Raw genomic sequence first — 72089 nt, forward strand, 5'->3', positions numbered from 1 at the left:
TGAAATTGTTGTAGCACAAGATTAGTTTCCAAGTTGAACCTCACTATCATTCCCCACCCAAAACCTTATAAACTTCAATGGCTCAATGAGCAAGGGGAAATGATAGTTAACCAACAAGTGAAGGCACCTTTCTCCATTGGGGCATATAAGGATGAAGTTAATTGTGATATAGTTCCCATGGAGGCAGGACTTATTCTTTTAGGAAGGTCGTGGCAATTTGATAGGAAGATCATTTATAATGGCCTAACTAATGAGATTACCCTCACCCATCTTGGCACTAAATTTGTGTTGCATTCTCAAACACCTTCACAGGTGGCCAAAGATCAACTAACTATGAAAGATAAGAGGGATGAGGAAGAAAAACTTGAAAAACAAAAGAAAAAGAAGGATAGTAAGGCCTTGTCTTCAAAGGCCAAGGGGAAGGAAAAGGAGGAAAAGGATTCCTCCAAGAATATTGTTAACAAGGAAAATCATTTTGCAACCAAATGTGATATTAAAAGAGCACTCCTTCTTAAACAATCTTTCTACCTTCTCCTATCAAGGGAAACATCCCTTAGCACCACCATACCTCTTGAGCTTGAGGTTATTCCTCAAGTAAAGGAGTTGTTGGATGAGGATTTGGTTCGCAAGAGCTTAAATCCTTGTGCTTTGTTGGTGTCTAAAATAGGTATTATTAGGCACCAAATCCCTATGATAGGTGGTATGATGAATGTGTTGAGTGGTGCAACACTCTTTTGTAAAATCACTCATGCACCCAACATCTTCATCATTTGTGTACATAGGAACTCATTAGGTAGGTTTGTTCATATTTTTTGTTTCAATGCAAACCTAGGTGCTCATGTGGGACACCTTAGGTTTGTCGTAATTTTTTGTAGGAATAATCAACATGAAAATAATGAAAAAGGTATGTTTTATTCCATTACTTTCCTTAACTTTTTAAATAGTGATCAAGGGCTTCCCATGGACCCTAAGAGAATAAAGGTCATTCCTGAGTGGCTTACTCCACCAAGTATAAGAGAAATTTGGGGCTTCAATATCTTAACAAACTTTTACAAAAGGTTTGTCCCATATTTTTCTATACTTGTAGCACCACTCATTGAGTTAGTGAGGAACTATATTCTCTTATGGGAAGATGGCCAGGAAAGGGGTTTCCAGTCCTTACCGTACTCTAACATACCCAACATCACTAATGCATATGCTTTTATTCTTTTTACAGGTGTTGAGGAAAAAATTAATGAGTTTCAAGAACCTCTGGATTTGAGGTCAAATCCTTTTCAAGGGGGAGGGAATGATGCAATCCTACCCCCCAAGGGCATTGGATAGAAGACTCCAAGAAGATTGGGCCAAAGATGCAAGAGAAGGCCCTAGGGTTCTCATGAGCCTTAGGGTAGATTTCTGAGCCCATGGGCCAAGGTTGGGTCCAATTATCTTTGTACATATTAGACTAGGATGTCATTATATTTGATCCTTGTATTTAGGGCTCCATATTGTAGGTAGGGCACCCTAGAAATATAGGATTTTTCAGCCCTTGTATTTTAGGGCACCTAGACTAGTTTTTGTATTAGGGGTAGTTTGGTAATTTCACATGCACTAAGTGGATATTTGATGTGTGTGGTTGGAAATAAATTTAATTGAATTGGTAGAAGCCCAATCCAATTAAATTGTAGAGGGGGAGGTGAGCATTTGCTTACTACACCCCATTGCCACATCATATAGTCACACTTTGTGCATGTCCTTCATGCTTTTCATGCCTCATGACACCTAAGCACACTTAGTGGAGAATCTTGGAATTGATCTTGAATTAGTGGGCTGAACCATAACTAAAATTCACTAATCATAATTAGTGAAATTTTGGCTCCAAAGTTTGGCTCCACAAATTCAATTTCAAATTCAAGTAAAATTTGAATTTCCCTCCAATTTTGTGTGACACTTAGGCTATAAATAGAGGTCATGTGTGTGCATTTTTTTGAACTTTGATCATTTGAATATTAAACTTCAGATTTCAGAGCTCTTTTAGAGCACAAAATTTCGTGCTCTTCTCTTCCTCTCCCTTCATTCATCTCCTTCTTCCTCCAAGCTCTTATCCATGGCCTCCTATGGTGGTGAGCTTCTTCTAGACTCATCTTCTCCTTGAAGTGGCGTTTCCTCTCCCTCTTCCTTCTCCATTCCGCTGCCATTCATCTTCCAAGAAGCAAAGGAATCCATTGATGAAGAAGATCCTAGGCCTACAAGCTCCAATGGAGCTTACATCAGCTAGGTTCTCTTCTTTTTCACTTTTCATGGCTTTTTCCCTTCGTTTCAAATTGTGGATCATAGGGTGTGTGTTTTTGTGGTAGTGTTGTTGTGTTAGGGTTGATACACACCAATTATATTGTGCATTTATCCATTTCAATAGCATTTGACTCTTGATATGAAAACTTATAGAGAGTAAATCTTGCTCAAAGTGCCATATTGCTATTAATCAATGGTTATATATAGGAGCTAAAGTAGCTTCATTCTCACCTATAAGCTGAAATTAGCAATATATAAGCTAAAATTTAATCCAACATTGACAAAATGATAAAGTTAAACCCCCAATGATAAGCTTTGTACAAGTCTAAGTCCAATAGAGTACAAGTTTTAGTGCTATTTTCCCTCCTAACTGCCTATTTTGCATCTTTCAAATATATAAAATGAAATGACTAGTTCTTAATGTAATATTTGTAATACATAAACCAAAAATCTCTACAGCCTTTGAGAAATTGGGTATTGTTTTTTACAAATTATTTATTTCTGGTAGTTTAACTTCTTGTTTGATTAATATGCCAGGAAGATTATAGTAGGCTTAGACCCTTAAGCTATCAAGGAGCTGATGTATTTATACTTTCCTTTTCTCTCATAAGCGCTAGCTATGAAAATATTGCAGAGAAGGTTTGTTTCTTTCATTCAATTAATATGGATATATTTTAAATCAATTTCTGCACTTAATATGATATAACTGATTAAGTTATTCTTCTTTTGGTTTCTTCTTTCCCTAGATCCTTGAACTAAGGCATTATGCCCTAGTGTTCCAATAATTCTCATTGAAACAAAGTTAGGTAATCCTTTACCCCTTTCCTTCATTGAATGGAATGGAACCAATCCAAATGATTCTGTTAGAGCTTCATGCTTGGCTTTGGTTATTGAAATGGTTTTCTTGACTTCAAAGTTTAGTTGTTCACAATTCACATGAGTCTATTGTATTATCCTATCAAAATTAATCTATTCTTGACATTTGTTTCTCTTTGAGTTCATATGATTCTTAACTTCTTTAGTGCATATACCAACCTAGAGTGTATGAAATGGTTCAATTAGTGTCTTAGAGACATTGTTGTTATCATTTTCATAAATAGTTATTCTTTCTTTGTGCTAAAGGATTATCAATGCCCTAGTGTATAATGCTTATAGAAGTTTGTTTAAAATCTCTACCAAGAATATGATGTTATCGGTTCTCAATTCTTATTGTAGAAATAGAGAGAAAATTATTCAGTTTAGAATCAATGTTGTGGAGTTGAGGAAATTCTAGTTTGATTTGTTTCTTATGAGAAGAAAATAAATGGAGGACATAGTTCACAAGACTTGTATCTATATTATGTTCGAATGGTGCATGGAAAAAGTAGCAATTTATTTTTCTTACCAGGACATTAGTTCATGATTAAACTTATTTTTGTGGTGAACAATGCTTAAAAATAGTTTTCGTGACTATTTCGGAAATTCGGCACTAGCATACACTTTTTCTATTGTTAAGATCATGATACATACACATTGTCAGTTGACAAAAACCACCAGAGGGATTTCAATGACTGTTAATTTTTCTGTGTACAATATTTTAGTAGAAAATTGAGCCACCACAAGGATTTCAATGACATTATTTGTTTTTGTTTTGTAGCTACTTGTTAACAATCAATCAATTGTTGGTGCTGCATAGGTGCTCGTACCCAAGTGTTTGAGGATTTACTGCCATTAGAACTAGGGGTAAGGATTTACTCACCAATTTAACCAAATCTGAGGACTTATTGTTTGAGGTATGTTCTCAATCGGGTCTAATTTATAATTGAGGTTATGATGTTTCCTTTTATAAATTATATTTAATTAAATGATTTATATTGACATTGTTCCCTTTTCCTGGATACTGATTTTCCTACCAACGTGTATGGTTTTTCTTATTTTTTCCATTTATCCAAATGACTTGGTTCTTTTTTTTCTAATTTTGGCCCATATGTCTAGAAAATTCAGTAAAATTTTCAGCACAAAATTCGTAGTGACCAATTCCCATTAAATTTTACAAGTTCATTTGTTCAAGCTGCCAACACCAACGATTTCAACCTAAAAATCAAGAGTATTGTTTATGTTACTTAAGGCTTGGATAGCTACAATTTGTATTTGCTTATGCTCAATTGTCTTGAATAACACAATCCAAGAGAGCTTAAAAATTATTTTGATTCATAAATCTAGCCACAACTCATCACCACGACTCAACTTCTTCATAAGCATCATGTAGGAAACTTGGAAAAAAAAAGTTCAACAACAAGACTACTTCTAGGAATCGATTTAGAACATGTTATGAACTAAATAACATGCATGAATTAGACTCAAAATTCTAGATACATGAACAAATGTATCTAGAATTCAATCAACAAAATCAAAATTCAACACAAACTTAGAACATAATGTGACAATTATTATGCCTAAACATGACTCTAAGACAACATGGATTAAGTGATTTACACTTAGATTTTTGTGTTTTTTTTTTCTAATCAATATTTTGGAATAAAATTTAGATCTAAAGGTTAAGAACAAGAAGATTATGACTGAAAAATGATAGAACATAAAATTAACACAAAAACATGATTCAATAGTAGATCTATAAAATTTGAACCATAGAAATGCAAGAACAAGTGTAGATCTAAGATTTAATCGGTTTATTTTTTGAATCTACTCTAAAAAGCACCAAACCACAAGACAATGGAGTATATACATGGAGAATAAGATGAAGAACAAGGAATTAAAGTGAATTGACCAAACAAAAAGATAGAGCAAGCAAAAGAACATCACCTAGACGAAAATGCTCTGATACCACATGATGTAGCTCCATGTGGAGCTTGTAGGCCTTGGATCTTCTTCATCAATGAAGTCCTTTTCTTCTAAAAGTTAAATGGAATCAAAATGGAGAAGGAAGAAAGATGATTGGAGATGCCACTTCAAGGAGAAGATGAGTCAAGAACAAACTCACCACCATAGGAAGCCATAGATAAGAGCTTGAAGGGAGGAGAAGATGAGTGGAGGGAGAAGGAGAGAAAGAACATGAAATTTTGTGCCTCAAATGAGGTATGAACTTTGAAGTATAATTATCAAATGATCAAAGTTAAAAAAATGCACACACAAGGCCTCTATTTATAGCCTAAGTGTCACACAAAATTGGAGGGAAATTTGAATTTCTATTCAAATTTCACTTGAATTTGAATTTGAATTTGTGGAGCCAAATTTGGAGCCAAAATTTCACTAATTATGATTAGTGAATTCTAGCTATGGTTCAGTCCACTAATCCAAGATCAAGTCCAAGATTCTCCACTAAGTGTGCTTAGGTGTCGTGAGACATGTAAAGCATGAAGGACAAGCACAAAGTGTGACTATATGATGTGGCAATGAGGTGTAGCAAGCAAATGCTCACCTTCCCCTTAAGATGGTCCAAAATTTAATTGGATTGGGCTTCTCCCAATTCAATTAAATTTATCTTCCAACATACACACATCAAATAGTGCACTTAATGCATACGAAATTACAAAACTACCCCTAATACAAAAACTAGTCTAGGTACCATAAAATACAAGGGCTGAAAAATCCTGCATTACTAGGGTACCCTCCCTACACTATGAAGCCCTAAATACAAGGCCCAAAAATAATGAAACCTTAATCTAATATGTACAAAGATAAGTGGGCTCATACTTAGCCCATGGGCCTGAAATCTAGCATAAGGCTCATGAGAACCCTAGGGCCTTCTCTTACATCTCTGGACCAATTTTCTTGGAGTGTTTTATCCAATGCCCTTGGGGGGGGGGGGGTAGGATTGCATCAATTTATATGGGAAATACAAGGACAAATGTCCTTGTGATGAATATATGTTCTTAAAAAACAATACATGTGAGCATTTTTGTCATATTCGACAATACCCTACCTTTCAGGTTAATTACTTGGATTTGTATTTTTTAGTAAGCCAAATTTTTTTGTTACTCAATTTAGTTGGTATAAAAAAAGGGAAAAAGGTTCAGGCACACAATCTATACCCTCACACATTGTCTCGTGGGGGCAATGACGGGCTTCGAGAGAAGATGATGCCAAATAAGATTAAACAACTTGAAGAAGCATCCCAATCAGATCCTTTGTTAGTTGTTCATCCTCCATCTCCAGCTAAATTTCATTAGACATGGAAGAGAGCCTAACAATAAAAGACTATTTTAATGAAGAAGCATGCATTATGGGTGAAAGGATTGTAAGTTAATATTCAACTCTACATTTAATTAACAAGTCACTTAAGGATTGTATGCTAATGAATTATTTTTTGTAAGATTCCCTTGTTGAATAGAGCACACAAAGATCCTTTGTTTCCTTTGGGTGTTAAGATATCTTGACTACTACCATTGGGAAACTAGAGTACCCTGGTCGTGTTCGTGGTGTTGGTGGAAGTATGGGTATTAGGAAATATTTTGGACCACCTACCCATCATGGCTCCATCTCAATAACTATCAGCATGAGATATTTGAGGCTCTTACAAAACGGATCCCTGAGCAAGTTAATCAGAATTTGACTCAGCAATTCCAGTTGTTGTGGTCACTCTAGGTCTTGTGGAAGCAAAGCTTCCAAGCTTATTTTGATGATGCCAAAGACTCAAGTCAAGAATCAAGATTCAAGAAAGTTTCAAGAATCAAAGAGTCATTCAATCAAGAATCAAGATTCAAGTAAAGAATCAAGAGTAGACTCAAGATATGCAAGAACCTCAAGAAAAGCATCAAAGTAAGTTAAAAAGAATTTTTCAAAGAAAAGTTTGAATAGCACAATTTGTCCAAAAGAATTTTTCAAAGAAAAATCTTTTACCAGAGTTTATACTCTATGGTAATCGATTACCAAAAGGCAATAATCGATTACCAATAGCCAACAATTCTTTTCAAACTAATTTACAAAGCAGTAATCGATTATCAATATTTTTTAACGTTGAATTTCAAATTTCAAGAGTCACAACTTGTGATAAAATATTTTCAAAATAGTGTAATCGATTACACAACATTTGTAATCGATTGCCAAAGGTTTTGAACATTGTATTTCAAACCTCAACATGAAGAGTCACAACTTTTGATAAAGTAAACTGTGTAATCGATTACACCATTATGGTAATCGATTACCAGTGGCTGGTTTTGAAAAATAAATTGCTAAGAGTCACAACTTTTAAAGTAACTAGTTTTTGAAGAGAGTCACAACTTTTAAAGTGAATAGTTTTTTAAAGAGAGTCACATCTTTTAAAATGATTTCTTCAAGAGCCATTGAATGACTATAAATATGTGACCATGGCACAAATTTTATAATGAATTCATTCACTGATTCTTAATTTCTTTCTAAGAGTTTTTGTTTAATACTTGTTTTTTCAAGAAAAGTTCATTGGGCAAAAACCTGTGCTATTCTATTTTCTTCCTCTCCTCCATTCTTACAAAAAGCTTTTCAAGAAACCGACTCTTGGTGACTGTTTTTAAGAGACGGTCTACTTGGTTAAATCACTGGACACAAAGGAGTAACGTCCTTTGGGGTTCATTGCAAGAGGTGAGATTTACCTCTTGGTTGTAATCACTGAACACAAAGGAGTAACGTCGTTTGGGGTTCATTGCAAGAGGCGGGTTTGTCTCTTGGTGTAAACACTGAACACAAAGGAGGGAAGTCCTTTGTGGTTCATTGCTTGTAAAAGATTTTACAAGGATAGTGAAAATCTTAAGCGGGTTGCTTGGGGACTGGATGTAGGCTTGGGTTGTGGCCGAACCAGTATAAATCCGGTTTTGCATTCTCTCTTCCCTTAATCTCTTTTACTTTTTGTTGTCTTTACATTTCCTTAAGTTACTTTCCTTCATTTATTATTTCAGTAACTTTTTAACAAAGAAATAATTGAATCTACAAAATAATAAAGAAAGGGAAATTTTCAATTAGGAATAGTCAACGAAATCTTAATTCAACCCCCTTCTTAATATTTCTGAGGCCGCTTGTCCAACAAATCTTTCTTAACAAAATAATGTTGTAGAGCTAGTATTAAATCGTGTAAGCATAAGAGGGAGTTACGTTGATGTTGATCCATCGGGAGAAGACAATCACATTGATATCCATCAATTGTGTGAGCTATATGTTGATGTTGATCCTCCACTTTTAATGGCAATTGGAAAAATGTACAATCTGAGGTCAATCATACACCACAAGAAAATAGAGGATGATAATGCTAGAGTGGTGGTCGAAGAGGTTTTGATTCAAATGCTCACGTTCCTTTCCCTATTGAAGATGTGCAAATAGTGGGACAGGCCCCCTAATCATTTCATTCAGTGGCCGAGAAGACTCTCCAAGGCTATTACGACCAAGGTATCTGTAACTAATTATTTTTTAGTTGTAATGACTTAACTATGTCTGTTAAGATTGTTCTACCTTGCTTGATTAGGCTGTGGAGCGATGTAGCAAAGATGTTCCACACAAAAAGGTGGAACCTGAACTTGATCCACTTGAGCATTTATTGATGATAGCAAGTCAAAATAAGAATCCTATACAACTACCTTGGGATCCTAATGTACTAAGTAGGCCATCTTCAATGCCCTTTTATATCCATCAGAAACATCTTTTGGAAGTATATTTGGGTACAAAGGTGTTTAACATCTTGGTTATGCAACTATGATTGTCGTAAGTACATTTAATTTGTAAGTTTTTTATTAATTAAATAATAATTTAATATAATTAACATTTATTTCAATATTTTAGGTATACACATGACTTATGTACTAATAATGACAAGATTGCAAATGTTTTATGGATTCATAGACCTGCAACTAATTCAAAATGTCGGGAACACGAAAAATGATGTTCAGACCCATTTGCTAAATAAAGTGCACAAAGACAAAAACAGAATGTTACCTAACACCTTACTTGCATTCGTAGTTCATGTTTACAACTTATTTCAAATTATGTATCACTAGTCACTAATTTTTCTTGAATAATGCAAGAGTCACTAGTAATTGTTGATTATCTGTCATAAGCAAAATAATGTGGTGGTATTGTGTTCATTACCCAAAAAGAGGATTAACCAAGAAATAAAAAGCAAAGTTGAATCCTAAGATTTTTTCTCCTAAAACTTTTGTTTTCTCATGTTGACTACTCTAAAACCTATAATGCAATTCACATGACTATTTGTATATGTTAGAGCTATGGATGGATATCAGAGAATGGTGGGTTTGGGTTCAACAAATAGAAAGAAGCCTATATGGATTTTCCCTCGTGTAAGTAGTTTATAAATTGACGAACAATTAAAATTTTAAAGTTACTTAAATAGTTACTAATTATATTCAAATTTGATCTTCTTTTGTAGTGTCAAACACAACCTAAGAATTATGAGTGTGAATATTATGTCATGACACATATTCTCAAAATTGTCTCTGACAATATTGTTCCTTCATGGAAACATGTAATTAATGAACTTTTCAACAAATTAAATTAAATGTTTTTTTGTTTTAGTTCATGAACTAACATTTTATCATGTTTTTTTAAATTGTAGAACTTTGACAATTTGGGTCCAATGCTTGATGAGGATATTGCTAACATCTCACAATGTTGGACAACTTTGTTTTTTGAAATTTTAGATTTATTTGTTTAGAATTTTTTTCTATGTTAATACATATATGCTAAGCTTCAATGAGTACTTTTTGGTGTTATATGTTAACACGTATATATGGTTGTGATGAACTTATTTGTGTTGTTTATATTATGTAAAGTTTGAGTAATGCATGTTTAGAATATTTGACTATAATTTGTTTGGAATGTATTTGATGCTTAATTGTATTGTTAAGAAAATACATTATAACTTGTGATGAACTTGTTTGCTTGTGGTATGTATGTGATTGTGGTGGTGACTGTTTTACAGGGGCAAATGAATAAAAATGCAGCTCAAATTCAAAAAGAAAATAATACTTTTAAGATCTGTTAATACCAAAACAGATGTAGAAAGTTTTTTATATTGGATTGTGCAATAATCGATGTAAAACATGAACTTTTTAGATCAGTTAATGAAACAACCGATGTAAAACTTTTACATTAGTTATAAGGTAAAATCGATCTAAAACAGGTGTTTTTAGATCAGTTAATCACAGAGCCGATGTAAAAGGTTTAACTTTTACATTGATTATAAGAAAAATCAATGTAAAAAGGGTGTCTTTTAAACCAATCTCAACATTTGATATCACTTTTAAGATTGGTTGTATGGAAACCAATTTTAAAAGGTGACTTTTAACAATGGTTAAAGTCTAATGTAAAAGGTTGGACTTTCTATGTCGCATGCATACTCATCAACCATACACCCAATGTAAAATGTCATTTTTAACTAATGTAAAAAAGCATTTTCTGTAATATGATATTTAATGACTCTCTCTCCTGATTTTGTAGTTTTCAATAAATTTTAACCAATTAGGGAGAGTGTGTTTGAAGAAGTGTGATAAAGAGTGTTTATAGAACTCCAAATATTTGCATAAACTATTGAATACAAGAGAAATGTTAGGAAGACACTCTCTAAAACAATTTTTTTATCTACAACACTATTTTATTAATTGAAATTTATTGGAAATAAAAAATTTAGTGGGTCCAACATCTCATCTAATGATTATCTCTGTTATTTTGTAGTTTTGTAGTTTTCAGTAAAATTTAACCAATAAAAGATGGTGCATTAAATGGAGTGTGTTAGAGTGTGTTCATAGCACTTTTCTTGAATACACATATAATAAGGCAAAGCATAACCATCAATCTAGAAAGGCTTATCCATTTTGCACTAAATAATCAAGAGGGCAAGTTATCCATTTTTCTACTGTGAGAGCAACATGACAATTTGTAACTTGTAACACATTACGTAAGGAGACATTTATAATTTTATAAATATTGTCCAACAATTGAATATGTCTCACCACTTTATACCAATTTTTTTCAACCCGCATTATCTTTCTGCATTTTGTGTTTTTGTATTAAAATATTGGGTTGCTTTGTTGGCTCAATATTCTAATTATTGAAAAATTGTATAAAGTCACATTCACTTTACTAATTGTTGTTAAATGTTTTCAACAATTTTGTATCGCAGCCATATTTATATGTTAATGTATCTCATCACATTTTGATTAGTTTATTCTACACATGCATGTAGGGGTCATATTAGAGCTATCAATCTTGAACAAGAATACATAGAAACTTAATTCAATTTTCATCACTAACCTTTGCTTTGATTGGCCTATCGGTTTGAAATTCCCAATCCATGATATAGTTATAGTTTACCAATGATGTTGCCATCCTAACCACTAGTGTCACCTTTGGCCTTACTTCTGTAACCTACCACCATAGCATGAATCAAAAATAAAGTTTAGAGATAAAATCCATTGAGCTATATGAAGTGCAAGGCATCTTTGTTCATGATTAATGAGTTGGCAACAAGAAAATAGTCAAAATTCATAATTTTATGAATGGCTATAATTAAAAACCAACAACAATATGGATTTTAATAGTAAGTTTGAATTAACAGTTGAAAGATATAAGGTTGGTTTAGTGATTAAGAAATAAGAGAAGAAAGAAAAGATCATGGTTTCAATCCCTTTTGTTAACAAAAAAAATGACAAACTAATAATTAATATTTGCTAATAAAAAATAACATCTTTAAAATTTTCATGATTGCAAAAGCTATATTTAATAGCTTTTAGCTTGAATTTAATATTTCATAACGTGAAACCCAATACACACTTTAGTATGAGGTTGGCATGAGTGAAATGCTTACCTTGAGGTCAATGATGGGGTAGTTACCTATCACCACACAATGTCACTAGCATAACTCTAAAAAATGCAAATCATGTTTGGTTGAAGATGTGGTGTTCCATCAGAAGAGGCAAACATGAAATCCATGTAGTAAGCATTTCTTGGACAATCATTGCAACCCAAAATACTTCTATGGGATCCATGTAAGGCACGAATAGCTCAGAAGTGAATCCTTTGTACATGACACTTCTTAACTTTGATGAGTCAGGGTCCCTCACCTATGATGCCCAGATACGATACGTATCTGATATGACGATACAATTATTTTAAAAATATATGGGATACGATACATATAAGATACATATTTAGAAATATATAAAAATTCATAAAACATGATAAATATATAAAAAAATATTCAATTCAAAAATAAAAAATACTTCTTGAACATTAAGTCATTGTCCATTGTCATCATAAATTACATTCTATTATTTACATATAGGAATAATACTATCAATCTCATTCCTTTCTTAAAATCATTCATAAAGAGAACAATTTTCATTTTTGGTTCATTGATGGAAAATGTTTTTGTATTATACATACTTACATGTTTCATGCAGTTGTATTGAATTTTCATAAAATTCTTTAAAAGCTTAGATACGTCACTGATACACGTATCAATTAAGTATTTAAAGAGTGTTGGCATTAGATGCATGAAGCAAATTGAATTATCGGTGCTTCATAGATTTAGATACTTCACCGATATACATATCTGTGAAGTATCCAAGAGTATCAGTATCAAACATGAATATGTGAAACAAATTGAAGTATCAATGCTTCATAAGTCCCTTACCTTGGCTTGTGAAATGATGGTCTAAGCTCTTGGGTTAGGCCTCAGATGGAATTCTCAATTTGCCCATTTCACCAAGTGCCCATCAATTATAAAGCTTGGACCTTTCGGTTGCTCCAAGGATATTGGATTCAACATCCTTAACTCTCTATTAAGCTTTTGAATGGAGCAATGGTATTTAGTAGTACTAGTATTGTTAATTCCTTTGGCCACAGGGATGTTCTGCCCATTATTTGAAACAACCAGTACCTCTTTTTTATGCATGTCAACCAAGGCACTGAAACCTTCAACTGGTTTCATGTAAAAATTCACAATGCCTTCCTTTGAATAGCATTTCACCTTAATCAACCTCTTGTTCTCCTCCACTGGTGTCCCAAACCAGCTTGAAAAGATTGGCAAGCACATCAGGTTTGCTAAATTTATGTCGTGTTTAGGCTTTTTTGTTTGACAAATGTTAATTGTTAATATTGTTAGTTTTTTGTTAACAGGGGAGATCAAACCTGTGACCTTTCCTTTCTTCCTTTCCATCTTAACCATCCAACCCACCTTATATCTCCTCTACGCCGCATTTAGTGAATGAGTTGTTCAACTCAGGGCATCTGAGGGGAACTTCTAGTACTCCCACCAGGTCCATTAAGGTTATAGTACGGTACCCCGAAGCTAAGTTTGGTTTCATGGATAGTCACCAGGTCGGTTTTGGGGTCCACAATGAGCTCGCGAAAGATGTCATCGTCGACCACTACCATGGATGCCTTCCTAGGCAAAGGTGGATCACCCTTCTTCCATTTGAGGACTAGTTGTTTTTCTGGTTCTTCCAGGACAACATATTTAATAGTGTAACTGAATGGGGACTTGAAGAAAGGGTGGTTAGAGAGGATGGTTCTGTTCTTGTTGAATTCATGGATGGTTAGAGGGTCAAGAGAGTGTTCGGGAATGATAATCTCAGAATATTCATGGTGTAATTGGTTGTGATATATGGAAAATGATGTAAGGTGAAGCCAAGCGACTAGTAAAACTAGTGCAACACTAATTGGAAGAACAAGCAAGAAGGGCCGCAATTTTTTGACCTCCATGGATATAGTTTAAGGGTAGTAATAGTATAATTTCTTTTGAAGTGTAATTATTTTGAGACCAGAGATGAAAGCTTCATGTGAATATGGTCAGAATTGAAATTGAAAGTTTGTGGAGTCCTACCACTTGCAAGATGATTGAGAAAATTTGGATCCAACCCAGTGTCTACAACAATGATATTTGAAAATTAAAATCAATTATAACTATGTGCCAATACTTGATAATTGATATACTACATAGTACTAGCCAGTAATTAACATCATCTTGTAGAAACGAACAGGCCTTGCACACACAAGCAAACACTTGCAAATAAATGGATTATCATTTAATTCTACAAATTAAAATGAAAGATTGATAAAAGAAAATTATATAGAGATATAAGAAGTGTATTGTTAGCATTGAATACTACAAATAAAGGATTTCATGAAGATTATTTAGGGCCTTCCATGATGGTTTATAACTATCGTGGAATCCACCATCTTAGAAAGTCCATCGCTTTCCATGACAATTTTTAAATTGTCATAAAACATGAATTTTTATGACGATTTTTAAAAACTGATGTGGAATTTATTTCATTTTTACAATAAAAGTCTTATTTGCATCTATTTTTACATTTATTTTCTTAAAAATCGTCATGGAAAATTGAATTTCAACTAGTATTGGTGTTTTGAGGGCTTCATTGAAATCATTTTCATGGAGGAAGACGAGACCGGTGACGAGCCTCAGTGTGGCGTTGTTTCCGATAACGAAATTGACAAACCATTCCTTGAGACTCACGATGGTGGAATCCTATGAGATTTTGAGGAGGGATGTGAGATTAGATGAGAGGGGAGACAAGAAATTGAAATCGAGGGTTTTCTTTTTCTATCAATAAATTTACGATACCTTGGTGTTGGGGAGGAGAAATAGAGGGCGAGGAGTTTGATGGCTTAAGGAGATGTGGGAGTGTCGTCTTGGATCTCAGAGATGACGAACTGGGTTTGGTCGAGGGCGATTTAGCAGCGGTGGACAAGAGTATGACAAAGTCACAGTGGATGATGTAGTAGCTGGTTCAAACCCATGTTGAATTGACAACAAGCATCTGACTGTATTCCTTGATAAGCTCCACACGAATGATGTTGACGAAAAAGAAAGGAGAAAGTCTTCACATGAATAGAGCTTCAAAACTGAAACAATGTTGTGACGGCAGAAAGGGATCGAAGGTGAAGACAGAGATGCCATCATGACAAACTACTCCCTGGATCTGGTTGTCCAACACCAGATCTGGTATTTTCAACCCCAGATCTATTTAGCCAAGGTGAGGATGATGGCTTCCACGGCGGTGTGGGATGGAAGGAGAGAGGGCACGAGAGATAGGTCTGAGAGCGTGAGAGAGAATGAGAGAGTGAGACTGAGAGAGTGTGACAATAATGAAACATTTGATTTCTATTGATTTTAAAGATGATTTTTGAAAAACCTTCATGGAACACTAGATTTCTATGATCGTTTTCTAAAAACCATCATTGAGCACTTGATTTCCATGAAGGTTTTTATAAAACTGTCATTAAAAAGTTTCAATTATTTAAAAATATGCCATTGCATTTTGAACGACGATGGTTTTGGAAGAATCGTCTTAGAGTTAACGTCATTGAAGATCATTTTTGTAGTAATGATTCTTCACCAAAAGTCAATTTTTCTTTTAGCAAATGTGACATTCATGATTATAGAATTGGAATTGGACTACATTTAATGAAGAGTAACATCACCTTTGCTCTAGGAAACAAATAGATCTTTCTGGGTGATTCTCTAGGAGAATTAGTTTATTGCTTCTTTATGTTTACCTTAGCAAATAAATTGTCAGAGCCATCAACATCCACATCTAGGTAATATATGATAAAATGGTCATGGATTACACCAATAATGTTTTCACTCAAAAGAATTCCATAAAGATATTCTTGGTTAAGGACTTGGTTCATGCTCTCATAGGTATTCTCATACCACTCTATCCAACCTACATTAGACAAATGCATTAGCTTGATAGTAGCATAAACTATTGAATAAAAATGTGTTAGCAATAGAAACCAAAATTCTAAAGAGTATGAGAGAAATCACACACATATACACAAACACAAGAGATTTAACGAGGTTCGGCAAGTGTGCCTACCTCTTGAAGAGCATAGCACTATTTCTATTTCTTATTCATAAACAATAGGGTTACATCACAATATATAATATTATGCATACCGCGGGCTTTACCCGTACCCCCAACCCATTTTATAACCCAACAACAGGTTGTCTTTACACTCTACTCTATCATTTTGCCTAGCCCATAAAATATGAGTCCTGCACAACAATCTCCACCGTAGCGAATATTTAACCCCATGGAAGATAAATAATAAATCCACCTTGGTCTCTTGGGTTGGGGTGCTATCACATCTAGCACTCAGCAAAATTCAACAAGTCCAAGCAATGCTTAAACTTATCAATTGTGACTGCCTTGCTTAACATATCAGCTACATTCTCTGAAGTGTGAACCTTCCTAAGCAAAATCTAACCAGATGTCATAAATTACGTGATCTTATCGAACCTCACATCAATATGCTTGGTTTTAGCATGATACACTTGATTCTTTGCCAATTAAATAACACTCTGTGAATGTATGAATACATGAATTTTGATGATGCCAAAGAAGAATCAAACAAGGCCGCTTCAAAGGATAAAAATTTGCTTCAAGATTAATTCAAGAATGCTTCAACAAACAAAGCCTTGTTTCAAGATTCACTAAAGATTAAGCCTTGCCTCAAAACAAAGGGTTTCAAAGTCATGCAAGGCTCTGGTAATTGATTACCAGGAAGTGTAATCGATTACCAGAAGGAAAGAATGAAAAGAGCTATTGAAAAGGGTTTTGAATTTGAATTTTGAACATGTAATTGATTACCATTTGTTTGTAATCGATTACCAGCAACAGAACTTTGGAAATTCAAATTCAAAAGTCATAACCCTTCAAATTATAACTGTGTAATTGATTACACAAACATTGTAATCGATTACCAGTGGAGAGTTTTCAGAAAATCTGCCAACAGTCACATCTTTTGATTGGATTTGTGAATGGCCATCAAAGGCCTATAAATAGGTGACTTGGGCACGAATTTTATGAGAGAGTTTTGCTGGTCCAAAATGTCTTATCCTCTCAAAAGAAAATGAGAGATATTCCAAGAGAACTTCATTGCCAAATGCTCTCTCAAGAACTCTTGGGCAAACACTTGCAAATCCATTAAGAGTTCATCCATGGATCTTCATTGTAATAATCTTCTCTTGAAGAGAGAATTCTTCTTCCATTCTTCTTACTCAATGAGATTGATTAAGGGACTGAGAGTCTCTTAAGTTGTAAGGATTCCTAAACACAAGGGATGGGTTGTTCCTGTGTGGTTCAGACTTTGTAAAGGATTTTACAAAGATAGTGGAAATCTCAAGTGGGTTGCTTGAGTATTGGACATAGGCATGGAATTTTCCGAACCAGTATAAAACTGTGTTTGCATTCTCTCTTCCCTTATCTTATTTATTTTGTTGCAATCAATTGTGTCTTGCATGTTTAAAGAACATTATTAAATTGATTGCTGCTTCTTCAGCATTCTAAGCCTATCTCTTTTAGAAGGGGGTTAAAAGTTTGTTAGTGGAAAATTAATTTACCCCTTCGAAAGTTATTAAGGCCACAAGGTCCAACACACTCTAGCTATCACAATGCAACTAAACTCCACCTTGCTTAATGCCCAACTCCTTCACTAGCCTTACAAACCACACAACTTCCTTGCTAGCCTCTACTACCGCCATATACTCGGCTTCAGTTGTTGACATTGCCACAAGAGATTGAATAATGGACTTCTAACAAACAGGCCCACTTGTAAGAGTGAAGACATACCCTATTGTAGACCTTCTGTCATCCAAATCACCAAGATAGTCACAACCCACATATCCTGCAACTAAAGGATCACCCTGTTGACTACCAAACATAATACCATGACATAAACTTGCAGACTTGGCTTATAGCATGTGCCAAATCTGGTCTAGTGCACACCATAGCATATTTCAAGCAACCAACTACATTTGCTTAGGGAACCTTTGACATGTACTCCGCCTTAGCATGTGTCTTAAGACATTGATCTACAAAAAGCTTAAAGTGTTTAGCCAATGAAGCAATCATAGGCTTTGTATTGCTCATGTTGAACTTGTCTAGCACCTTCTTAACATAACCTTGCTATGAGAGTCATAACTGTCTAGATTTCCTATCCTTGTGGATCTCCATCCTAAGAATCTTCTTGGCAAGACCCAAGTCCTTTATGTCAAACTCCTTGCTTAACAGTGATTTCAACTCATTCACATCACACAAATGGTTACTAGCAATCAGCGTATCATCAACATATAGTAGAAAAATAAAAGACCTATCATCAAGGATTCTCACATAAACACAGCAATCATACTCACATCGCTTGTAGCCAATCCGAAGCATGTAGGAATCAAACCATTTGTACCATTGGCTAAGAGACTACTTCAATCAATACAAAGACCTGTCAACTTACAAATCTGCTGATCCAATCCACCTCTACTGAACCCTTATGGTTGCTCCATTCAATAGTGCGATGATCTGTATCTTTGATAAGATTGTACTCCTGATGCAGTCCACCTAGACTCATAGATTTAGGCGCAAGTGTAGGGTGTAGCCTCAAGTCTTGGATTGCACGGTTCTGCCCTCTTAGGAATCACTGTCAGGTGCTCTAGGTCCACTTGAACCTCCATGGAGTTAAGGGAAGCTCTATCAGACACTGGCATAGTTGTATCAACTATCTTTGGCAACATGGATTGCTTTTCAAACACTGCATCCTTGTTGATCACCATCTTCTTAGAAATTGGATCCCAAAACTTAAACCCTTTCACACCTTTGGAATAACCTACGAAAACACACTTTTTCGACTTTGGAACAAGTTTAGATCTCTCATCATTGGATATATGCACAAAAGCAAGACACCCAAATATTCTCAAATTATTAAAATCAACAGGGTTACCTGTCCAAACTTCGTATGCAACTTTCCTATCCAATGATGCTTGTGGTGATCAATTAAGTAGGTAACGTGTCATATTCATCGCTTCTGACCAAAAACCTTTAGAAAGGCCAACTTGCAACCTTAGACATGGGACCCTTTCAATAAGATAACTATTCATTCTCTTTACAACACCATTCTGCTGTGGTGTTTTCCACATTGAGAAATGTCATTGTACGCTATGTTCCTCACAAATTTTTTGGATCCATGAGTTAATGTATTTTATACCATTATCAGACCCCAAGTACCTGATCTTTTTATTTGTCTGGTTCTCCTCCTCAGCTTTAGACCATTTAAACTTTTCAAATACTTCAGATTTCTTTTTTATGAAGCACACCCAAACCTTTCAAGAAAAATCATCAATGAATGTCCCAAAATAGTGAGAACCACCCAAGGATGAATCTCTAGCAGGACTCCACAAATCAGTATGCACATAATCTAGAATCCCCTTGGTGGTATGTTTCACAACTTTCAACTACACTCTAGTCTATTTCCCAAGCACATAGTACTCACACAAGTCTAACTTGTAACTCTAAACTCCTTTCAAGAGTCCTCGCTTATGAAGCTCTACCATCCCATGTTCAATGAGATGACCCAAATGCAAGTGCCACAATTTGGTAACATCGTTATTAGACTCAACAGATGCAACTCAACTTACAACTATGCTCCTCAACAGTCTGTAAAAGTTTCTTACAGTCTGTTATGCTTTCATCACAGTCAACGCCCTCTTACACACTTTGAGGGTATCTCAATCTCCATTCGTTTTGTAGCTAAAACCATTGGCCTATAAGGTACCAAATGAGATCAAATTCTTCCTTAATTAAGGGACATGTTGAACATCACACAATATTCTCGCTCCACTACCATAATTGGTTGACCTGTATGTGGTGAAACCATTCCCTGTTATGAGTCATATGGTAAAAACATCCAGAATAATGAATCCATACATTTGTCAACTAACTGCATAAACTAGAAAGAACATCTCTTGCACTGTAGTAGACATCTCCTTCAGTGTAGTAGTCTGAATCATCAATCTCTGCCACATTTGCTAAGTGAAATCTCTCTTCACCAGATTTCTTCAACTCTAGACAATCCCTCTTGAAATGCCCCTTCTAGTTTCATGTGTAGCACTTTATTATTTTCTTGTGTTCTCTAGACTTGAACTTCTTTCTCTGTCTACCACTAGAACCCTTGCCTTGTGTTTTTCGATGTTCTTATTTTCCCTTCACATACAGATCATCGCCTTGCATACTCTCCACTACATTCTGTCTCTGTTGAGAGTGAGACATAAGTGCAACATGTATCATCTCTAGAATGATTGAGTCTTTCTCGTATGTTAAGGTTATGACCAAATGTTTGTAAGAAGAAGGCAAAGAACACAGTAGAATACATGCCTTATCCTCATCCTCAACCTTTACATTTAGCCTTGTCAGATCATTGACAATTTGATTGAAGGCATTCACGTGTTGTTGGAGATTCGAATCCTCCTACATCTTCAACCCATACAATTTTTGCTTCATATACAATTTATTCGTCAATGATATTGACACGTATTGACTCTCCAATTTCTCCCATACCTCCCCAGAAGACTTCAACTCCATCACGTGATAAAGGACCTAGTCTGCCAAATACAAGCGCATGGTTGTTGCAACCCTTTCTTGCAACTCCTCCCAATCCAAAGCCTCCATATTATTAGGCTTTGATTTGCGTAGCACCTTTAAAAGACCTTGTAGTGCCAACAAATCCTTAACTCGCCTTGCAGTAATATGAAATTTCCACTTCCATTGAACTTCTCCACTTCGAATTTTGCCCTTGACTTAAGTGCCATCTGATACCAGCTGTTAGCAGTAGCAATCGGAATTCTAAAAGGTATGAGAGAAATCTCACACACATACGCAAACACAAGAGTTTTAATGAGGTTCGCCAAGTATGCCTACATTCTTGGAAACAAAGCAAATGCTTCTATTTCTTATTCATAAACAATAGGGTTACCTCAATATATATAATATTACACATACCATGGACTTTACCAACACTTCCAACTCACTTTGTAACCCAACAATATGAGTCATGCACAACAAAAATGCAATAAGACAAAGCATGCATGACCATCAATCTAGAAAGGTCATTCATATATCTTACCCTAAACCATCAATCTCTAGTGCAAATTGTCCATTTTTCTATTACGAGAACAACATAATTTATAACTAATAGCAAACTGCAGAAGGGAGACATTATTGAAAAATTTGCAGAAAGTTGTTGTCACTTGACTAATTAATGTTAAATGTTATCAGGAAATTTGGATTGCAGCCATACTTTATATGTTAAGTTATCACATCACTTCTTGATTACTTTACTATAAAAAATGTTTTCGAGAAGTTTGAATTGTAGTCGTACTTGATTAGTTTATTATACACATGACTGAAGAGGTTATTGGCACTTATTGTAGAAATCTATGCAAATCTGAACCAAGACGGCTAACACCATGAGTGAGAGAGAAACTTCTCTTGGAAGCTCAAGAAAAAAAATTAAAACTGATTCTATATTAATCAATCAAACAAAGATAAAAAAAAAAGTAGTCTTTTATATACTTGTTTACTGCACTGTAGAAGTAAAACTAATTCTCTAACCGTCTAAACTAATTTTCTAATCAAGTATTGGCTATCTAAAAAACTGAAAATATAACACTAACATCCCCCTCAAGCTGCAATGTGGATACAAAAAGTTGAAATGGACTAGGAGGAAGTGGGTTAGTATGGATGTCTACCAAGTGAGAATTATTTGACCCAACACCAACAAAAGACACAAAGATGTTAATTATTCATAATCAACCATGTATAACAAAAAAAAGCAGAGTTTAAGATTTGATGATATAAATTAGTAACCAATAACGGTTAACACTAGTGGTAGAAACTTGTGTCTATTAATCAAGTGGTCCAGAATTCGAATCTTAGTTGGTCGTTAGGTATGAAATAAAGAGTGTTGAGAGGAAAATACTCATCTTGTGTACGCTCGAGGTCCTTGACAAAGATTAGTCTCCACTTTCGACGAGACTACTTCGTACCAATACTATGGTAAGAAAAAAAATGATATTAATTAGTAAAAACTAAAAAACCAAGAACAAGATAGAAAAGCTATATAAGAGATTGATAAGAGGAAGGAAATAGAGAGATGAAGAAAACAAGAACTCACCAGTTTTCCTCTTGCAATCCCAAGTTGTGAGGTATGTATGAATGGGGATTTTTTTTATAACCTTGAAATGGTGGTATTGAAAATCCAATGAAATTAATAATAGAAGAACAAAAATGAGAAACGAAAGCAAGGAATTCTCTCTAAGTGTGGATCTTGATCTTGAGCATTCTTGGAAGCCAACCATTCTTGTTAAGCATAATGTCTTCCATCTTTTACTAAACCAAGAAGACATGGAGCAGAAACAACCACTAGAAGTTATACGGTGTTGGAACAGTAAAGAATCATTCAAGCCTGAATATGCATGGTACTTCATTGTACCAACATATTATGTGTTCTGAAACTGTCGTCGATGCTACCAAATTCCATAATTGTTCATGTAGAGAAGGCAACTTAATGATCTTTTCATTAATTATTTGAGAGTTACATATATAGGAGTATAAATAGATACAAGAGATCAACAAGTAAAGCTGGAGATTATGAGATTTGAATTTGACGATATAAACTAACAGAAACTGATCCGCACAAGATAATTACAGAAAGATAAAATCCAATCCTAGCTAGGTAGTTATAAATCCAATATTTCACAAGTGTAAAAATTTTTCACATTATCAATTAATAAATTATTGATTATAATTAGATAATATTGTAAAATTATTAAATATATCTTACATAATAATTTGGTATTAGATGACAATGTAAAAATTATTTATATTATTAGTGTATTTAAATTAACGTTTGAACATTCAATGCATGCAATTCAATTGGCAACACACATTGAGTTTGTGAGAAAGAATTTGTGTTTGATCTTCACAAAACAAACTCTTGGAGAGAGAAGAGCTTAAACTTAACTAAGCCTCCGAAGGAGTTTGAGTATGAGATTCACTATAACAAAAGGGTAATGTTCTTTACTTGGTCATATGACAAACCTCACAAAGATCATTGGCATTATTACAAACAAAAGGGAAAGTTCTTTTCATAGCATAGGGTGTCCTAATCACAAGGTCACAATCAAACTTGGTCACAATATTTATAGAATAGGGTTGAGCAAACAACATACTTGGAGGACTTATATGATATAACCTTGACTTCAGGTCAGTGGCACCAATCATCTTGAAGGTGTTCAACTCCTGGATTTGACAAGATGAACTAGAAAATGTTCGAGTGCAATGAAGAGATCAGGAAGGTTTGGATACTGGGATAATGATATGAAGAGTAAGCCACAACAAGTGGATACTACAAGCAAACCCAAGAGGAAAATATCAGCACAAAAGTATTTAGTAGATTATAATTGATCAAGTCTGTTATTAGTAATTAGACCGAGTGGGCTAGGGAGACATGTTGTCTGCCACCATTCCCTATTAGCACTAGTATTCTGTTATGGTTTCTGTTAGGAGAATATTCTAGTAACTTTTATGTTAGAAGTTTGTTAGTGATCTGCTACTTCTACTGTCCAAGTTCTATATATAGGATGATTAGTGTAATAAAGGATATAGGAAAATAATATTAAGTTTTCTTTCATTGTTTGGCTAAGGGAGGCCCTTCCTTGTCCTCAAATTCCAGGAATCATAGTTTCAAGGTTCTGAGAACATACCATTTTGGTGCACTATAGCCGATTCCTCACATTCCAAATCTCACTTGGATCATCTTGAAGAGGTCATTGCCAAGCTAACCTTGAATTAGCTTTCGTTAACAACTACCTAGAACTCCATGACTCTTAAGCTTGGCGAGCTTTGGCAGAAAATGGCGAATCTCGAATCTCACCCACCATCTCTGGAATCATCCTTTGCTCCACCATGCATTCCTTCTCCTCCACTTAACCCTCACCGGTTGAAATTGGAGGTTCTGCATTTTGATGGCGTAGATCCTTTGGAGTGGATCTTTAAGATTACTCAATTCTTTGAGTATTATTCCACTCCAAAGCTTGAACGCCTTACAAATGCATCATTCTACATGGACGGGCCAGCGCTGGTGCGGTTCCGGTGGATGTCGTGAAATGGTCAATTGGTGTCATGGTCGGGGTTTCTACAAGCGTTGGAGACCCGCTTTGCACCATCTCAATATGAAGACCTAACAGGTGCCCTGTTCAAGTTGACACAAAAGGGCTCTATTGTTGATTACCTTTTTGAGTTTGAAGCACTCGTAAATCGCATAGTTGGACTTCCCTTTCCATTTCTCTTGAGTTGCCTCATTTCAGGGTTGTCTTCAATAGTCCGATGAGAAGTCCAGGCGCTGCAACCCTTGTCTCTGATTCAGGTCGTGGGTTTATCTAGCCTGCAAGAGGAAAAGTTTTGTGATCTTCATCGTCTTCTTCGCTGCAAGACCAATAGCTTCAATCCTCAACCCCCTTCATCCTTACATTTCCCTACTTACCCGCGCCTACTTCCACCCATCTCCCTTTCTTCCCCAGCAACCAAGAACTCACCCCCTCCTTCCCTTAAATGATTATCACCTGAGGAACTAGCCAATCACCGTGAAAAAGGCTTGTGTTTTAATCGTGATGAAAAATATCACTGCGGCCACAAGTGTGCATCCAAGGTTTTCTTTCTTATTGCTGAAGAAGATGATGAAGCCCAGATGGACCCTTCCTTGGTGGACCTTCAACCCAAACCGCTTGATGAAGTGGGTTTTCCCCAGGCCCAGATCAGCCTTCACACCCTCTCGGGTCATCTAGCGCCAGAGACCCTTCGCTTAGTGGGCCAAATTGCACAATGAGAAGTGGTAATATTAGTTGATGGAGGTAGCACCCATAACTTTGTACGCGCTCTGGACCTCCATTCTCGGCCCACGACACCACTGCGGGTCATGGTGGGAAATGGCCATGAAATTGAATGTTCCTATTTGTGTGAATAGGTACCTATGCACGTTTAGGGCCATGTTTTGTTGTTGAACTCCATGTCTTACCCCTTTGCGGTGCTGATTTGGTTCTCGGTGTCCAATGGTTGAAGACCTTGGGACCCGTATTGACGGACTTCAATGACCTCACCATGAAGTTCCTCTGTTCCAGTCGAGTTATGGAGCTAAAAGAAGACAGTGATTTAGAACTTCGTTCAATCACTCCACCCCAGCTTCGTCGCCTGGTCCGAAAATAGGGAACTAGTGGACTTTTCCACATTCAATTACTACCCACAAAACTTCCTTCAACCCAAATGACCAAGCCCTCTGACGTTACCCTTAAAATAGCCTCACTCCTAGCCAAATTCGAATTCCTTTTCACAAAGCCCACTTCCCTACCTCCTTCTTGGCACACTAACCACCACATTCATTTGCTTCCTGTCACAGAACTAGTCAATGTAAGACCGTATAGGTACCCACACTTTCAGAAGTAGGAGATTGAATAACAAGTCGAATTGATGCTTCAGCAAGGTCTCATTCGTCCGAGTACCAGTCCATTTTCATCTTCGGTGTTACTAGTCAAGAAAAGGGATGGAATCTAGCGCTTTTGTATGGATTATCGTGCTCTCAACACAATCACAGTGAAGGATTGATTTCTGATCCCCGCCATTAATGAATTGCTAGATGAATTAGGCGGCACATGCTAGTTTTCTAAACTCGACCTGTTTAAAGGGTATCGTTAGATTCTTATGGACGAAGAGGATATCGAAAAAACCACTTTCAGAATTCATCACAATCACTTCAAATTTTGGGTGATGCCATTTGGTTTATGCAATGCACCCTCATCGTTTCATGCGACAATGAACACCGTTTTTAAACCATACCTTTGTCGCTTTATTATTGTGTTCTTTGATGATATTTTGATCTATAGTCGCACTTTGGAATATCATGTTCTACACCTGGAACAAGCATTTTAGGTACTTCTAGAAGGAAAGTTCTTCCTAAAGTTATCCAAGTGTTCCTTCGGTCAAACGCAAGTGGAATATTTGGGTCATATGGTCTCATCACAAGGAGTAGAACTGGTCTCTTCAAAAATACAAGCTACACGACAATGGCCATTTCCTAAATCCTTCAAGGCCCTGCATAGGTTTTTGGGTCTCACAGGGTTTTATCGGCGCTTCATCTAGCAACACTTTTAACTACCTTGTTAATCCGCGACAATTTTGAATGGCCTTCCTCGGCCCTACTTGCCTTCAACCAATTGATGATGCCAATTTTGTCTACCCCTGTGTTACTACGACTTGACTTCTTAATTCTGTTTGTCCTTGAAATGGATGCTTCCAACATTGCCATGGGTGTCATGTTATCTTAGAAGAGGCATCCCATAGCCTTCTTCAACAAGACTTTTAGCCCCAAACTATTACAAGCTTCTACTTATGTTAAAGAATTGGCCGCCATCACTGCCGCCGTGAAGAAATGGAGACAATACCTCCTTGGCCATCACTTTACAATTCTTACAGACCATCGAAGCCTCAAGGAGTTAATTACTCAGGTTATGCAAACCCCTGAACAACAATTATATTTAGCCAGACTCATTGGGTATGATTATTCTATCCAATTTCTTTCCGGGAACACTAATGTCATCACTGATGCCCTATCATGAATTCCCACAACTTAGACTAGTGCCTTTCTCTTATTATCAATGCCTAATTTTGTGTTCCTGGAGGAACTCAAGAGTGAACTGGCCAAACACCCTGTATTCATAGAGCTCCAACAGAACCTTCTGCACCACCCTAAGAATTATCCTGACTACAACATTACTCCGGATTTGATTATGCACCAAGGGCGTATTTGGTTACCCGCAGAATTCAAATTCATTCCTTTAAAAATTACAGAGTTTCATTCAACCCCTATGAGAGGTCACATGGGAGTCATGAAAACTTTGGTATGACTCCGTGATAATTTCACTTGGAATGGAATGTGAAACTATGTTCAGACATTTATTACGGCATGTCTTGACTGCCAGCATACAAAGTATGATACCAGGAGGCCTGCTAGGTTGCTATGTCTTTTATCAGTGACGTCGCGACCATGGGAGTACCTCTCCTTGGATTTTATTGTGGGGCTACTGGCATATCATGGTCACACCATAATATTAGTTGTTGTCAACCGTTTTTCTAAGGGAATTCACTTAGGTATGTTGCCTTCTCAGTATACTACACATATTGTCACAACGCTCTTCATGAACATTGTCGGAAAGCTTCATGGCATGCCTAACAGTTTGGTATCGGACCACGACCTACTGTTCATTAGAAATTTTTAGCAAGAACTATTTCGATTATGTGGTACCCAGCTTCGCATGAGTTCTACATATTAGCCCCAGTTCGATGGACAAACAGAGATGTTAAACCGTGTCATCAAATAATATTTATGTGCCTTCATGCACAGTAAGCCAACTTCATGGGGAAAATTCTTAAATTGGGCTGAATGGTCCTATAATACTTCTCAGCATTCAGGAACATGGGTTTTTCCTTATGAGATCACTTATGGAAAGAAATCACTCACAATTCCTCAATATGTTACAAGGATGTCAAAAGTGGAGGCTATGGATGATTTTCTGGCTAACCGAGAGGTCGTTTTTGGTATATTTCAAAAGAAGTTGTAGAAAGCCTAGGAGGTTATGAAACGATCAACTGATGTAAAGCACAAAGACATTGTTTTTAAGTGTGGTGATTGGGTGATGGTCAAATTAAGACTTCACAGGCAATCATTTGTTTCAAACACCACACATTCCAAGCTCGCAAAGAGGTTTTATGGTCCTTATCAGATTGTTGAGCAGATTGGTAAGGTTGCTTACAAATTGGATCTGCCTATAGGGTCTCGCATTCACCTTGTCTTTCATTGTTCCATCCTTAAGCCATTTAAGCAAACTTCCCCTTGTATGCCATTACCTTTACCTGCTAATGCTGGCAATAACAAACCTCTTATTTCACCTGTTACTGTTGTTAGTACCAAATGGGATTATGTGTCCTCACCTCCCAGGCTGTTGGTGCTTGTGCAATGCGAAGGTATGTCCCCAGATGATGCCATGTGGGAAAACTGGGATCAGCTTAAGCTTTACTTCAACCTTGAGGACAAGGTCGTTTTGGATGTCGCGGGGAATGATATGAAGAGTAAACCACAACAAGTGGATACTACAAGCAAACCCAAGAGGAACATATCAGCACCAAAGTATTTAGCAGATTATAATTGATTAAGTCTATTATTAGTAATTAGACCGAGTGGGCTAGGGAGACATGTTGTCTACCACCATTTCCTATTAGCACTAATATGGTTTCTGTTAGGAGAATATTCTAGTAACTTTTCTGCTAGGGGTTTGTTAGTGGTCTGCTACTTCTATCATCCAAGTTCTATACATAGGATGATTAGTGCAATAAAGGATATAGGAAAATAATATTCAGTTTTCTTTCATTGTTTGGATAAGGGAGGCCCTTCCTGGTCTTCGAATTCTAGGAACCATAGTTTCAAGGTTGTGAGAACATACTAGATAACATTGAAGATAAAACTTTGTATATATTATGCTAATTGATATGATCATTATCTCTATTCTCTAATTGTTGGAATGAGATCACAAAATAAGGAATCTCACAGCTACATGATGGAATGGGTCTGAAATTTTCCAACTCTTCCGATAAACAACCTTTCAGATGTGTGAAATAATTAGACAATGATAGAGACATCACCTTTCTTGAACAAGTAATTAGAGCATAACCACAAGGGTTACTTACTAGTTGTTTACAAATACTATAATTTATATTCATTCCTGCGATTTAATTAGTGACTCACTAGTCAGGCCAATGACTTATTGACCTAGTAGTCTTATTGAATCAATGACAGATTCAATTTTAATAACAGTAATTATATCCTAGTGCTTTTAAATTTTTATCAGTATGTTATATCCTAGTACTAGATAATGAGAGCAATTAGAATCAAATGAGGGACTAAACTCACCCATATCTTATAAGATGGATTGAACTATGGAGAAAGACAAACACCTACTTTTTGCACACTATTTTTCTAATTTACAATGAATAAAAAATTTCAATATATGCAATTGCATTACGTAGCTCAGATCCTTGAACAAGTGCTCATCAGTCCTCACACTTTTTTTCTGATGAGACAAGCACAAACTTTATTATAATATGATTAAAAATATATATAAACAACTATCAATTACATAATATACAAGACAACATCTTGTGAAAAAAACTTTTGAATTGTGCAGCCGTATGGGGTCTAGCAAAATGAACAATTTCAGATCCATCAATTCTGCTACTTTGGTTTGCTTTCTCACACTCATTCAAGAATGTTCCAAATGCATCTTCGCAGTATTTCACTGCCTCCAAAACAGTTAAGTTCTCCGTAATTAGCTTGTTGTGGTATATACTCTTATTATGATCCACATTTAGAGTTGCGGCCATATATATCAAATCTTCTTGAAATCCACTCAATTGTGTTTGTTCTTCAGCAGCAGCCTCTCGCAGTTTGACTGGGTCGGGCAATTTCACTGAAATTCGTAGAAATAATCAAAAGAAAGAATTTGTACATTATTTATATGTGTTTCATATTAGTCATTTTGCTAAAGATATAATTTGAAAGTATAGTTTGAATAATGTTAAAACTGAACTTTATTTTTGTAAAAGAGAAAATATTCTAAGCATTTAGAGTGTAAAATATTTATATATTGAAGAATAATAAATTATCAAGATAAATTTATTGATTTTCATTATAATTATTTATAATATTTTAAAATTCATATTAATGATGAATCTTGATTGATTTGTAGTATGAAACTTTTTACACTTCGAGTACATAATTATTAAATTTTTTATAAACTACCAGTTCTTTGTGTTTTCTAGTATTATTGTACTATATTATTCAATAAAAACATAAAAATATATTTTTTTAATAAGTAAATCAAATATTATTAGGGTGTGCGTTTTTTTTATTTTAATATATTTTATAAATTATTAAAAGATACATTCTTATTTTATTTCTTGTTTTCAAACTTTTGCATGAAGATGATGATCTCAAAAGAACTTGTTTTTACTATTTCACGAAAATTTGAAAGTTAAAAATAATTATAAAATAAAGTAATTAAAATATTTATAATTATTAATAACAAGAATTAAAACACCATAATTATATTAATTACTGGCTGCTCACGCCCCTATAGTTAATAATATAACAAAAAAAACCTTTCAAAGTGAAAATTATAATATAAATATCAAAATTCAAGCAATTTTTATTTAAATTTTTATTTTTCAAGAGAGTGTACACATGTTAAAATAATTTCTATTCATAGATGGATAAAGCAAATGCAAATTATAAATTTACCCACACGAGTTAATATACATAGTTTATGTTCAATAAAACTAAAAAGTTAATTGAAAGTTATTTAATAGCTCAAAACAGAAAAACTAATTTATTAATTTATAAGTGTTTGTTAAAACTAATTATTAAACATGTAAAATGATTGAGAAATAATGAAATCATTATTTATTTAAAAATAATAAGCAAGAAATAAATATATTAAGGATAAACAAAGAAGAAAATATAAAAAAAACTAGAAGTTAAAAATTTACATTTTAAAAAATATTACATCGTGTTTATAAAATAATCAAAATTAGCAAAAAAAATTATTTATTGAACCATCAAATAAATTTTTCTGTTAATAAAAAAATTAAAAATAAACTAAAATATCTTTGTAAAATATAACCATCATACTAGAAAGAAAAAGGGAAGAAAAGAAGATGGAGATTTCACCTGGACAATCAGTACGTGGGGTGCTTAGAGATAAGAGATCTTCGGGTGTTCCAGCTCATGCATGACCCTTTGACAATAACTGAGGTAGATTGAATATTTTCTTAACAGTTGCTGGTATTGATATGAAAGCTCATACTGTGATGTTGGGAATGGCCCCGAAGGTTCGTGCAACACTACATACAACATAGCTACTTAATTAATTATTACTCCCTCCGTTTATGTTAAAATTTTCAATTTTATTTGTGAAGGATGTATATTTATGTTTTAGAATTTTTTATTTATTTATTGGAATCAAACATAGTGTAAAAAAAGTTTACAATAACTTATAACACTATTCAATCAATTGAATTATAGTCATTTAATAATATTTTAAAAATTTAAATATGAATTAATATTTTTTCAATATATCCTAATTTAATTAAGTTAAGACGAAAAAATAATTAATGATGTATTTGTAACGTTTAATTTTTACAATATTTGTGTAGTCTAAGTATTTAGAGTAATTTAGAAGGGAAAAAAAATCACCCCATCAAATATTGCATGAGGCATCTAAAGCACGAGAATGGGCACAAGAACCTCTATTTTCACTTGGATTTTTAAAAAATTAATAATTAAGTAAATATAACTTTGATTGCTTTTTTGTTAATTATTAAGTTCATCAGAAAAAAAAGACTTGAATTAATGTGGAGTTTGATTTGGAGATAACTAAATTTTGGTCAAAAATTATTTTTCTCGAACTTAAATAGTATTTAAATAATTCAACTTTAAGAGTGAATAATGAAACTTTTTGTGTTCAATTATTTATGCTTAATTGCTTGATTATATAACATTGATTGTGATTGCTTATATAAACAACTTTTATGAAAAAAAATTATAAGAATGATATTTTCATGTTTTGATTAACTCTAAGAATCAACATAATACACAACTATTTTGTAGTTGCTCTTAAGAGTGAATATTGAAATTTAATACATATTGATTAAGTAAATTAATTACGTGTGCCTATTTTGAATTCATTCCACTTCTTAATGTAAAAAGCATAAACCAAAAAGAAGAATAAGTATTTTAGTATTTTTACATACTGTGTTAATTCTTTTATGGGACCAACAAATTAACTTAATTTCCATTTATCTTCACATATATTTATTTTGAGTCATATTCAGACACAATCAACTATATGTTCATCAATCATACATATGCATACCTTTTCCTGCCTCAAACAATGGAGAAACAATGATGGTAGGAACCCAACACCAAGTCTATCAAACTTAAACTTGAATGGTTCAGGACCAGCAATGCCATCTGGGCTAGGTACTCCATCCAAAGGGATTGGTACGTGGTCATAAAACCCTCCATGCTCATCGTATGTAATCACAACCAACATTTCATTCCATTGTAAACTAGCTCTTAGTGCCTCATAAACTTCTTTCACAAATTTTTGGCCCTCGCCAACATCATGATATGGATGATCATCATTGGCTGGTAGTGATAACAAGTCAAAAGTATCTTTGCTCAATAACCACGTAGTTTGGCAATTTCCCTTCTTTGCAGTGTTTCTTGAACTTTAATTCGAATTGATGAAAGTTGTCTAAGTATTTCAGTTTTCTAAGATTTCTGAAATTGGCGAAATTAAAGATTTATTTATCCACTGAATATGTGTGAAAAAAGGACACAATAGTACTAAATCTTTATTGAAGCACAAAATACAACATATTTTTCATACAAAAGACAATCTATGTTTATTCATGTTTTCTCTCCCTATTTTCTTTGCTTTCATTCAAATAATTAAACCAATAGAATTGTGTACCATCTACCTAAGCCTAATTATGAAAAACCATGCAAGTTCTCATGTGTACCATTCAAGCGTACGTATAGCAAGAACTGATGAGCACAGAGTTGTGTACCATATCTATTGAGTACACCAAATATACGTATTTGTTTTTAGTTGAGAAGATTAATTTATCCCTGCCTTCTTAATTAAGAGTTAAAACCCTATCTGAGACGAGATCGTGATAAAATAAAACAAAACTTAATTTGTTAAACTGATTAATTTTTTTAATGACTATTTGAAAGGAACAAATTTTTTTTAAGTTCAAATGTGAACCAACTAATATGAATGCTAGCCACTTTACATTATCTTTTTCATCTATAATATAAGAAACGTTGGTTATGTCAATGTAATTAAAGAGGTACGTACGTACATTCGGAATATATAAAATATAAAATAACCAGTTAATAGAAAAAATATAAAATAATCAATTTTCGAATCTACATCTGCATCTACATAATGAATTGCATATGTGTGAGTCACTGATCAGTCGTGTCATTTTTTCTACACAATTTGGGTTGGTTTATTTTATGGAAATAGAGATTAGGATGATGGCAATTAAGTGACTGACCTATAAAACAGAGTAGATGGCGGGTACTGATAATATATTCCAAAACTGAACCCATTTTCGTCCAAAGAATCGAATATAGTCTTCTGCGTTCAGAGATTATTCAATATGATTCTCATATTTAGAACATTACTTATATAATTTATTTATTTTAGGATTTATTTAGGAAAGATAGAAACAATATTTGAATTTTTTTTCTTAATTTTACAAAAAAAAATTCATTACTTTCTGTCTCTTAATTGAATGAATTGTTGTATATATTTATAGGATAATTACGGTTTATCTCTCTTTAGTTAATCTTTCTTTCCTGATTAGATAGGGAGAATCTGATTTCCTTGTCTGCACCGCTAATTGAGGAAGAATCTAGAGTTCAGCTATGTTTCTTAAGAAAACAAAGAGTTCAGCTATGTTAATTATTTGTTTTCCTAAATATTATTTATTATTAGGAAAACATATTTAGAAAAAAATATAAAGTTTTCATAAAAAGTAAATAGTGAAAAACAATAGTACTTTCTCAAAAATTAAAAGGAATATAGTTTTTAAAAAAATTATAAAAGAATCATCATATCGTCAATTTAAATTTTTGTTTCGGAATTTCCGAAAACAACATATCCACCAGAGATTCGTATTAATTTACTCATCTTTGATTAGAGAAGAAGGAGTGAGATTTACGGATTAAACTCCATTAGCATCAAAAGAAAATTTGAGAATAATTAGCACAGGAGAAAGGAGACAACTTGTGAAGAAATAGAGGGAGATCCAAAGTATATATATATATATATATATATATATATATATATTGTTGATTGGTAATTGATATAGGTTTTACAATTTCAAATTATCTTTCTTTTCACTTTTTCTAGAAATAGAATTACGTGACTCATACTTACCTTGAGGGAGAGTTTAACCACGCTAATATAGTAGCATCCAATTGCTTATATATATTTTCTTAATAGTATGATTTGATGGAGAAATTTAATAGGGTAATTCAATTTTTTAAAGGATTTTAATTAATTTTCAGTGAAATAAGATTTTTAGATAAAAAAATTTGAAAAGAAATTAAAATTTCAGTATTTTGTTCAGGTATTTTAATTAAGTTAAATATTAGGATTTCAAATTCTTTCACAAAATGAAAGAATTTGAAATTCTTTTGTGAACAAGAACATGTTCTCTCGCACCTTCATCATTTTCAATCGTTTCTCCCTCTTCTCTCTCTTGCAACACTTAGGATACGACACCTTGGTGAGCTCCGCCAGCACCGTCTCGGGCTTCTTGACATGCACGACGAGATCGGAGCCGTGCGTTTGGAGGCTGCGACGGAGGTCGGAGACGGAATGGATGAGGAAGGCGGCGCGATAGGGGCCGGTCTTGTCAAAGTCAGGTGCCGACTTGCTGTAGTTGGAGGGGTCGAAGCAGTAGACGCGAAGGACGAAGAGGGAGTCGTTGTTGGCGACAGTGAGGCGCTCATTGTCGAGGAGGCGGAGGTCATTGCAGAACCAGACGAGGGCGGCAACGTTGGAAAGGTCGCGAGGGAGAGAGGGGCGTGGAGGGAATTGGCGGAGATGGTGGATCTGAAGGAGAAGGAGTGGTGGTGGAGAGAGAAAGGTCTGTGAGGGATGATGATAGGGTTGGGACTTTGAGCTTGCTTGGTTGAAGGGTGGTTGATGGGATGTTCTTGGGTTGGACGAAGGGGAAAATAGTGGAGAGAGAGTGTGGTTGCTTCATGCTCTTTCTCTGCTTCGGAATTCATTTTGGTTAACTCAACTCAAAGCTCTTCTTGGCTTATGCCTTATATGCTATGTGGCTTCCATGGATTATACCATTATCATGTTTTTTTATTTTTATATTTTTCATTTCATTTTTTAGTCTTATATATAGATTAATTTTCATTTTTAAAATTGTTGAAGCGTATTTATTTTAAGTTTCTTCTTGTTAAATTATTATTATTTTATTTTCTAAAATTACTAAAATAAATTTTTTTATAACTAATTTTGCTTCTTTTTTTTCATTACAGGCTCAATCCTGTAATAAAAAATTGAAACAATTTGTTTTTCTCCATTTTTATTCAAATATAAAATTGTGACGGTAATAAAAAATTTAATAGGCTCAATTTTTTAAATTGTTTCAATCCTGTTTTTATAACTAATTTTGTTTCTTTTTTTTATTACAAGCTCAATCTTGTTTTTACTAAAAAACTATTTTATTCAAATAAAATTTTAAAAAAAATAATGCATTTGATTAATTTATCAAAATAAGAAATTTTGAAAATGAAGAAATTTAATTTCTTTATACAAACACAAAATTTTGAAAATGAAGAAATTTAATTTTTTTTATCCAAATACGGAATTTTAAAAATGAAAGAATTTAAATTGAAACATTTGAAATTCTTAAAATATAAAATTCTTTAGAATTTTAAATTCCCTCATCCAAACACACTCTAAGTAAGAATATTTATAATTTAACCCAAGTTAAAAAAACGTATACTAATTGGGAACAAGGTCTGCACTTGGAACACAAAAAGTAATTGTTGAAGTTAGGAGAAATATGCTAAAATAGAAATACAAATCGTGTAAGGGAAAGTAAAAAAGGAAGTGGAAGTGATTATGTTGGGACTTTTAGGTGACTCAAAGTAGTTTTGGCTGAATTACATTTTTCTTCTTCTTGCAAGAGTAATAATTCCTCATCTATCTAGCATTTTCATACCCAATGAAAAAATAAAGGAGAAACTGTTGATGCACATACTTTTGCCAATCCTCATGTAAGTTAAGAACTTTGGGAGTAAAAAACAAAAACCTCATAAGAAACGACACATGAATAAATAAAATAAGTAAATTCTTTATATATATACTGCTGCTTTTTATTTTACTTTTATTTTCTATTGTCATTTTCAATATATATTTTAGAATCTCAATATGTGAAAAAGTTTGTCAAGGAGCTAGAAAAGAGGTGAGTTCATTTTCCATTAAATTATGGATTTAGTCTAGTGTGAATGTTAAAGATTGCTTATATTAATTATCATTTAAAAATTTGTAGCAAATTAAAATAATTTGTGACAAGAAGATCGAAACAAAGTTAATAAGGATCCTTATCATCTTAAGCATCTAATTTATGAAGGAGAAACCCTTGAATGCTTGCAAGGTGGCCATGTTAGTGCTTTTTAGCATGTGTTCTATGGCATATGTAGTGCAGTAACTATGAAAGATATTGACTAAGGTTAAAATTTTCACATGATCTGAGTTTGTTCATTTTTGTTTCAAGTGGCTTTATTTAGCATTCCAACTAGGTTGTCACCCTAATCGAAAAAGATCCTCTGCAACTACCCAACGAGACTTTAATGAAAATAGACACAAAGCAACATGGGAAACTAGGTCAAAACCCATACTAAAGTGATGTAATCCTATCCCTCAAGGGCATTGGATAGAAGATTCCAAGAAGATTAGGTCAGAGATGCAAGAGAATGCCCTAGGGTTCTCATGAGTCTTAGGGTAGATTTCAGGCCTATGAGCTAAGTATGAGCCTACTTATTTTTGTACATATTAGACTAAAGTTTCATTATTTTTGGGCCTTGTATTTAGGGCTCCATAATGTAAGTAGGGCACCCTAGAAATGGATTTTTCATCCCTTGTATTTTAGGGCATCTAGACTAGTTTTTGTATTAGGGGTATTTTTGTAATTTCACATGCATTAAGTGAATATTTGATGTGTGTTGGGAAATAAATTTAATTGAATTAGGAGTAACTCAATCCAATTAAATTTTAGAGGGGGAGGTGATCATTTGCTTGCTACACCCCATTGCTACATCATATAGTCACACTTTGTGCATGTCCTTCATGCTTTACATGTCTCATGACACATAAACACACTTAGTGTAGAATCTTGGACTTGATCTTAGATTAGTGGACTAAAACGTAGCTAAAATTCACTAATCATAATTAGTGAAATTTTGGCTCCACAAATTCAATTTCAAATTCAAGTGAAATTTGAATAGAAATTCAAATTTTCCTTCAATTTTGTGTGACATTTAGGCTATAAATAGAGGTCATGTGCGTACATTTTTTCAACTTTAATCATTTGAGAATTACACTTCAAAGTTTAGACCTCATTTGAGGCACAAAATTTCGTTCTCCTTCCCTCCCTCTCCCCCCTACTCATCTTCTCCTACCTTCAAGCTCTTATCCATGACTTCCTATGGTGGTGAGTTTGTTCTTAATTCATCTTCTCCTTGAAGTGGCATCTCCAATCATCTTTCTTCCATGTTCATTTTGATGTCATTGATCTCCAAGAAGCAAAGGACTCCATCGATGAAGAAGATCTAAGTCCTACAAGCTCCACATGGAGCTACATCATTAAGAAGAGTAAATCTATATTGAGGCAGCCCCATAAAATCACAGGCAAAATAATGAGAGCAAAAAGAATGGACTAAAAGAGGTAGGAAAAGGCTATGTTAGTTGTTCCATCTATTTTGGAGCCTCCAAGGAACCAAAATAGGGTTAGAAAAAGTTTAAATCACTAAGCTTGAATCACATTGTCAAATGACTTCCTTAATGGAAGGCACTTTGGAGGGATGACCTTAGACATTGAAAGCTTTGAGCACACTGAATACCTCAATAGAACTGCCCATGCAACCCGTATCCAAGTTGCTAGCCAAAGAAACTTGAGAAAATAAAAATAGAAGATTTAATTTGCTGAATGGTTGGCGAAGAATCATGGAAGTGAAGACGATTCCTACAATGCTAGACACTAACAATAACAAAAATGATAGCAGTAAATCTCACTGTCTTGAGTTGGGCATTACATCTCCTATGAAAGAGAACCAAAAGAGAGTGAAAGGTCGACCAATCCAAGGAACATCTCAGCAAGTAAGAGAACCCATTTCTGAAAATAACCACAACCTTGCAGCGGAGGATGATATGCTCCAGAGTTTTAGCATCTTCAAGGCAAAGACTGCACACGGAGACAGTGATGCAACGTCTCTTTTGGAGTTGATCGTCGGTGGGCATTTTACCATGCAAAATCCCACATAAGAGGAATGACTTGGCTCGAAGGATAGTAGAGTTCTAGATTTAGGAAAATCATCTGGACACAAGACCAAGCTATTGAGAAAGAAAAGAGAATGCCTCATGAAGGATGAGCAAGTCATTGGTTGAGTGGGGCCACACCAGATGGAATGTGTAGAGTTTCAAGCCAGATAAGGTGCATGCATATTTGGAATTAAATTTTTATTACTAAGGTTTATGTAGCTTAAGTGTAAAGTGAAAGATTGTATTTTACTAGATAAACCTTAGTTGAATGGATGCATTGTAAGTTGTTTTTGTTTCAACTTCCAAGAGAACTTATTTATTATAGTTGGTGACAATCTTCACTATAAATAGAGAAAAGATTTAGTGGACAAATAACACATATATGTAGAGAGAATGTGTGAGAAGAGAGATTGTGAAACAAAGTCACTTTGTTGAAAGAAAAATGTCTTTGTATGAAAGTGTTATCATTTCTTGTAACCATTGAGTGGGGTACTCAGGTTTGTAGAGTGATACATTATTTGGGGTGGGTTACAATCTTATAATCATTCTTGTGATAAGAAAATATTTTTGACACGATTCTGTGTACGTAGACAAGAGGTGCCAAACCACGTTAAATCCTTGTGTTTATTATTATTTTTCCTATGGTATAATCTTTGTATATGTTCTCACGATCTTTTGTGTGTGGAAGTAATTTTATTTGAGAGTGTTGATTACTGAACAGAATGTTCTAACTATGACGTTTGATAAAGTGACTAACATTAGCTTAAACCAAGGTAAGGATATTAGGTGGAAGATTCAGCTTCTTAGCAATAGGAAGATCTAACCACTGTCCCTCCATAAGTGAATCAAGGTCCCATCCCCAATCTTCCAAGATGTTTCTTTCCTAACCAAAGGGATGAAATGATTAAAAACTTGCCAAAGCAAAGACCTTGTAGACAACATCAAAGCTGGGTTTTAGGAGCATATTCCTTAGGAACATGGCCCACTGATTGTTGGAAGACATCATATTCTATGAGAGGATCAACATAGCAGCATCATTCAGCTTGCACAAGGAATTAATCCCAAGACCTCGAAGGTTTACAGACTTGATCCCAAGAAACTATAACCAACTTCCTCAGATTGCCTTTTCTATAATAAAATCTATAATCCAGTAGTCCAGCTCTTTTAGAAGAGATATTGACCAATTATATATAAATAAAGAAACTATAGCAAATCATACCATAGATAACAGACTGCACCAATTGGACACACCCCATAACAAATAGAAGTTGACCCTTCCAAAAGGAAAGCTTAATTTGTATTTTGTCCACGATGGGGAAAAGATGCGACTTCCTAAGGATGCCTTTGAAAATCAGGACACCGAGACAAAGGAAAGGTAGAGATCTCCTTGATGTGCCTTAGCTTGCGTGCAAGGGAAAAACCCAACCAACTTGCCATTGACCATAAAAGAGAGTTTTGCTGAATGAAGAATCACCTTAATCCACTTACAGAATGTTTCATCAAAACCAAATGTCTGAAGAACCATGAAGTCCCAATCCACAGTGTCAAAAGCCTTTTTTATATCCAACTTAAGCGCAATATTACTTCCAAAAGTTTTATGGTCCAACATATTGACAACTTCCAAGATGATGGTGATAATCTCAAAATATTTCCATCTTTTACAAATCCACGTTGCTCAAAGGAGATGAGGCAGGGCACAATCATAGGAAGCCTATCAACAATGATTTTGGATATAATTTTGAAGTGGAAGTTTGTTAAGTCTAGTCCTGGCTCTACATTTCATCTCATAAAAGTATAAAACCTTAAACTTTAGTAACAAGAAATTCCCGAAGGATGAAATTAATTAGATGGCTGATATATATTACAAAATAAATACATGTTTTTTTTATTCAACATAGATTCCATGAATAGCCAGTACATGCCAGCACGTACGTGTTTCTGGCAGGATTTATATATAATGTAAAATGTGTGCAAGCTTGATTAATTATCGATTACATGTTATACAAGACAGCACATTGTAAAAGAAATTTTTGGAATCGGGTGGTGCACTACTACATCCATCAGCACAATCGACAATTTCAGACTCATCAGCACCATTTTGCTTTGCCTTCTCACACTCATTCAAGAATGTATTGAATGCATCTTCAACATATTTAACTGCGTCCGGAACACTCATGTTCTCAGTTAACTTGTCGGGGTATATACTCTTTCTATGATCCCCATTCAGAGTTGCTGCCATTTGTACCAATTCTTCTTGAAATTCACTCAACTTGGCCTTTTCTTGAGCAGGAGCTTCTCGTAGTTTTACAGGTTCAGGCAATTTCACTGCAAAAATTAGAAATTTAAATTGTCATTAATACTACTATATGTCAATTAAGGAAACAATAATCTGTCCATTCTAAGTGAGTATATTACTAGACAAGGTGTACATATATAGGTATATACATGCATGTAATATTTATTTTAGTTAAAATAACTCCGGAAAATGGTGCATGTATTGATCCTTTAAACTAAAACTCATAATCATGATTACATGATCTGCTACTACTATAGAGTAATGTGAAATAAATTGAATCCATTTAAAACTATAAAAGAATATTTGAATGAAGAGAAATTATGTATGTAAAATTGCACTCTTATATTAATGAATCTCATTTATATATAATTTCATATTTTCTAATAAATTCTTATTAATTATAGAGAATGCATATTAGAGATCGAGTAGTGTACTCTTAATACTCATCTTTAATGAATCCATGACAAAGTTTCACGTAAATGTTAAATTTTAAGGACAAATGCATCTTCTCACTCAATAAAAGAAATGTTTTTTTTTCTTCTATAAATTAAAGAGGAGTTGTTTATTGTGTAACCTATGACGTACATGGTAGGATAACATTAAATACAATAATTACTTGTAAAAAAAAGTATATATTGAATAATTTTAATGTGCCAAATACAAATATTAAAAATAAAAAAGTATATGCCAATATAATACATTAATTAACAAGTATTTTTTTTAAAGGGAGTAATATTAACCACTGTTTACCTGTAGGGAGGGAAATCAGGTAATAAGTTAAGATCAATTCATAAAAAAACAAAGGAAATATAGGATATATTTGATTCATTAAAAATTATGATATTAAATAAAATAAATATGTTTGTTTCACGTTTGATTTGAGAAAAATGATTAGGACACAACATAAATCAAGCCAAAGATAAAACCTCTAATTAATTTTTGTTACTCAAAAAATCATGAGATAATTTTTTGTCTCAACTAGAAAGTATTAAAAAAAACTTAAATCCTTACCTCTCTCTTTAACTAAAAAAACATAATAACTAATCAATGTGATCATTTTATAAAGGAAATATCCGATTTTTTTAATTCTAATCTCTTTTTATATTTCAATAAACACATTAAATTAGATATAAATAATCTTAATTATTTTAATAAATGTTATATTATTTTACTTGTGCTGTATATTATTCATCAAACAATGTATATAATAAAAAAAATTTCCTATAACTTGTATCGTTCCTCTACGTTATTCTTTTTGTTCAGTATTTTAGTGTGTATCAAACACACCATGATTTCTAATGTATAGGCAGATAAACATTAGAAACACGTAATACAACAATTAAACTTAGTAGAGACAAAAAGGAAAGACAAAAGATAGATATTTGACCTGGACAATCAGTTCTTGGGCTGCTTCTAGTTAAAAGACCTTCAAATGTTCCAGCCCATGCATCTCTTTTTGTTAGAAATTCAGGTAAATTGAATATTTTCTTCACAGTTGCTGGTATAGAAGAATGCTCGTATTGTGATGTTGGGGATGGTCCCGAAGGTCCGTGTAACACTATACAACATTTTATTAGTGATTGAAATGTATTTAGTATATTTAAAATATGAAAAACCATTTAATGAAGATTTTATAAATAATTAAATATGTCATGAAGTACATTAAATATTTTAAAACCAATATTTTTAATGAGCTCGATCATTGACAAAACCCTATTATTAATTACTGATATTACAGTTTTATGGTATAATATGTTCACAATTATTTCTATGTAAAACTTTACATTAAAATAAAGCAAAACATTCATTTTGATTATGTCATGCAATACTATAGAATATGCGTGGTCTAAAAAGAGAAAATATTCCTGGTTATATATGAATAAAAAAAAAAAGCCTGGTTAGATTCAAACAGGAAATCGAAATAATTGGAATTTTTTTAAGTTAGCTCAGGTTCACAGCCTAGCTATATGCCGTAACATGTTTTCAGAATGAATTTTATACCATATTTTTGTTCATATAGATCTACAGCATGGGTTAATTTTATATAATCTTAATTTATACAGATATTAAACTTTGAATCGTCTTAAAATAAATAGAGTTATAGGCATGTTATCATGCATAGGTCAATGCACCATATGAACCGAAGTTCATAAGATCGATAATACATATAAAAAAGAAATCTTAAGGAATTAGTATATAAAAAATTATTCAAAATTGTCAACTCTCCCTCCCCCTCCCCCTCTTTCCCTCTCTCTCTTCCCATGATTAGACAACAAAATTTATGTTTTAAGTTAATTCATTTGGTTCCTAAATGTGTAAACAAGTAATAATTTAATTTTTGGAAGAATAATTGTTTTTATTTAGTCCCCGAATTGAATATGTAAATTAAAAATGCGATCATTATGTCATGTTGTTAAATTTGCATGATATTATTTTGTCTATAAAGATCATGTTCAAGAATTAATTTGTAACTTACCTAAAAAAAAGAATTCAATTGTATCATATGATAATTATTGCACTTTTTTTCCATATTCAAAGTTGAAGCATCATCCTAATTATTATTATTATGTATGTACATATATGCATGCATCCTATTCTCACCTGTGCCTGGCTCAATCCATGGAGAAACAATGATGGCTGGAATCCTCACACCAAGTCTATCAAACTGAAACTTGAATGGTTCAGGGCCCACAATATCATCTGGACTAGGCACTCCTTCCACAGGGGTTGGCACGTGATCATAAAACCCTCCATGCTCATCGTATACAATCACAAACAATGTTTCATTCCATTGTGGGCTACCTCTTAGTGCCTCATACACTTCTTTCACAAACTTTTGACCCTCCGAAACATCATGAGATGGGTGATCATCGTTCCCTGGTATTGATAACAAGTCAAAAAATCTTTGCTCAATCACCACGTAGTTTGGTAATTTCCCTTCTTTGCAATGCTTTTTGAACAAATCGAATGGACGGAAGTTATCTACGTATTTCAGTTTCCTAAGATTCCTGGGAAAAATTATTAGAATAATTTGTCAAGAAAATATACATGAATAACAAACTAACACTAATATATACATGAGACGGATCTAGAGGAGGCAGGCACGGGACCTAGCCTCCGTTCTTTTGAACTTCTCATGTCATTAGAAAAAAAAAAAAAAAACTTACGATTTGTAGTGGTTTAGAAAAAATTAGGAAAAAATTCATGTGATAATTAACTTTAATAAAAAATTTATATGATATACGTAAATAAATAATTTGATAGATAGATATGAATGGGTTACATTTAAAATCATTAAATTACAATTTTCTATTGCCTAAAAAAGTCATTAATTTATAATAGCATAATTTTTTTATATGTAAAAATAAAAAATAGTATCAAAAAGTTTATAATAATTTAGACACTTTATCCGATCAATTGACTTAAACTTTTTTTCTTAACATACTTAATTCAGAACGTAAAACTAATCAGAAGGATATAGGTAACAAACACAATCAACAATATTCAAGATCCATCTAATTTATTTAAAAAATGAAAATACCACACACACACACAAGCAAGCTAAGCTAACAAATCTAACAAATTCCATCGTAAAGAAAGAAAGAAAAAATCTAACAAATTACTTGTCATTACTTGAAAATAGTATACTAAGGTAATAAGTGTGGTAGTGGAACCAACCTATAGAAAAGGGTGGCGGGTGGAGACTGATAATAGATCCCAAAACTGAACCCATTTTCATCCAAAGAATCAAATATCGTCTTTTGAGGCAAACCCCCAATAAGCTTATTGGTGTCATTACTTGTCAACCCATGTGACGTGGCAGAATGCACATAGAGCCGGTTCGGTTGGGTCGAAGCGGGAACCGAAGCGAACCAACAGTCACAAACCGCATATTCCTTAACTAACTCTTTATAAACCGGAATTAAATCCGGTTTGAACCCATTCATTACCGTCTCCATCATCGTCGCCGTCGCATTCTTTGGCACTGCTTGCCTCCCGGCATTTTGGGCAAAGCCTTGCATGGTCGGTGGCAATTTCTTTGCCGTTGAGGCTTCGCTCCAAGGCTCTCCGAAGATTTGCTCGTAAATGTCTTGGATCGAGTGACCTGGGTCCGGGTCAACATAGACCGACTGGTCCGAGAATTGAACCAGATTCGAGTTGGGATTGGATGTGGAAATCGGGTTAGACTCTGAACCGGTGATACCGTTGATTTTCGGATCGAGGGACTTCATCCAACCGAGCATGTGGTCAAAGGAACGGTTTTCTTGAACCAAAACGACGATGGTTTTGATGGGGTAGCCAGCGTTGTTGGTGCTGGAATTTGAAGCCATTTTATTGAGTTTGGATTTACTTCTCAAATTGAGAATCGAACAAAAGTGAGTGTTGTGTGTATATATACACAGAGCAGCGCATTAATTGTATGGTGTTGTACAGTGGATGAAGCAACTTGCAAAGGTGGATAATCGATGAGCGGAGAAATGATATCAACAAGTTACGTGATTATTAAGTGCATCTGAAGGGATGAGTTTTATTTAATAAAAATAATTTGGTTAAAATATAATTTTAGTCTTCTTACTTTTTTAAATTTGTGATTTTATTTTTTTTATTTGTTAATTAAGATATTTTGTCTTTCACTCTTAAAAAAATTGTGATTTTAATTTTTCATTTTTTTATTGAAACATTTTGTTTTATATTTTTTAAAAAAATTCAATTTTAATTCTTAGGTCCTATTTGAACCCTTGATTTATATATTTTATAAACGTTGACTAACACTATCTATCTATTTATTATTTATATGAGAAATATTGTTTTGATTATTTAATTATTAACTAGTTCATTTTATTAAAAAATAATATATATATATATATATATATATATATATAAAATTAAGTCATAAATTGATAAAGTAGACTAAAATCATAATTTTTTTAAAAGTAATAGATGAAATATTTTAATTAAAAAATAGAAAATTAAAATCATGAATTTTTTAAATGTAGAATACAAAATATTTTAATTAAAAATAAGAGAACTATATAATCACATGTTAAAAAAAAGGAAACAAAAATTATATTTTATAGAAACACTTTTTTTAGAAGATATAAGATTTGTTTCTTAAAATAAGAAACAAAAAATATTTTTTTGAGCAAAAATAATTTTAAAAAACAATTAGAAAACAAAAAAATTATTTTATTATTAAAATAAATGTTTATTTCAACAAATAAATTTAAATAAACTGAAGCATGACAATAATATATTAAAAACTTAATTGCATCTTTTTAATTCTTAAGTATTGCGAATTTGCGATGTGTGCTTTTGTTAACTTAATTGTGTCAATGAAGTGCCTTTAATTTTAAAAAACAATGTGTCAATTGATTCTCTGAATTTTAGTTATTCATTTTCAATCACATCTCTCTATCCTAATTCTGTTCAATATTTAAGTCACTCATTTGCTAAAAAAGAATGACATTTCTTTTGTTATTGATAATTGTTAACCACAAGCATCATCAATACGACAATTACGTTAGTATCGGCAACATTTTAGGTCATTGTTCAAATATCATGTAATTTTAGTTTTTTTTAATATATAACTATGTTATTGATTAAAAGTATCACTCAATTATTTTTGTTGATAGAATAATTATGTTTATCTGAGAATTTAGTTGAATACCTTTAATAAAAAAAAAATTCAATTATATTTTTTTATTTATAATACTCGAACTTAAGATTCAGAATTGATTCAATAACACATAAGTTCTAAAATAAATTTTAAGAAAAAATTTATATTTTAAATGAGAGAATTATATATTAAACTTTTTTCCTAACATATGATCCTTTTTTAAGAAATTATGGTTTTTTTTTGTTTTTATAAAAACTAAAGGCAAATATTTTTTTTATTGGTGTACCTAAAACTTAACTTTTCATTGTTTTATCATTGGACCAACCGTGCTAAGATCTTACTTAAAAATATCAGCTTAAACAAATGATTTGCCAGTAATTATGTGCTTTTATTTGATACACTGTATTTATTCACTATAATGATGTTATATTCCATATTTGTCTCATTAGCTAATTGTGTTAAATACTAGCATTGAAACCGTGCACTGCACGGATTTTGAAAGAAAAGAAAAACAATAAAAGAATCCATAGCAAATTGAGTAATTTAATAAAATAAAATAAATCTCAAAAAACTATCCAGTTTAATAATGCTATTGTTTAGATAAAATAAAGATAAAAGGACTTGAGTGTAAGTAGAATAAAGCTTGAGAAACTCAATTAGCATAAATAGATAATATAAGAGAATATAATCACAATTATCATACCATTAAAAATATAATTAAGCCTAATGATAAGAATTTGATTTTGTATTGTCAAGGTAAAATTTATACGATCAATCTATAAAAAAACATTTTAAATATATAACGGTGTACGTATGTTTAAATCACAACATTGTTAATGTATCATAATTAAATTCAAATTATGATTTCAAAGAGTATATGTTATTGATATTCTTTTAGGTTTGGGTGGATAAGAAACATGAGGAAAGGAAGAAAGCATTATGGAGGTGGCCAATGGGTTGTTAAACTAGTTAGGGTAAATAGTCACTTTTATCTTTAAATGAATATAAAATTTAGTTTTTGATAGTGTAAAAAGTGCGATAAATATATTTTGTCGTTAACTTCCGTCCGTCAACATTAATAAAATAGCTTACGTGGCACAGAGAGATAAATTTGTCACTGAAATGATTGTGAACGAAATCATTTCTAATTGTCAGCATAGGGGTATATTTGTCATATAATATTTTTTTAACTTTTCATCTTCCCACCCGCTGACAAATGCGTCCTGGAAAGATAAAAATGTACAATTTAGTCCCCGAAAATGTAAAAAGTGTGACAAATATATCTAGATTGTATTAATTATTATACTTTTGAAAAATTTATAATGATTGCAACAAAATTTTGGAAAAGCTATATCACACCAATAAATGTTTGTGTCCGTTATATAGTTTTAAGCTTTATCAATAGTTGAGACATGCATAAAATATTACCAATGGAAATAAGTTTTTATTCCTTTGGCGAATTCTTCTTACTTTTCTTCGACTACAAAAAAAAAATCAATCTTTTGGTTGTTAACCATTGAATAAATGTTATCAACACAAAAAAAAAAGAATTTTTTTTACAATAAAACGATAAGAAAATCATTATTTCTGTTTAATCAAACATTATTTATTTGATTGTTTTTTAATAAATTTTTCATAATAAAATATGAAAGTCTATTAGTATATGCAATGACATCAAATTACAAATTATAAAAAAATTTATTGATTTTTAATTTTTTAAAATCATACACAATTATTTTTTTATTGACTGATCATTTAAAAAATCATAACCTTAAAAAATCATTCCAAAGGAGGTGAGTGTTTTTTACAAATTAAAAGTATCATTGTAATTGTAATTTTCCCTAAAAATCATTCATGAATCTAATTTAACTATAATGTTTTACAATAAATATTTTTTTACTTGAATCTTTCATCAAGCATGAGAGTGTAAAAAAATTATTTATAGTATATAGAATGAGTATTTTTTTTCTTTTAGACTCAATTTAATTTACAAGTTTATTAAAAAAAAAATTGTTGCAATCACTATAAATTTTATCAAATTATAATAATTAGTCACAATCTACTATTAACGTTTGGATATATTTGTTGCACTTTTTATACTTTTGGGGACTAAATTTTATATTTTCATCTTTTAAAGACGCATTTGTCAACAGGGTGGAAAGATGAAAAGTTAAAAAAATATTATATGATAAATATGTTCTTATGCTGACAATTAGAAATAATCAAGTTGACAATTATTTTAGTGATAAATTTATCTCTTTGTGTCATGTAGACTATTTTACTAACGATGACAGATGAAAAGTTAATAGTCAGTTATATTTGTCGCACTTTTTACATTTTTCAAAACTAAATTTTATATTTTTATCTTTCAAGAACACATTACTATATTCACGGATAAAAATGACTATTACCCAACTAATTATCTTATTTTGTTTTCAATGATTAATTATTAATTGCTTTTCGTTTGGAGATTACACGTGATAATGCCCGCGAATGAGTTGGCGGGCAAGTGGCAACATCATAATGATATTATTATTCAACAACAATCATGTTCGCCATTGAATTTTTGGATCAAATCATGCTCACCAATGATTCCACAAAGATTTTTTTTTAAAGAAAATGTGATAGAAGGGAGAGACATCCTAGTATTATTAGATACAGCGGTGATGACATGTTCGGCTCATTACTTAGAGAATTATATTACAGGTCTATTTTTTTTTTTTCTTTTGGAGTAAAAAGTTAACGTAAGCGTAAAGATTAAAGGATGAGGAAGTAATAAGTTTGAATCTCTTTATTTTTTTATCAGTCTTTTTTTTATGAGTTTCGAATATCTCTATTAATATAACTGATTAAATTACTTATTTGTGTGTTATAGTTTCATGATCCTTATTTTTTTGTTTTTATAATTTGAAAGTAATTTTTTTAATTCTTATAATTTACATTTTAATTATCTTTTAACTTTTATAATTTTGAAAATAGTTTTTTTAGTTTTTACAATCTGCATTTTAATTTTTTTTATTCCTTATAATTTAAGAGTGATTTTTTTAGTTCGTATATTTTATATTTTAATTTTTTTTTAATTTTTACCATCAAAATATGAATAATATTATCAATTGCAATTAACTACAAAAATATTAAATAATTCATAACTAATTTATCCAAAGATAATTTGTAATAAAAAAATAATTGATAATTTATAACTAATTTGTAGTTAATTATTTTTATATATTTTTTTGTAATAAAAACTAAAAGATAATTAAAATACAGATTATATGAACTAAAAATATCACTTTTAAATTATAAGAATTAAAAGAGAATTAAAATACAAATTATAAAGACTAAAAAAAATATTTTTAAACTACAAAAATTAAAAAAAAATTAAAAAAACAACTTTCAAATAACTAAAAGTATAAGAATCATAAAACGGAATCAAATAAATAATTTAATCATATAACTACTACTGATTGTTTATCAACGAAAAAATCTAAATAACAAGTAATTTTATTTAGTCACATCGATCACTTAACTCTCCTAGACACTAATTAAGGAATATTTCTTAAAATTACTTATCAAATGATATTTCCTAGCTAAACTTTGAATCACCAATTCTGGTCATATATATAATCAGTGTATTTTGATTTTGATCTTTGTATATTTGTTTTTCATCTTTTAAAAATCTAAAATCACTATTTTTTATTTCATGTCCATTTTAGCGACCCAGAAAAGAAGAAAAAATAGTGACACATGTTAACATGATTCTCTGTATTTCACATACTAGCTAGCAGATGTCATATATAAGATAATTACTTGATCGACCTTCTATATATTAAACAAATAAGTAGTTAATAAGTGACACATGATAATAGGATCCAAATTTTAAAATCAATAATTTCATATTTTCAAGGGACGAAAATCAGAGAATTGTCCTGTGGCTAAAATTAAAATACTTTTAAAAAATCAATGAAAAAACAATATTATTATTATTTTCAATAAGATACCAAAATTAGATGATTAACTCCGATTCATACTAAATATGAATTGAATCATAAGAAATATTTTGATAACACGTATTCTTTTTTTCAATAATATGTCACGATTCAAATAATTAATTGACCGAAAATAATTAATCACATATATCTGGATAGATACTGGCTGAAAATAACCCACAGAGATGTTAATATGAAGATAACGTGCATAGTACATGTTAGGGGCATTCGTGATATGGTTTGGTGTGGTTTTAATTTAAAATAAGTTAAAATAAAAAAAAATTAAGTATAATACGATTTGATTAGATTTAAATTAATTATAAAATTCAAATCAAATCAAAATTTTTGTAATTTGGTTTGATTTGATTTTTGTGGTTTAATTTAAAATTCTGTTAGTAAATTTAAGAAAATGCTTGAATAATAATCATTCAAACTTAGAATAATCATTCAACTTAAAAGTTAAAATAATATATAATGCTTGCCACCAAATTTCAACAATTGAACTTAAATAAAATAGTAAAACAACAAACATAAATTTGCTTACAACCATGAAAACTTAAAAAAGAAAAAAAACATAAATAATAGATGTGACTTAATTTGATTTGACTCAATTTAATTATATCCAACCATGAATTGAACCGCGATTTGAAAAATAAAAAAACTGAATAGATCCAATGACAATTGGTTTTTCTACTATTTTTGTCAATTTTTAACTATACGTTTGGCTTTTTTTTTTTTTTTATCAATTTTTAATTTTTTGTTGGATATTATGACTGTTATACAAAAATTGATGTCGTAAGTAAAGAGATAACATTTTTATAAATAATTGTATTCTCTTTAAAAAATATTTTACGGTTTTTGTATATATTATGCCATTTTAATTTTGAGATCCGAGTGTACAAGTTATGCCAACGAATTATACCCGCATATACTAAACTTAAAAACAACTCGGTTGAATCATATGTATTTTGCGTGTGATTTCTATATTATGAAAGTAATAGTTTTCACATTAAACGGTTGCGCCAATGCGTCACATGCCGCAAGTAACGTACCTAAATAATAACTGAATCATTGTCATATATATTTATTGTAATTGTCATTAGATTATTGTTGGTGGGATTTATAAAGTTACATAACAAATACACAGGCATAAGTAACTTACCTGATTAGTTACTGAGTCAGTATTATATTTATTATCATAATACTTAGATTATTGTCCGTGGAATTTATAGTTACATACTTGAAACATTAATCCACAATTAGTTTTATTTAAATGTTGTTTTATATTCTAATTATATTGTCACAAGTCAAAACTTTTGACAATGACAAGATCATAAAATGTCTTTATTAAATAATGTAGTATAAATTTTTACATGATTATATTATATAAATAATTTTTTTATTGATCAACATAAATAAAATACAAGGAAATTAAGTTAACTACAATCATTTTCATTTGTTTGAATAATTTGAAATAAGATACAATTCAAATAAATAGATAAATTTTGAAATTGTGAAAATTCTCAACAAATAAAATCAAAATAAATTATTTCAATTCATTAAATAATTTTTTAAAGTGTAAAATGACAGTTTCACCCTTATACCCAATTTTTCACAAAAATAGTCTTAATAAACTAGGTTTGTCTCCAAATTTGTTAATAACACATAAAGTTTAAAATTTATTGCTCCATGAAATTGACTCATAAATATTATAATGATATTTTCTAAAATTATAAATTACAAAATACGTTTTACTTAATTTTTAAAGATTTTTCTCTTTAAAATAGTTTATATTAACCCGGATTCAGGACAATTTTTTTAAAAATCTTTTAAAAACTCTAGAAATATTTTTAAATCTTAAAACCCACTCCTCTATTATTAAGTGAAACTCAACCTTTCATTATTCAGTGTTCAGTGTTAAACTTAATTTTAACTAAGGTTTTAGGACTCTAATTGTATTTACGTCATGAAACTTCAGGTATAAGTCCAAATCCTTTCATAGAAAATAAATACTATTACAACATTTAATACTTGCCTGTGTGTGGTAGCTACAAAAATCCTAATTCCTAATAACTGAGTAATCTTCACAAAACACAAAATTTGCATGGGACTATAACAACAGCTCATTATGTGGCCAAATAAAATTAATAAAAATAACATAAGATAAAATCAATAAAAGAATGTAATATGAAATGATATTATAAAAGCCTAGGCAAAAAATACAGCATTCACAGCAATGCAATGAATATTATTTTTAAACCATGTGATCCATTAAGTAACAAAAAGAAAACATACCTTTACTTCCATCATGAGCAAACAGCTGCATTATCACCACCAGCAGAAAAAGCCCTCCCATTTCCGTGTATAGGTAGAAAATCCAGACTCTCTTTGAAGATAAGAAAGATTATGTTAAATATCAAATTATAGATTTGTTTCATCCTTGACTTCTCTCTCTAATTGTTCAAAGTAAGAAATACATGCATTTACACATTACAAGAATTATTTGAACAGTAGAAGTTTGCCACTAACCAATGAATAAGCAAAATACAAGGTTACTTGCATCATCTCTAACCTTTTAAAAAAGAAAGGTTCGTCCAATCCAACCAGAACTAAAACTGGGATAATTGGAAAAAGGAGGAGTTTTCCTGTATGAATACTTCTGTTATTTTTAACAATTGTTTACAGAATACCTTATCCTTCTCCTAAGTACTCTTTTTATTAATGAAACAATCTTCTATCAAAACGGGAGGGGGGGAGAGAGCTGATTGTTTATGAATACCAATTTATTGATGAGAATCTGAAGTAATATTTGCTTCAAATCGGGGATAAACCTTAGATATCAACTCCTATCTCCACATTATAGTCCCCAAATTTTGCTCCTAGCATCAGAAAAATACCAAGAAAAAATAAAACCCCTACTAGATGAATCTCTCAGCCTAAACAGAATATAGAATGTCCCACTTCACTTTGAATCATCCACATCTGGATAATTAAATCTCTCAAATCAGTCTCAAGCTGTTCCAAACATCAAATCAAGAGAGCAATGCAACTTACATAAGTGTCAACCACTTCAAACTCCCCTAAGCAACACATCCACATGGTTGCTACATATCATTTCCTCGAGCTTGTCATGGGGAATACACTTTTTATGTTGGGCTTGTACGGTGGACGATGTCTGGTGACTTGTTAGTAAATATTTGTTTTATAATTTAAAATTTATAAATATATATTATTTATATTAATTTTATTTTGTAAAATAAAATATTTATTTTAAAAACTATTACTAAAATTAGATTTTCTATCTTTTTAAGATTTTTGTTTTAATGAGTCAATGGTTGTTACGTTTGTTTTGACATCTGTAAGTTGGTTTTGGTTTCCATATTTTGTTGTTGCATAGGGGGATTTGTGCCTATATATATTTCTTTCCTTCTTTCTAAAATACACAGAAGTAGAGAGCTGGTTTCTTTTTCCCCAAAATTTTCTCTTTCTTTTTTTATAAAAAAAATTATTTTTTGGAGAACAAGAGCATTGGTGTTCAGAAGGTTCAAGGATCCTTTCGCTGCACACGATCAGAACCAACGGGTTGTCGTATCCTGGGAGAAGAACACAATCAGATTTTCCTACTAGTGCAGTGAGACGTTTTCTCTCTAAGGATAGTATTTGCGCGCTTCAACCCAGGCTAAATATTTCTTCCCCTAATTTATTTTTTCTTGTGCTTATTGTATGATATAGTACATTGTTGATTTATGTGGTGTCGATTAAAATTACTTTACTACTGTTATTTTGTTATTTAATTCAAGGCTTTGCGTTTTCTTCTTATTAATTTCTTTCATTTTATTTTATTTCTTTCCAACAACTGCCATGGACAGAATGAAATGAATAAAGTTTAAATAAGGCTGTCTACAAGGTTATCAAACTCAAAACATTAAGGAATACGTGGGGGGAGTAGACTTGACTTTTTAGGTTTAGCATAAGGTTGTCAAACTTGATTGATATAGGAATATTTAACGTGTCCTAATATCCTTAGCTGCTAAACAAATAGTAATATATCGATAATATGCAGCATTACAACTCCACATAAAGCATACCAAGAATTACTGTCCCACTTATTTTGAACATGTCCAATGTTTTCACCTAATTTCAACAATATCCTTTATACATTTTTAGTATTAAGAAGTAGGGACTGTCTTGCCTAGTGGACCTAGGTGTGACCCTAACCTAGCTGTTGGCAAATCGTTTCAAATTCAATGTTGGAAATTCCTCTATAATTAAAATTGGTTCACATTTAAGTAAACATGCAAATTCAAATATATAGGAAATTGAGGAGCACATTCCAAGGCATGCATAGGAATTTGTGAATACTTTCCAAGGGTTTGAAATTGGTTTATTTAACCTTGAGACTTACACATTTCACTTAGAAAAGTGAAGATTGGGGTTATAAGGAGTTTTGTGAATGTAAACTCATTTATTGACATCCATCACTCACTTTTGAAGAAAATCACACTCATCTCCTATAAATAAGAAGGTTTGTGAAGAGTTGGAGCATCCTATCTCATCCCATCCAAGAGTGATAGTGAGAAAGAGAATTCTAGTTTCCACCACACTTTGTGTTAAAGTTGAGAGAAATTGAAAATTATCCTTGTTGGGTGAGGTTGAGAGATATTCTCTTGTATTGAGAGAGTCATTGTAATCCTATTTTTAATAGTGGAGATATTTACTAGCTTGGTCCATGGTTTTTACCTTTCACATTGAAAGGGTTTTCCATGTTAAAAATTCTTAGTGTCATTCTTCTACTCTCTACTCTTATTTTTTCGTTTATGCTAAGTGCCTATTTTGAGTCTACAAAGAGGGAAATAGTGTTGGTGTTTTCCAACAGTGGTATCAGAGCTCGCCTGGTTCAGGGGGAGCTATTATCCTATGTGATTCAAGATGGAGAGAGTTGTCACTCATGATAGAGATATGTTCAAGCTAACCGCAAAAAATTATTTCTATTAGAAGACAATGATGGAAGACCATCAATACTGCAAGGATTTGCACAAGCCAATCACCCACGAGAATAAGCCGAAGGGGAAGGACAACAAATGGGAGCTCCTTAATCAGAATGTTGTTGCTATGATTCATAAGTATATTGACCGAAGCTTGTTCGAGCATGTATCAACTTATACCAATTTGTATGAGTTATGGACAAATCTTGAATCTTTGATTCAAAAGAAGACACCAAGGAATAAAGCTCATCTTGTTAGACGCTTGGTCAAGCTGGAGTATATGGACGGGCAGAACATGATTGAACATCTAAACACCTTCAAAGATATTGTTAATCAATTGAAGAAGGTAGATAATGAATTATAAACTCTTGTACTCCTCAATACTCATCATAGGTACCAACCACATGGTACAAAATTCGCAAGGGTGAGTTTATTATAAAAGAAATCAACACAAAAATCAAATGACCATGGTTAGTATGAAAATATTAACAAATACCATAATCATACACAAATATCCATTAGTTCGACATACACTCACAAGTAGTCATCAACCTTCCACAATTCTAATCAATCATGCTCAATATGATACATGCACCTGACCTCAACTCTCAAATGGAATGTAGTACCATTCGTCAGGAAATAGCCTAAGTGTGTTCACGCGACACTCACATTTAGGAAAATTAGGCAGCAAATGTCGAGGTCACCTTATCGTGCACAGACAACTCCCCCCCATGGTGATTGGCCCGAGTCTCAAGGGAGTTCCAAACCGAGTGACATGCTCCCAAGTACAAGTATTTCTCCTCATGAGAAACTACAAATACTTACACTATTGTAAAAAGATGATTCCACATCAGTTATATGGTCCATTTAAAGACAATTTTGAATCGTCTTTATAGCGAGCGACATTGAAAATCAAAACTTTCTATGATGGGTCTTAAATAACCGTCTTAGAAAAGCTACACATTTTAAGACGATTCTCTGGAAAATAACTATCTTAGAACGATCACATTCTAAGACGGTTATCTATGAACCGTCTTAGAATATATAATTTTTTTAAAAAAAATTAAAAAAATTTATGATTTTAAAATAGTTTTTTAGAGAATCGTTTTAAAATTTTTATAGTCTAAAATGGTTTTTTCATAGAATCGTCTTAGAATGTATTTTTTAAAAAAAAAAAATTAAAAAATCCTGACAGCATATTCAATCTCTCTCTCCATTTGTTTCTTTTGTTTCATAAATTATTTTATAAAGCAATTTGTTTGTTTTTTCTTCTTCCTTTATTTATATATCTTCTCATATTATAAATTAATTTATTATAAGATATTATAATTAAGATATAGATATAAAATAACACGAACTTATAGAATATAAAACTACTACTATGTAATTTAATTTATACAAAATCAATTAATTTATTGCATTACTTTTTGAGTTCCAATATATTTTAGAATTTACATAATATTAAATTTCTATTATCTCAAATGATATTCTCAAGTTGTCTTGTGGACAATACATTATTATGTTACCTACGTACTATAATCAGCTTCAACTTAAGGAAAAAGAAAATAGCACATATTACTCTAAATAATTAGAGTTGTCATCATGTAGCTTTTCACTTTGGCACACAATCCTATATGTAAGCTAGATCATACAAATAAAGGCCATCTAAACCCACACATAGGCAAGCACGTCCTAACTGTTGAAGAATAGTAAGTAAAGTTTTCCCATTTCTCAATCCCAAGCAACCATATTAAACTAATTTATAATCAGACATTGGAAACACCATAAATACAACCATATTATAAACTAGCATTGGAGAGACAAAAAGAAAAAAGACCTGGGCAAAAGACACAACATTCTTATTAGCTCCTACAAATCAAGGTACTAACTGGTAATCCAACAGCAACATTGAGAAGTGTTGTTTTATTAGTTATTACACGTAGGTTCTGTTATCAATAAACTAATAATAGAACTCACCACACACACTAATTGCAAAACTATATCTATTTCTAACTCGACCACCTAATTGCAAATTAAAGATTGAGATGTCAATATGTACAGTAAGAAAGATTCTTGCTTGATTTAAATAAAATTAACCAACAAGTTCAAACTTTAAAGTGTAAGTTCTATTTGCAAATTGTTTTGAAGTGGATACAGTTTTGGATACGTTAATTATTTAACAATCTTTTTTTTGTTGAATAATTATTTATTACTATACAATCTAGCTTTACACTTACATATATTACTTAGTGTACTTAATTTAAGATAAAAAATACCTATTTATGGTGAGAAAAGCAATTATCCACTAAAATAGGTTTAGGTTCAAAGTGTAAGTTTTATTTGCAAATTCTTTTGAAATGGATACAGTTTTGGATACGTTAATTATTTTACAATCTAGCTTTCAAAAGAAGAATAAGTGAGGTAAACGAAAAGAACAATGAATTATTTTACAATCTGGGCCAAAGACACAATATCCATTTCGGAAGTTTTATTGTGCTAATTATTTTACACAGTATATACAATGAATTATCAGCGTAGCGTAGCTAATGAGAAGGAGAAAACTTACCTCAATGAATACTCTAAGAAAAGTGTTAGGAATTTGCCTTGTAGTTGCATTATTAGAAGCAACATTTACAACCAGTGTTGAGTTTGCATCAACGTAGCAATGTTGAAGCGCAAAGGAATAGAGCACAACACCAAACAAAATCTTGAGAGAACAATACGCCATTATTAACAAAATTTAAATGACAAAACATATGATATTCTTGTCTAACAAATCATATATATAGGGAGGAAAATTTCTAACAAATGTGCCTTCTCCTAACTACTTAAAAGGAAAATATATAAAATGTAAATAATTTTTTTATATCTCTATCAATTCATAAGCACCTCTCATATAAATTTTTTCTCTAACTAAAATGTAGCATACTTTATCATAACTAAAATGTTGTCTCATGCATTAAAATCCTGGATTCTAGCATGAATAATTGTTGTTGTCGTCTAGCATGAATATTAAAGCTACTATGCTAGTGTCCTCATTGATTTTTAAGGCGAAGTAAGCAATAAGCGTAGCCTTATCTTTGTGCTTAATCAATTCCTCATCGGAGGCGCTTCCAGATCTGTTCATCGGACAGAGGGTTTCTCAAATCCCTAGAACCCGACATAATGGACAAGTGCTTTGAGGAAGATTTCAGAGTCGACAACTTCATCTCTGACTAATTCCGAAACGTGATTCTTCAAAAGATCACAAAACCCTCTCTCTCTTCACTAACTGTGGCTTTGCTTCTTTCTACACGCATAGGAAGGAGTTTATTATAGAAGGAAGAGATTCTTGGAGCAGAACCACACACATTGTGCAAATTAGGGTTTCGATTTTGGAAGTGTGGTTTGGATGATGCTGCTTCTATCGGGGAGATTCTGATTCCAATGAAAGGAAGAAAGGGAGAGAGAGATTCTGTTTGTGTGTGCCTTTTTGTATCGAGGAAGAGAGAGAGAGATGCAGTGTTGGGAGAGGAAGGCAAAGTAGGCGTTGGAAGGGTCGTCAAGAATAGCGGTGGTGAGGAAACGGCGAGTGGCGGAGATAAGGGTTGGGGAGGAGCGGAAGGTGGATTTGGAAGAGATGAATTTGTTACTAAAAAGAGGGGAAAGAGGGAGCGAGAGGTTGAAGGGGTAATTGGAAGGGGTACAGTCATGACTTTAATTATGCTTTCGCAAATACATTCTAAGGCGGTTTTATAAATAACCGTCGTAGAACAGGTCATTTGAAGACGGGTAAACAAAACCGCCTTTGTTTTAAATCTCAATATTTACAAAAATGCCACCGGCATGCTTTCTAAGACGGGTCTATGGCAACCGTCGTCGAAACCACGTCGTAAAAAATAGGTTTTTTTTAGTAGTGTTACTGACAAAGTTTATACTATTTTCATACAATATGAAATATGAAACATGAGCACCATAATGCACTGACTGTGGATAATTAAAGATTTTAAGTCATTTCCCTCCATATTTACTTAAAATTCCTTAACCACTCTATTTCTCCCACCAGGAATATCCATCATGGTCACTACACCTCCCATGTACATATACAACATACACCATCACAATGGCATTTTCAACATCAACAACATCTCAACTCAATGTCATTATCAACATCAACATCATCTCAATGTCATTTTCAACATCAACATCATCTCATCTCAATGATGTTACTAACATCAACATCATTCTCATATTAATATTATCACCAATAACAACATCATTCTTTATCAATATTATCATCAATAACAACATCATTCCTAGAATCATCGCTTCTGCTGGTGTTTCACTGTGTTGAGGCTGAGGCTGGCTTTGTTGCAGACTGTTAGGGTTCAATATATCATATCTATTTCTAATAGCATGTGGAGGATTAAGTGTTGCCCTTTCTTCTTCTTTATGCCTTGCTTCAATAACCTAGGATCCAAATCATTAACTTAGGTTTAGCTAAAATAAAATTGAAGCTTTCAGCTTCTAGATAATTAAATAGCACGGTCCAAAGTCTGTTTGGACACAAAGTTAGAAAAACTTTTTAAGAGTTTTGCTACAAAAAATAGTAGAGAAAAATACTCTTCTAGCTTTGTATCCAAACATTCTCTAAATATATGAGGAAAATCTATTGGATACTTAACTTGAAGCCCTTTGCATCTATAGGCCTAGGATTTGTGTGTTTAGGTATTTCATTACATTATGAATGAATGATTTCCTTTTTTTAGACAAGAAAACTTCACAAGTACATGGAGAAGTTTACGGAGCTACAGAAAATAATACATGACTCCTTTTGTCTCCAAGAATCCTAGAGGGGCTTTCTTTAATTATAGGGACCTTGACTGTAGAAGTAATAACTACAATGGTAAAAATAGCTATGCTAAAGTGAAAGTTTATGGAATGAAGTATTTCAAGAATAACTTCAACAGGTTGGTTCAAATAAAGACCAAGGTTGATCTTGATAATTTCTTTATCACAGAATAAAGCATCCCTATGCTACCATATCAGAAATTATTAGAGTAATAATTGGTACTCTTTACTCTAAACAATTAATTAACACTTATTAGTTCTTACTCACTACTAGAAATGTATGAAGTGTTAATGAAAGTTACATGCAAGAATAAATATTTAGAAAAGATATAGAGTGAGAAAGAACTCGAGGTGCTTTATATACTTCAGGCTTTAGTTTCTTTTCATTGTTTAATTATTTACTGTCTATGGTAATGTCAGGAAAGTGTAATACTACTAAAATAGTTATAGATTTAGTGCATGTTTGGACACTTCCAAACTCATGTATTTGAGGATTTTTAAGTCAAATATAAAAAAGACACCGAAGCTACTTTAAGTTACTCTTGAAAGGAATTAGATGAGTTCTGCATTGATGAAATTCGCACGCCTTTGTTTTTGCTAATGATTTAAGGTAATCTAAATCATTACTGTGGTGTTGAAATTTATTCTTTAAGTATGATGCAAAGGAAAAAGCTCTTGGCTAGAACCCAAAAGGCATGAATGTTCTTGTACACAAACTTGTAATTTCTAGAATTGGAAAAAATCATAGACTCATTTTTTAGATATAATGTGATTTTGGGGACTATGTCTGCAACTTTAGCAATAAAGGTCTCTCTTATTGTATAATGGCCACTATCAGTTCTATGCATTTTTCAGGAAAGTAAATAATTAATAAATTACTTACTTCATAACTGACAAATTATATCAGTTATATGCAACTACTTAGATGCATTTTGAGAAAAAAAAAGTAACATAATTGACAAATTCTATCAATTGTGACTTTAGTAAGAAAGGTCTCTTTTTCTCTTCTTTTAAGGACGTATCGTCAACTTTTTATATGAAATATTATTCAATTTAAAATGGCACCTTAAATTTGTGTACATTTAAATGTGACTTTGTTAGTGTCACACACTAGCTATGGCTTTTTAACCTCTTTATTATAACTTTTGTTTTTATGGCTTGATTTGCAAATTATTGATAGAGTTTGTGGTATCAATTTAGTTGGGATCACTTTTCTTATTGTGATGTCTTTGCATTAAAAGAAGAGGAAAAAAATGATGTGTTTCTAGTTAACCCACTATTTAAGTTTGATTTGTGTAAGACAATCGACAAATTTGCATTATTTGTAGATTTATAGAATTATTTGATATGTTTTAATGCATTAACATGATGAAATACCGTGACATAAACTCAATTATATACATTTTTATGTGATTTATGTTTTGAAATTGTTAAATGAAAAAGAATATGAATATACTAGCTAGTGTGTTAGATTTTCATAGTGGGAAATTTGAGCAAAGATTTGAGAGGCACAAAAATATAGACCACATCAAAGCAATTGTATTCACTGTTATGCATTTGTTTGCTGTTATGATATTGCGTTTATGCCTGATTGAGTTTTTAGCTATGAAATATTCACTGTAGAAACACACTTATAAGTACTCTCCTATTGCAGATCAAAATTTCTTATGTGCTACTTTCAAACAAGTACATGAAACCCATTGCAACTGAACTTGGAATATGATGCGGACCTGAGAAGAAACCAAGCTGAGAGTTTTTTATCCTACAAGGAGTTCGTTGACTTTTCTTTTTCATCAGGTAATTTTAATGCTCTTGTTTATGATATCACTCTTCCATATTTTTTATAAACACAAAATGCTTATATGTTGCATAGAAAAACTAGACTAGCTGAAATGTAACAAAGTTTACTAATCTGGTTGCATCTCTTTGTAGGCTGATAGACCTATTTTGTCTTTAAAACATGAGAAACCTCTTCTATATACTATCATTAATGTGAATTATTTTAATTTCATTTTTTATACTATAGCTCAAATGATATACATTAATGGTACAAACCAACAGATTTTACCATGTTAGAGGTGTTAAGATTTGCAATGCTATCTAGACAACAACCAAACAGATGAGAGAATTAAGAACACTAGCCTACAAAGCAAGAAAAGTAGAAACCTAAATTTAGGTTGTGAAATTTGGGATGGTCCAATATACAACTATCAATATATAGAGTTGTCAAAGACATGAGAGAATTAAGAACAATAAACTATCCTTGAGTATACATCAAATATAGAGTTTTTTTTTGGGGCTGGTCTAATGGGCTAGCATGCCATACTGGGTTGTTAAAGTAAAGGCCCAAAATAAGGCAAACCAATTTGGCCTTGGTCGGTGAGCCAGGCTAACTCACTAAAATCTTGGCACTAAAATTAGCAAACCTATTCAGCCCGCAGAACTACTATTCACACTTCCACTTTTGCTATCTACACTACCATTTTAGGAATTTAGGGGTGACATGACAAAACTGTCCCTACGGTAGTGTCTATGTAATTTAAAACATTAAAATGCTAACAAATACTAGTATAGATTAATTCCATAATAGTAGAATCTTAGTGTTAGTGCTTAGCTCTACTGAGTGTTTAAAAGATTGGCTAAGATTTTGTTAAAACATAAGCACTTAGACAATGAAGGAAAGCTGGAGTTGCTGCACATGATGTTCAACGTTATGTCAAGGAATCAGATCGGGCTGCACAATGCACAAGGCAAGATAAAATGTCAAATGAAGAATTGAAGCTGCAGGATCCACGATGTCGGATACAATGTCCTGACATCCTGCCCGAAAATACTGGACACATAAATCTGTTATATCTTTAACAGAGTGTGCAGGATCCACGATGTCGGACACGATGTCCTGACATCCGGCCCGAAAATACTGGACACATAAATCTGTTATATCTTTAACAGATTAATGTGCAGTTAGCAACAGATTTGGGGATCTATCTTTAGGAACGAATTAAAAGATAATTAAAGTTCGAATTACAAACTTGAATAGTTCGTTCAGAGATTAAAGATTAAAGATAAAAACTAAAAGATCAAAACTGTATCTTTTAGATCTTTAAGTGCAGATTTTCAGGAAAATGATAGATCTCATCCAGCACAAGTAGTTGCAGCCCAGAAACGCACACTGCTATATAAACATGAAGGCTGCACGAGCTTTCGGCCAAGTCCGGGATTGAAGAGTTATTTTGTGAGTTTTGGGACTTGAGTCTTTTGTGAGCCACCTTGATGTTACTCTAACATCAAGTGTTGGACCTGAGTGTGTAGAGTTGATCTCTAGAGTGTGTAGAGTTGATCTCTATAGTGTGTGGAGTTGATCTCTATTGTTCAGAGAGCAATCTCTGGTGTGTATTTGATTTGATTGTAAACACGGGAGAGTGTTTGAGAGGGAGTGAGAGGGGTTTCTCATATCTAAGAGTGGCTCTTAGGTAGAGATTGCACGGGTAGTGGTTAGGTGAGAAGGTTGTAAACAGTGGCTGTTAGATCTTCGAACTAACACTATTTTAGTGAATTTCCTCCCTGGCTTGGTAGCCCCCAGATGTAGGTGAGGTTGCACCGAACTGGGTTAACAATTCTCTTGTGTTATTTACTTGCTTAATCTGTTCATACAGTCAAATATAATCTCCACGTTCTGAAGCGTGATGTCGTGACATCTGGTACGACATCTGACCTCTGTATCAGAATTTCAATTGGTATCAGAGCAGGCACTCGAAATCACTGAGTGAGATCTAGGGAGATAAATTCTGATGAACATGGAGAAAGAAGGAGGACCAGTAAACAGACCACCAATCCTGGATGGAACCAACTATGAATACTGGAAAGCAAGGATGGTGGCCTTCCTCAAATCACTGGATAGCAGAACCTGGAAAGCTGTCATCAAAGGCTGGGAACATCCCAAGATGCTGGACACAGAAGGAAAGCCCACTGATGAATTGAAGCCAGAAGAAGACTGGACAAAAGAAGAAGACGAATTGGCACTTGGAAACTCCAAAGCCTTGAATGCTCTATTCAATGGAGTTGACAAGAATATCTTCAGACTGATCAACACATGCACAGTGGCCAAGGATGCATGGGAGATCCTGAAAACCACTCATGAAGGAACCTCCAAAGTGAAGATGTCCAGATTGCAACTATTGGCTACAAAATTCGAAAATCTGAAGATGAAGGAGGAAGAGTGTATTCATGACTTCCACATGAACATTCTTGAAATTGCCAATGCTTGCACTGCCTTGGGAGAAAAGATGACAGACGAAAAGCTGGTGAGAAAGATCCTCAGATCTTTGCCTAAGAGATTTGACATGAAAGTCACTGCAATAGAGGAGGCCCAAGACATTTGCAACATGAGAGTAGATGAACTCATTGGTTCCCTTCAAACCTTTGAGCTAGGACTCTCGGATAGGGCTGAAAGGAAGAGCAAGAACTTGGCGTTCGTGTCCAATGATGAAGGAGAAGAAGATGAGTATGACCTGGATACTGATGAAGGTCTGACTAAGGCAGTTGTGCTCCTTGGAAAGCAGTTCAACAAAGTGCTGAACAGAATGGACAGGAGGCAGAAACCACATGTCCAGAACATCCCTTTCGACATCAGGAAAGGTAGTAAATACCAGAAAAGGTCAGATGAAAAGCCCAGTCACAGCAAAGGAATTCAATGCCATGGGTGTGAAGGCTATGGACACATCATAGCTGAATGTCCCACTCATCTCAAGAAGCAGAGGAAAGGACTTTCTGTATGTCGGTCTGATGATACAGAGAGTGAACAAGAAAGTGATTCTGACAGAGATGTAAATGCACTCACTGGGAGATTTGAATCTGCTGAAGATTCAAGTGATACAGATAGTGAAATCACTTTTGATGAGCTTGCTATATCCTATAGAAAACTATGCATCAAAAGTGAGAAGATCCTTCAGCAAGAAGCACAACTGAAGAAGGTCATTGTAGATCTGGAGGCTGAGAAGGAGGCACATGAAGAAGAGATCTCTGAGCTTAAAGGAGAAGTTGGTTTTCTGAACTCTAAACTGGAAAACATGACAAAATCAATAAAGATGCTGAATAAAGGCTCAGATATGCTTGATGAAGTGCTACAGCTTGGGAAGAATGTTGGAAACCAGAGAGGACTTGGGTTTAAATCTGCTGGCAGAATAACCATGACAGAATTTGTTCCTGCCAAAAACAGCACTGGAGCCACGATGTCACAACATCGGTCTCGACATCATGGAACGCAGCAGAAAAAGAGTAAAAGAAGTAAAAGAAAGAAGTGGAGGTGTCACTACTGTGGCAAGTATGGTCACATAAAGCCCTTTTGCTATCATCTACATGGCCATCTACATCATGGAACTCAAGGTAGCAACAGCAGAAAGAAGATGATGTGGGTTCCAAAACACAAGATTGTCAGTCTTGTTGTTCATACTTCACTTAGAGCATCAGCTAAGGAAGATTGGTACCTAGATAGCGGCTGTTCCAGACACATGACAGGAGTTAAAGAATTCCTGGTGAACATTGAGCCCTGCTCCACTAGCTATGTGACATTTGGAGATGGCTCTAAAGGAAAGATCATTGGAATGGGAAAGCTAGTTCATGATGGACTTCCTAGTCTGAACAAAGTACTGCTGGTGAAGGGACTGACTGCAAACCTGATCAGCATCAGTCAGTTGTGTGATGAAGGATTCAATGTAAACTTCACAAAGTCAGAATGCTTGGTGACAAATGAGAAGAGTGAAGTTCTAATGAAGGGCAGCAGATCAAAGGACAACTGTTACCTATGGACACCTCAAGAAACCAGTTACTCCTCCACATGTCTATCCTCCAAAGAAGATGAAGTCAGAATATGACATCAAAGATTTGGACATCTGCACTTAAGAGGCATGAAGAAAATCATTGACAAAGGTGCTGTTAGAGGCATTCCCAATCTGAAAATAGAAGAAGGCAGAATCTGTGGTGAATGTCAGATTGGAAAGCAAGTCAAGATGTCCCACCAGAAGCTTCAACATCAGACCACTTCCAGGGTGCTGGAACTACTTCACATGGACTTGATGGGGCCTATGCAAGTTGAAAGCCTTGGAGGAAAGAGGTATGCCTATGTTGTTGTGGATGATTTCTCCAGATTTACCTGGGTCAACTTTATCAGAGAAAAATCAGACACCTTTGAAGTATTCAAGGAGTTGAGTCTAAGACTTCAAAGAGAAAAAGACTGTGTCATCAAGAGAATCAGGAGTGACCATGGCAGAGAGTTTGAAAACAGCAAGTTTACTGAATTCTGCACATCTGAAGGCATCACTCATGAGTTCTCTGCAGCCATTACACCACAACAGAATGGCATAGTTGAAAGGAAAAACAGGACTTTGCAAGAGGCTGCTAGGGTCATGCTTCATGCCAAAGAACTTCCCTATAATCTCTGGGCTGAAGCCATGAACACAGCATGCTACATCCACAACAGAGTCACACTGAGAAGAGGGACTCCAACCACACTGTATGAAATCTGGAAAGGGAGGAAGCCAACTGTCAAGCACTTCCACATCTTTGGAAGTCCATGTTACATTTTGGCAGATAGAGAGCAAAGGAGAAAGATGGATCCCAAGAGTGATGCAGGAATATTCCTGGGATACTCTACAAACAGCAGAGCATATAGAGTATTCAATTCCAGAACCAAAACTGTGATGGAATCCATCAATGTGGTTGTTGATGATCTAACTCCAGCAAGAAAGAAGGATGTCGAAGAAGATGTCAGAACATCGGGAGACAATGTAGCAGATACAGCTAAAAGTGCAGAAAATGCAGAAAACTCTGATTCTGCTACAGATGAACCAAACATCAACCAACCTGACAAGAAACCCTCCATTAGAATCCAGAAGATGCACCCCAAGGAGCTGATTATAGGAGATCCAAACAGAGGGGTCACTACAAGATCAAGGGAGATTGAGATTGTCTCCAATTCATGCTTTGTCTCCAAAATTGAGCCCAAGAATGTGAACGAGGCACTGACTGATGAGTTCTGGATCAATGCTATGCAAGAAGAATTGGAGCAATTCAAAAGGAATGAAGTCTGGGAGCTAGTTCCTAGACCCGAGGGAACTAATGTGATTGGCACCAAGTGGATCTTCAAGAACAAAACCAATGAAGAAGGTGTTATAACCAGGAACAAGGCCAGACTTGTTGCTCAAGGCTACACTCAGATTGAAGGTGTAGACTTTGATGAAACTTTCGCCCCTGTTGCTAGACTTGAGTCCATCAGATTGTTACTTGGTGTAGCGTGCATCCTCAAATTCAAGCTGTACCAGATGGATGTGAAGAGCGCGTTTCTGAATGGATACCTGAATGAAGAAGCCTATGTGGAGCAGCCAAAGGGATTTGTAGATCCAACTCATCCAGATCATGTATACAGGCTCAAGAAGGCTCTCTATGGATTGAAGCAAGCTCCAAGAGCATGGTATGAAAGGCTAACAGAGTTCCTTACTCAGCAAGGGTATAGGAAGGGAGGAATTGACAAGACTCTCTTTGTCAAACAAGATGCTGAAAACTTGATGATAGCACAGATATATGTTGATGACATTGTGTTTGGAGGGATGTCGAATGAGATGCTTCGACATTTTGTCCAACAGATGCAATCTGAATGTGAGATGAGTCTTGTTGGAGAGCTGACTTATTTTCTGGGACTCCAAGTGAAGCAGATGGAAGACTCCATATTCCTCTCACAAAGCAAGTATGCAAAGAACATTGTCAAGAAGTTTGGGATGGAAAATGCCAGCCATAAAAGAACACCTGCACCTACTCACTTGAAGCTAACAAAAGATGAAGCTGGCACCAGTGTTGATCAAAGTCTGTACAGAAGCATGATTGGGAGCTTACTATATTTAACAGCTAGCAGACCTGACATCACCTATGCAGTAGGTGTTTGTGCAAGATATCAAGCCAATCCCAAGATAAGTCACTTGAATCAAGTAAAGAGAATTCTGAAATATGTAAATGGCACCAGTGACTATGGGATTATGTACTGTCATTGTTCAGATTCAATGCTGGTTGGGTACTGTGATGCTGATTGGGCTGGAAGTGCAGATGACAGAAAAAGCACTTCTGGTGGATGCTTCTATCTGGGCAACAATCTTATTTCATGGTTCAGCAAGAAGCAGAACTGTGTGTCCCTATCTACTGCAGAAGCAGAGTATATTGCAGCAGGAAGCAGCTGTTCACAACTAGTTTGGATGAAGCAGATGCTGAAGGAGTACAATGTCGAACAAGATGTCATGACATTATACTGTGACAACATGAGTGCTATTAATATTTCTAAAAATCCTGTTCAACACAGCAGAACCAAGCACATTGACATTAGACATCACTATATTAGAGATCTTGTTGATGATAAAGTGATCACACTGAAGCATGTTGACACTGAGGAACAAATAGCAGATATTTTCACAAAGGCATTGGATGCAAATCAGTTTGAAAAACTGAGGGGCAAGCTGGGCATTTGTCTGCTAGAAGACTTATAGCAATTACTTCTATTTGAATGTGCTCAAACGTTAATAGCACATTCATTACTGGGCCAAAACAGATTTGACCGTTGCTTCACACGCCCCTCTACATTCTTCATTCAAATTTATATTTTCGTGGCATTCGTGTTTTCACCAGCATTTCCCAATAGTTCTCAGAAATTCACGAAACCATTCCAAAAGCTCTGCTTCTCCATGGCTACCTCACCAAAAGAAACTTCAGCTTCTGGTTCATCCTCTGTACCATCATCTCCGCACCAGGGACAACCTGAATTCAACATCCAACCCATACAAATAATTCCTGGTCAAGCCCCTGTTCCTGAGAAACTGGTTCCCAAAAGACAACAGGGAGTGAAGATTTCTGAAAACCCTAGCCCTGCAACAAGTCCTAGGGAAGTAGACCCGGAGATGGATAAGAAGATTCGCAGTATTGTGAGTAGCATTCTGAAAAATGCGTCTGTCCCTGATGCTGATGAAGATGTTCCAACATCCTCCACCCCGAATGTTTCTGTCCCTGATGTTGATAAAGATGTTCCAACATCTTCCACTCCAAATGCTGAAGTCCTCCCTTCACCCAGTGAAGAGGAATCAACAGAAGAAGAGGATCAAGCCTTAGAGGAGACCCCTGCACCACGGGCACCAGAACCTGCTCCAGGTGACCTCATTGACCTTGAAGAAGTAGAATCTGATGAGGAACCCATTGCCAACAGGTTGGCACCTGGCATTGCAGAAAGGTTACAAAGCAGAAAAGGGAAAACCCCCATTAAGAGGTCTGGACGAATCAAAACTATGGCCCAGAAGAAGAGCACTCCAATCACTCCTACCAAATCCAGAAGGAGCAAAGTTGCAATCCCCTCCAAGAAGAGGAAAGAAATTTCCTCATCTGATTCTGATGATGATGTCGAACTAGATGTCTCGACATCAAAGAGGGCCAAGAAATCTGGGAGAAAGGTGCCTGGAAATGTTCCTGATGCACCATTGGACAACATCTCTTTCCACTCCATTGGCAATGTTGAAAAGTGGAAATATGTGTATCAACGCAGACTTGCGGTTGAAAGAGAACTGGGAAGAGATGCCTTGGCTTGCAAGGAGATCATGGACCTCATTAAGGCTGCTGGACTACTGAAGACAGTCACCAAGTTGGGAGACTGTTATGAAAGCCTAGTCAGGGAATTTATTGTCAACATTCCCTCTGACATAACAAACAGAAAGAGTGATGAGTATCAAAAAGTATTTGTCAGAGGAAAATGTGTTAGATTCTCCCCTGCTGTGATCAACAAGTACCTGGGCAGACCTACTGAAGGAGTGGTGGATATTGATGTTTCTGAGCATCAGATTGCCAAGGAAATCACTGCCAAACGAGTCCAGCATTGGCCAAAGAAAGGGAAGCTTTCTGCAGGGAAGCTGAGTGTGAAGTATGCAATTCTGCATAGGATTGGCGCTGCAAACTGGGTACCCACCAATCACACTTCCACTGTTGCCACAGGTTTGGGTAAATTTCTGTATGCTGTTGGAACCAAGTCCAAATTTAATTTTGGAAACTATATTTTTGATCAAACTGTTAAGCATTCAGAATCGTTTGCTGTCAAATTACCCATTGCCTTCCCTACTGTATTGTGTGGCATTATGTTGAGTCAACATCCCAATATCTTAAACAACATTGACTCTGTGATGAAGAGAGAATCTCCTCTATCCCTGCATTACAAACTGTTTGAGGGGACACATGTCCCAGACATTGTCTCGACATCAGGGAAAGCTGCTGCTTCAGGTGCTGTATCCAAGGATGCCTTGATTGCTGAACTCAAGGACACATGCAAGGTGCTGGAGGCAACCATCAAAGCCACCACAGAGAAGAAAATGGAGCTGGAACGGCTGATCGAAAGACTCACAGACAGTGGCATTGATGATGGTGAAGCAGCTGAGGAAGAAGAAGATCCAGCTGAGGAAGAAGAAGTAGCTGTGGAAGAAGAAGAAGCAGCTGAGGAAGAGGAAGATGCAGCAGAGGATACTGAATCAGATGATGATGATTCTGAAGCCACCCCATGACCATCAGAACTTTATTTTTGCTTTTTACTAGCTATAGGGGCATGTCCCTTTGAACAATTAATTTGCTATTGGTCTGTAATATTTGCATGCATTCTACTTTTGTCAAATTCTGTCTAAAAAGGGGGAGTAATAGTATTAATAGTATTATGCATGATTTATGATTCTGAGTAGTAGGACTCTATGTATGCAATAGTAGTCATGATGTATGGTTTTGAGTTGTATGATACGATGTATGCATGATTCATGATTTTGAGGGGGAGACTGCTGCTGCTGATGACGACTGATTTTGAGGGGGAGTTGTATGATACGATGTATGCATGATTCATGATTTTGAGGGGGAGACTGCTGCTGCTGATGACGACTGATGTGAGCTACTGTAACTACGAGTAGCTGATAGAAGATACTGCAGCTAGAGCATGGAGACAGGGGGAGCGGAAAGGTGATAGAAGATGCTGCAGTGAACTGCTTCACAGCAGTAGGAGCATGGAGACAGGGGGAGCAGAAAGCTGATGTCACGTGAGAGGTCTTGACATCCTGGAAACGACTTGCAACTTGCAGAATTTTGCTGTCGCCTCTACAAATTCCGCTGTGCTTGATTACTCTGATAATGAAAGTTGCTGATCCCACTTGCATAACTGCTCGTACCTGCTCAGGAAGTGTCTAAGTATGTTTTAGACAAAATTTGCCAAAGGGGGAGATTGTTAGTGCTTAGCTCTACTGAGTGTTTAAAAGATTGGCTAAGATTTTGTTAAAACATAAGCACTTAGACAATGAAGGAAAGCTGGAGTTGCTGCACATGATGTTCAACGTTATGTCAAGGAATCAGATCGGGCTGCACAATGCACAAGGCAAGATAAAATGTCAAATGAAGAATTGAAGCTGCAGGATCCACGATGTCGGATACAATGTCCTGACATCCTGCCCGAAAATACTGGACACATAAATCTGTTATATCTTTAACAGAGTGTGCAGGATCCACGATGTCGGACACGATGTCCTGACATCCGGCCCGAAAATACTGGACACATAAATCTGTTATATCTTTAACAGATTAATGTGCAGTTAGCAACAGATTTGGGGATCTATCTTTAGGAACGAATTAAAAGATAATTAAAGTTCGAATTACAAACTTGAATAGTTCGTTCAGAGATTAAAGATTAAAGATAAAAACTAAAAGATCAAAACTGTATCTTTTAGATCTTTAAGTGCAGATTTTCAGGAAAATGATAGATCTCATCCAGCACAAGTAGTTGCAGCCCAGAAACGCACACTGCTATATAAACATGAAGGCTGCACGAGCTTTCGGCCAAGTCCGGGATTGAAGAGTTATTTTGTGAGTTTTGGGACTTGAGTCTTTTGTGAGCCACCTTGATGTTACTCTAACATCAAGTGTTGGACCTGAGTGTGTAGAGTTGATCTCTAGAGTGTGTAGAGTTGATCTCTATAGTGTGTGGAGTTGATCTCTATTGTTCAGAGAGCAATCTCTGGTGTGTATTTGATTTGATTGT

The 72089-nt window shown here is 33.7% G+C and overlaps 1 protein-coding gene and 2 pseudogenes across 2 annotated transcripts; all 3 read right to left on the bottom strand.

The window, feature by feature from the left end:
- Nucleotides 1-11484: 11484 nt before the first annotated feature.
- LOC114405103 lies at nucleotides 11485-13953 on the bottom strand (annotated as a pseudogene).
- Nucleotides 13954-29279: 15326 nt separating this feature from the next.
- Nucleotides 29280-34997, bottom strand: LOC114405104 (annotated as a pseudogene).
- Nucleotides 34998-40127: 5130 nt separating this feature from the next.
- Nucleotides 40128-45069, bottom strand: LOC114406390 (non-specific phospholipase C4-like). 2 transcript variants are annotated; one of them, XM_028369080.1, is made up of 4 exons: nucleotides 44268-45065; nucleotides 43191-43597; nucleotides 41977-42147; nucleotides 40128-40618 (listed from the first exon to the last, which is right to left on the bottom strand). In XM_028369080.1, the coding sequence occupies exons 1-4, from the start codon at nucleotides 44918-44920 to the stop codon at nucleotides 40278-40280; spliced, it is 1572 nt and encodes a 523-aa protein (XP_028224881.1). In that variant the 5' UTR covers nucleotides 44921-45065; the 3' UTR covers nucleotides 40128-40277. The 2 variants fall into 2 exon arrangements, with proteins under 2 accessions (XP_028224881.1, XP_028224882.1); XM_028369081.1 differs by lacking the exon at nucleotides 41977-42147 and having other exon boundaries at nucleotides 44268-45069.
- Between the last annotated feature and the right edge of the window lie 27020 nt (nucleotides 45070-72089).

This window comes from Glycine soja, chromosome 3 (genome assembly GCF_004193775.1).
Source record: "Glycine soja cultivar W05 chromosome 3, ASM419377v2, whole genome shotgun sequence".
Lineage (NCBI taxonomy): Eukaryota > Viridiplantae > Streptophyta > Magnoliopsida > Fabales > Fabaceae > Glycine > Glycine soja.

Excerpts from the sequence above, each read along its gene's own strand:
- LOC114406390 (XM_028369080.1), bottom strand. The coding sequence starts at position 44,920 with ATGGCTTCAAATTCCAGCACCAACAACGCTGGCTACCCCATCAAAACC. Across the intron at positions 43,598-44,267 it reads CCCGCCACCCTTTTCTATAG|GAATCTTAGGAAACTGAAAT; the intron begins GTTGGTTCCACT and ends AATTTTTCCCAG. Across the intron at positions 42,148-43,190 it reads ATGGATTGAGCCAGGCACAG|TGTTACACGGACCTTCGGGA; the intron begins GTGAGAATAGGA and ends AATGTTGTATAG.